Source organism: Anabrus simplex, chromosome 3 (genome assembly GCF_040414725.1).
Source record: "Anabrus simplex isolate iqAnaSimp1 chromosome 3, ASM4041472v1, whole genome shotgun sequence".
Classification (NCBI taxonomy): domain Eukaryota; kingdom Metazoa; phylum Arthropoda; class Insecta; order Orthoptera; family Tettigoniidae; genus Anabrus; species Anabrus simplex.
Window position 1 is genome coordinate 55085931 of NC_090267.1, and position 72089 is coordinate 55158019.

Sequence of the window (72089 nt, forward strand, 5' to 3'; positions counted from 1 at the left end):
AGCACGTAAAAAATCTCCTACGGAACAAAATTCTACAATTTTACAAGTTGCTTTACGTTGCACTGACACGGATAGGGGGACGATGGGATAGGAAAGGGCTCGGTGTAAGAAGGAAGCGACCGTGGCCTTAACTAAGGCTCAGCTCCAGCATTTGCCTGGTGTGAAAATGGAAAACCGCGGAAAACCATCTTCTGGGCTGCCGACAGTGGGGTTCGAACGCACTATCTCCGGTAACCGCACGGCCAACTCGCTTGGTGTTAAAATATTTGGTTGGACGTAAAACCAGTAACATTAGAATACTTCCGTCTGCTCTAAAGCCGACATTTATGTACAATATTTACCATTCATGAAGGTGGCCGCTATTCCTGTCCCTATTATTCCTCGTAAAACTTGAGGTCCCTTTTTTGGCTTTTTATATATTTCTTCCTGATCTTCGGATTTTGTGTGTGGACTTAATCCAGTTTTATGGCTGGATGTCTCTCTTGGCGTCAACGCTATGTGAAGGCCGTGTCCAGTATTGAGTGTTTTTGTCTGGTCGTTTTTAGTGTATGTTGTATTTAAATGAAGACATGTATCAAGACGAAGACGGACGCTAGAGCTAGAGGAGTTAACCGGACTAAATTAAAATCCCCAACAACCCGACCGGAATCAAATCCGCCGGGCTGAGTGGCTCGGACGGTTGAGGCGCTGGCCTTCTGACCCCAACATGGCAGGTTCGATCCTGGCTCAGACCGGTGGTATTTGAAGGTGCTCAAATACGACAGTCTCGCTTCGGTAGATTTATTTTCACGTAAAAGAACTTCCATGGGACGAAATTCCAGCACCTCGGCGTCTCCGAAAAACCATAAAAGTAGTTAGAGGGACGTAAAGCTAATAACATTTTTATTAATCTACTCTAGCATTTTATATATTTACCCCTGTATTTCTTTTGGTGTTTTTTTCCACTCCGCATCGAAGATTGATGCTTGGAGCAGGAAGAGGGATGCAACTCGCGATTCATGCAGTAGATGTTTGTTGGTTGTAGGCAGCCCGCATTGCATGTCGTATCGCGGGCAGGATGCGACAGGCGCTCCACGTACTATGTCTATACAAAGACTGCTTATTGGAGCCCGTACGATGCTGGAACGTTGCAGAATTAATATGACATGTTCGTGTGTTCTCCAATGTATTTAAATGTATTTACTCCGGGCATCTCGTGATTGAACAACATAGATCTTCTCGTTCAATGACTTTTATGCTTATTCGTCAGATCTCTCAGAGATGTTTAATTCAATCTGAAGGCCCGCTCAAACTTACCGGAAGGAAGATGCGGAGAGATAAAATTCCGAGAAAGATTTCTCCTGTATACGCTCAAACCTATCGGAAGCGCGCCTCGTCATTTGGACAGCTGATCGTCAAAACCTGTCTGTCAGTTGTGTGTGAAGCGTTGGTCCAGCCGAACACAATTAATGGATCACATGTTAACTCTTGCTCTGTTGGTGGAAGATGCTGAAAGGGAATATCAAAGGCAAAATCGGAGAATGAGTTCAGGGCATTAATTTATCTAGGAATTTCAGTGTTGAATTTTCAACAGTGTTTCAATCGTTGTTGTCCCTGAAGATAAATTCAAAGTGTATTTTGGAGTAAGCATTGTGAAATTTTTACTGCTATTCCAATGTTATTACTAGCCTATATAACTTACGACATATGTCATATAGAAAAGTGTACTGTTCAAATAATTGAATACGTTTTTCGCAATCCAGTTTTAGCACAGTGCGCTTCAAACGTCTCTCTAGAATATGAACATCCGCAGAAGAAGCAAACACCATGTACGGCATGGACTCAACGCGATTGGAAACGCCCGAATACTTTACGAACGTTATCGAAATCAAATTCCGGCGGGAGAAGCAGAAGAAATATTCTCGCCAAGCAACTTCCTCTTCTTCGTCGCGGCACGTTTCCGCTCCAGTAGGTGTAAGTGTGAGCCATCGCGTCTATTACACAGCGAAATAATATTTTCCTGCCTTCCCTTTTTTTTTTTTTTTGCTATTTGTTTTACGTAGCACCGACACAAATATGTCGTATGGCGACGTTGGGATAGGAAAGGCCTAGGAAGTGGAAGGAAGCAGCCGTGGCCTTAATTAAGGTACATCCCTGGCATTTGCCTGGTGTGAAAATGGGAAACCACGGAAAACCATCTTCAAGGCTGCCGACAGTGGGGCTCGAGCCCACTATCTCGCGATTAATGGATACTGGCCGCACTTAAGCGACTGCAGCTATCGAGCTCGGTCCCTACTTCGGGCCGAACCTCTAAGAAGATGCAGGTGACATTATATTAAAAGCAAAGCAAAGCAGAAATGAAATGTCGTATGGCTTTTTTTTAGTGCCGGAATATCCCAGGACGGGTTCGGCTCGCCAGATGCAGGTCTTTCTATTTGACTCCCGTAGGCGACCTGCGCGTCGTGATGAGGATGAAATGATTATGAGGACAACACAGACACCCATCCCCCGTGCCACTGGAATTAACCAATTAAGGTTAAAATCCCCGACCCGGCCGGGAATCGAACCCGATACTCTAATCTCCATACAGGCAATGAAGGTCCTTGGAGGGGTGAAAGGTAAAGGCTTCCACTATCCCTAGCCTCGGCATTTGGTGGGGTAGAGTGATAGCTCTACGCCCGGCATCTTTTGCATTCTACTCGGTGAAAAATATTTTCTTTTAATTTTAATATTTTAAATGTTAAAAGTGGCCTTTTTTGTGAACTGCTAACATAATCATATTATGTGCGAACCAGTACGAGTGAATTATCAGAACAGTATAACTAAGTTTGGTCCATTTACTGGTGAAGCTGAGAATATGTTTGGTGAACTTCCTTGTCATTTTTCTAAGATGTTCTGTTCCTTTTTCTTTGTTTTAAATAATCTGTCATTGAAAATTAGGAAGAGATGAAAAAGTACATTTCGTTTAACTGGTATAGATTTATTAAATAAGTTCACCGGACACAAAATTAGTCATTCCGGGAGAAATTATTGCAAGCATAATTTAATAGCGTGTAACTCCTTCTTTGGACTTGATAACCACCTGGGTTCGGTTAGGAAGTGAGCTCACAAGATTGTGCAGGTACGTCACATTCAAGTTAAGCCACTCGCTGAGGATTTGATCGCGCAATTCCAACAAATTGCGGGGATGCTGATGACGGCGTTTTACCCGCTGTTCCAACGTCTCCCACACATTTTCAGTGGGGTTCAATAAAGGTACTTTTGCAGGCCAGTCGAGCTGTAATAGGGTGAGGGATTGTATAAAACCAGTCACAGATGTACGATGAACTTTGCTGTTGTCACCTTCAAAAATCGGGGTATCAGTAGCATACTCATCATGCAGATGTTGACTGAAAGGCAACACCTAAGCATCCAGAATTTAAATAAACACGCTAGTTCATGTTAGTGGTCACCTCAGTGAGCGGGCCCAATGGTAGGAAAAAAAAACATCACAGACCCACCTGCGGCTTGAACCTGACCTTGCACACATCCAGGATGAAATGCTTCATTTGGCCTTCGGTGCACTCGACGACGTACGTCATTGAATGCAGACAAAAATCGGACCAAATTACGTTCCGCCAGTCAGCAACTGTCCACGTTCGATGATAACTAGCCCATTGAAGACGCGCAGTTTTATGTGCCTGTGTCAACGAGGTGACCGACTTCAAATGTTCATTGCATGCAGTTACCATTGCGTTGTTATCTCGCTAACAGGTTGGGATGGACCTTCGTTCACTGACTGCAGTAATTCCTGTCGTGTTTGGAAGTGTTTCTGACTCACAAGCCGTGAAAAATGTCTCCGGTCCCTCTCAGTCAGGATCTTTCTGAGACCACAATTCTGACGTCGCGTTTCGTGGCCACGTGTAGTACACAACTGCTTATGGACACGTTGAACAGTCTGCTGCGAAACACCACCAAATCTAGCAACTTCACGCACCGTGCGGCCATGGGCACGACCAAACAGGATTGCCTTTGTTTTGCCACTCTGTCACATTCTTGACGTACACTGTCCGCTTGAAACATCAATGTCGCTACTGCCTTATGCTCATGCGGTTGAGCACGGGACTCTTTCGCTGCGCAATCTTTACAGGCTTAACGATCCATCTGTGCGTGCGCGATAGGGTGACCTTTTTTTCAGTTGAGCTTATTTAATTGCCATATAGTACTTCTGAATTTCAGCTCTTCGATGTCTCTCAAAGCAATCCCCGTGTAAAGGTATTTTAACCCTTTACTGCATACTGTTGCCCTCAGGCAACATACAACTTTTCACCTGTATAAATGGATACAGATTTTGGACAGAGGTAGTTTTCCGGCACACCTTTAACTGTACAGTCATTTAAAGACATATACCAGTGATGCCTTGGTTTTTTTTCACATAACATAAGACAAAACAGCCCTACAACCAAAGGTACTCCTTCCACCCTGTCGGCATCCACGCGTACCAACCACCGTTTACTTTACGTGGGCCCTCCCCTTCACATTACCACAGGCTTCAGAAGTACCTCTGGCTCAATCTCAAAGACATTACCGACCTACGGTCGTGCAAGTATACTTACGCCCTGCAATACGTACACATGGCCAGTAGGCAGTAATGTTCCGTCTTTGAATGTTAAAAGCTTAGCGTGAAATCGTGAAAAATCGTATATATACCCCGTTATGGCAATCCACATCACATACGAGTGTTAAGCTATTAGCCCCAGTTAAGAATTGCTGGTAAATCTAAAACACTGAACGTAAGTGGAACATTGAAGCTTGAATTTTCATTGTGTTTTGTTGCATTTTATTTTTTTCCTTAAAAAAGGCCTATATTTCAATTAGTACTTTTTGTATTAAAGCCTATGCTGATTTAGGCTCTTCGATGCAATGGCTCAGGCAGTGTCCTGAGTGTACTCTTCCACTTCATTCTGACTAGCGCTCTATCCTGGTTAATCTTTCAGCCCATTTTCAGACGCCAGCCTCGTCTGCTGCTGTTTCTTCATAGCGTAGTGGAACTTGAGATCATTGATTTGAACTCTGAAAGTTAACTGAGTTGAGTTCGGACTGTGAATCCAGCCGTGCTTGTGTTATTAAGCAGTGGAGATATTTGGAGCGCGCGTGACATTCCACGTCTGAGAGCAGAGTAGAGAATGCAGCGTAATTAAATCATGCCTGGCTGTGTACACTGCTGGATGGCGTCAATTATTCACAGTGTTTCACAACTTGAGGAAGGACAAAGGATCTTAACTCTTGTGTCTTTGTTCCCTTTTCCTCCTCTTGGCAGGTAGAAGGCTCTGACATCTTAGTGAGGAAAGACTGCATCATGAAATTACGTGACATTTACAGCGTCCACGTCTTCATATGAGTTAAGAGGATACAATTCATTCTGTAGTCTCGGTGTACAGTTTGTGCGTACTGCAACATGAGTGTTCATTGTAGTCCTTCTTTAGATCTCACGAGACAAACCATATCATTACCATGTAGACTTCTCCCGCAGTAGATAGCAACTTCCCTTTCAGGAATTACATTTAATAAATCAGAACTAAGGAATTGTCTTGTCTTGAGGATATTTCGATGATCTTGTACACTTCCTGACACAAAAACTGAGTGTACGCTAGTATAAAGAATCGACGACGAACTTCGAGTATCTCGGCATGTGATATAAAACCAAACTCCATGGCACTACAGCCCTGACGGGCCTTGGCCTTCTAAGCGACCGCTGCTCAGCCCGAAGGCCTGCCAATTACAAGGTGACGCATGGTCAGTGCGACGAATCCTTCCGGCCGTTATTTTTGATTTTCTAGACCGGAGTCGCCATCTCACCGTCAGATAGCTCCTCAATTGTAATCACGTAGGCTGAGTGGACCTCAGGTCCAGGTAAAATTCCATGAACTGGCCGGGACCTTCGAGTAAGAGGCAGGCCCGCTACCCCTACACCACGAGGCCGGCTGTCATGTGATATGGTCTTTCGTAACATTTAAAAAGTAATTTAAATTAAAACATCATGAGTAGAATACACTTTTTATATCAGTGAAAGGACAGAGACATGTTAATGAAAACAATTATTTATAATATTTTACTATTCAACTTCACTCACTCCTTTCTACAGGGACTTTCACTTACCCCAAGTATGAATTGGCAAGGGATTAATCTCGGATGTTATTGCATTATTAAGTTTACATAACTGTTTGCAAAATGTTCATAATTATTACTTCTGTTACTACGTTATGTGAATAAACAATTATTGTTTGAATGCTCGTATCACGTCTTTGGACTATATGTATTGCATTTCGAAGGCAAAAATAAAAGAGGGTTGTGAGGTACTATGGTAAGTGATGGCTGATGAGGTTCATGCATTACTAAATCAAACATTTAGTTCGATGAGAGTATCTCTGTTGCTTAATTATTTTTCACACTGAAGTTTAACTGTGTACATGTATACACTATACAGATGTTGATAACACTGTCCGTACATCGGTTTTGACCAAGTGGGATCTCCGAATAAACGCATTGTGATTGATATTTCTGAACTTACTCTTTAATACATATTTTCCATTACTCACTTTGCCAGTAAATCACAGTAGTGGGAATTGACAACCTCAGTCTCTTAGGCAGTTTGAAGTGAATGCTCAGAAAGCATTGAAGTACGCCATTTTATTGGCAAAGAGTTGATAGATCTCCGTGTGTTAACTATCCAAGAAATGTCTATGATAATATCATCGGTCATACTTGAGCTCAAGTACTTACGGAATTTTCAACCGTTCACTTGTTTATTACCTTTCTTTCTTATATGGCGGAGCTCAGACTGTAAATCCTACTATTATGCCAAACAATATTATGCAACACCGTTACGCAATTTATAGAATAATGTAAATAGTATACATATACTCATCAGTTAAACATCATATATCTAATCATCAATAAAATGAATTTACTTAACCTCTATAATGTTGTATCCTTATTGGCAATTAATAACTTCTTATTAGTTTTATTACGTTAGTGAGCTATACTTTATACAGGTTTGAATGCCACATAAAAAATTTCCGTACATATGAATGTCATTGGACTGCCTATGCCTCTACCTTCTGCTTGGATTGAGTTCCAGGAACGTATGGTAGCAAGTACAAATGAGTTACGTTTATTATATATGCGTTATTGTGATGAATGAAGAGGGATGGATCGTGTGGATGACCTTGAGGGACTTCTACCTGAAGGGGAGAGGTATTTAAAGTCTATTCTGAGATAGTCTGGTTTGCTTGTTTGCAGAACATTATGGAGAAGTGAAATAATGTGGTATTTACGTCGTTCGGTCAACCTTAGCCGTGACAGCTGAGGGAGAAAAGGGCTGATATGAGTTCGAACTGGGATATTTAATGCGAATCGAGCACAAGCATTGTTGGCTCGCTGTAGTCGACATGAAAGTGTTTTTCTCATAATATTATAATTTACATCTCCGTGTCAAATATTGGGAATATTAGACTCTGAACTTATCATTTTCTTTTATTTCCTGAAAGGAAGCCCCTCCATCATTTTTAGAAAGTATAATGAAAAGAACACCCTTTAAAAAAGTTTTGTGACATGTTCCGCCAAACTTGAATATTAATCGAATACTGAACATGACACTGGGTATACATATGCATTGTAGTTTAGCGTGTGATTTATAAGTACCAATTTCGATAGCCTGTGATTTTGATGGCTTCACTTACGGGCCAAATCTGCTAGTCCAGCCTTCCAGTGTTTAAGTCACTAGGTTTTGTGTGAATGTATAATTGAATATCATCTGCATATAGGTGATATTTACAATATTCGTCGACATCTAAGATAAGTCGTTCATGCATAATGAAAACAAAAACGGCGACAAACCTCCACCCTGTGCCACGCCCATCTCAGTGATTTGCCACAGAGTTGTATCGTTTCCCACGGATACACGCTGCTGACGACCACTAAGATAGGATTGTACGCAGGATAAAGTGATGTAAGAAAAGGGCATCGTCTTGCTTAACAAGTAATGTCTCTGTGTACACAGTCGAAGGCTTTACTTAAGTCCAAGAGAGAAAGTATAGACACTTGTCCTTTATCCATCGCTAATTGCGAGTCATTTGTCGCTTTCACTAATTCCGTGGTAGTACTGTAGTTTGGTCTGAACCCTGATTGGTATATATATCAAGTTAGTTGTAACGTATAAGATATTCAGTCATTTGCTTATCATTTGCTTAGGTACTATTTTCTTGTATATTTTACCTATTATATGAAGGATACTAATTCCTTTGTATCAGAAACAGAACCATTTTGTGTATGTTTACAACAATATTATGATACAAACTACAGCTTACTGTACGCACTGTTAAGCAACAAAGATTCTCTCTGTGAATTAAAAATTTTATTGATTTTTTTATTCTCTATATAGATATATTGTACACATTTTTTATTTACTTGACATTATCTACATAGATATATCGTACAAACATCTCATAATGCATGAACCTAATCATTGACCATAGTACCTTACAATGCTCTTTCAATTTTGCCCTCGAAATGCAATAAATGTAGTCCAAAGACGTGCGAATTACTTGTGAAGTATTACTTTCCATTCAAGAGGAATGTACTGCAGTGTCATGATGCACGCCTGACAACGCATTACTTGACTTCCGTTATCGAGTCCGCTGCCTCTCATGTGAACAACTCCTCAGTTGGCCTCGCGTGGCACGGTGAACCCTGATCCCTCAGTCCAAAATTAGAAATCTTGGACGAGCCATGCCTCCGTGTAAAAGACAGACGCTACCGCTGCACCATGTGCTCAAGAAATATGTACCAAAACAAATACACATAGTGTTAAGAACTCGGAAACCTTTGTACACTGCAGTGTATTGTTCAAACAGAAACACGCCTTTCCATTCGTAGTTGAGCGTATTAACTGGCTTTCCTCGATAGGTCCAGAAAGCTACATCGTTAAGGAACTATTTGTATATATGATATGCGTCTCCATCTTCACTTCTCGTGGCGCAACGGTCCATTAGCGCCAGAAGGCCTGCAGATACTGGATGTCAATTAGAAGTTTCATGGAACACAAATCGAAGTGTGTGCTAAGGTTTGTCTGAGTTCATGGCTTTGTTTATGATTATGATTCGTGGCAGTTCGTCAGGATTGTGGCAAGGAAATAGGGAAGACGTTCTCGTCAAGTGAGGCCACTGGCCAATCCTGCCTTTACATTGCTTCAAGAAGGCTATTCTAAGAGGCAGTTGGCGAGAATGATGAAGGTTGTCCAGGGTACCATATAGCATCTTCGAAAACGGTTCCAAGGAACTGGAGATGTTGCTAGATGCCCTGACACTAGTCGACAAAAGGAAATAACGCCAGGTCAGGATTTTTATATGCGGCTACAAGCTTCGCGAAACCTCTACGCGACTGCACGAACACTGCACCTGGAAATACAGCAGTACGAATTCGTGATGAAACCCTCAGAAATACAGAGTATGGTTTAAGGCCTCGGTAACCTGCTGAGGCTCTCGCACCGGAAAGTAGAAGTCATCGAATGAGACTGTTGGCATACAAGTCGTGAATTTAGAAGGTCGCGTGATAGGATTGGACAGTGCATTTTAAAAATATCCAGACTTTGCTGGTGGTGTTACGTCGCACCGACACTGATAGGTTTTATGACGACGATTGGATAGAAAAGGCCTAGGAGTTGGAAGGAAGCGACCGTGGCCTTAATTAAGGTACAGCCCCAGCATTTGCCTGGTGTGAAAATGGGAAACCACGGAAAACCATCTTCAGGGCTGCCGACAGTGGGATTCGAACCCACTTTCTCCCGGATGCAAGCACACAGCCGCGCGCCTCTGACCGAACGACCAACTCGCTCGGTAAACTCTAGACTTTAAGGACAAGTGCAAAATGACTGTGATACTAGGTGACACATCAGATGAATAACTAGAATCGGGTGTAACTCCTGCTGATATAGTGAATTTAAAACACGGGCTATTTATCTCAGGAATTATAGAACGTAGACAGTATAAACACTTTTTCCGATAATAAGGAAGGCTTCACATTTGAAAATCTAATACAGCATTTTGTGGCATACTGTTCCAGTAGCAGACGGAATTAAGAATTGGGGAAGAATTAAAGTGAAATGAAAACCAATTTTAATTCAGTAGCTTGATGCATTTCTGCACATCTAGACGGTGGGTAAACCTATGTATTGTTTTACAGACGTGCTGACTCCCCCGATTAAACAAGAGACTCCCGATTTTTTATCCTTCCTCACTTTCTCCTGATCGCAGAGACTTATCTCCCGATTTAGAGACCATATTTAGTCTTCTGTATTTTTTTAAAATCCCAGGTTTTTCCTCGTTCTTTCAGTAGCTGGAGAGAAGGCACTGGCAGGCACTGGCAAGGTAGATGCAATCATTTGGCGGTATTCTTAAATATGACAGAATCTCTAACGCAATGCTTTTTGTTTTGTCATTTCCACATAGCAGTGCCGAATCTCAGACATTTTTAGCATGTTTTCGTGGACAGAATGTTCAGGTCAATGTTTTCCGAAAAAATAATTCTCTAAAAGACTTTTTATCTTAAAATCCATTCAGCAGGGCCAGTGCTTTGAGCATAATTTTAGTTAAGACGTTTATAAACAGGCCTCTAAGGCAGTTACAATGAAGAGTCACGTGTTCTAAATAACATGCAGTGTTTTGTATTTATAAATGAATAAGTAAATAAGAGAAATTACTGTACGTAATTGAGTAGTATAATGTCTTAAATATTCTTCAATGGTGTGCCGTAGCATGTCACGGTATGCCGAAAAAAGTCTCCTTATTTTTTAGTTTTACTTTTACTGTACTTTTTGTAATATATGGAGACATTTCTTTCCAGTTTCGACGCAGTTAATTTATAACTGTTACGTTCCTCAATCTGCTGGAACTGTTTTGAGTAATCTATTTATAAACTATGTGAAAGAAATCATATGATATCAGTATTATACCCGAAAAAGAAACAACGTAATAGTTGTTTATTTAAAAGCATTCCATAGTTGTCTCTATTTAAGAAAATATAATTATTTACACATGCGCTTATTTTCACTTTTTAATACATATATATTGACTTATTTTAATAAATCTAAATCCCAGCCTTGAATATCACATGTCCCTATCGTTTCGACACTGGTATAAACAATGTTATTTGCGGCAAAGATAACCTGCAACTAAGTTCTGCTGTGAAGACGAGATTGATTGACTCTGGGCAGGCCAGTAGGAGCGTTAACGGAGGTTGGCGCTCTGACGTCACGAAGGTTAAGAACATTATTCCGCTCAGTGGAACATGAGGCTCGCTCGTCAAGCTCCATGCTGAATAATTCATCTGACGGCACGGGACCAGTCGAGTCGGAATATGCATAAGTAAACTGCTGCATACCCATGTAGGAGTGACTCGACTCTATTGATTCATCAGTCCTTGCCCCGTGGCCGGCAACGTCTTCAGTTCGTCATGAGCTTCTAATTTAAATGGTCGAAAGAGTTTTACTTGAACTGGATTACCATTACAAGATCGTTTCATTGACACGGGGTACAAGCAGATTAAATTTGCCATGTCATCTCACAGAACCGTTTTATGCAGATCTCTTCTCATATTTGCACAAGCGGTCTCCTTTGGCTGAGCCTCCAGTCATTTTACTTTATTGGATGTTATTTAAATGTTAACTTCAGTATCATCATCATCATCATCATCGGTTCTCTGCCTGTCAGTAGTTTTTCCCATTCATTTTCTGAGCCGATCTGTCTTCTGCCATCCTTTTGGTCTTCCAGTTTCTTCCATTCATTTTCATACTGTCCATCATCTTCCTCTCAACTTTCTCTTTGCAACTTTTCCTTTCAGTGCCTGTGTTAATAAACATTTCCCTATAAGCAGTGACCTAACCAATTCTTCTTTCTCTGTTGAATGGTTTCCAGTATTGTCGTCCTTTCTTCACATACTCTATCAAGTACTGCTTCATTCCTTAATTTATCTTGCCAGTTGATCTCCATTTTTCCCATACCCACATTTCAAAAGATTTCAATATTCTTTCTTCCTCCCTTCTCAAAGTCCAAGCCTCAGACCCATAAAGAGCATCGTAGCACTGAACTAACCTCCTCTTAAGGTCCATACTCAGTGGTCCACTCATCAGTACCCTTTGGTTCATGTGTGCTTCCTTGGCCATTGCGATCCTGCTGTTCACCTCACTGAAGCTTTCTAGAATGGCCCGAAGTACACACAATACGCTTCTCACGTATCAGTACTCACGATACACCGTTCAGAACTACAGTAGGACAGTAAAGAGTGGCGGCTGAGAACTAACTCCATGCGGAGCCGCTCAGGGTTGACTACTTTTCAAATACAATGATCGCCAAATGTGGTCTTGTGAGACATGACCTTGAACATGAACAAACGGAAGTAAGACTTCACAAGATACCCCTTCTTGCTAAATTATGTTTCAACTTTACTTTATTATCACTTGTAATGTTAAGTTAGTAGTAAGCTCAAGCTATAGTACGGTAAGTCGCAGTGTTAAGCACTGGAAATTTTAAGCTGTGTGTGAATTTGTATATGATGATGCTGGATTTAGAATGTTAAACTAGTAGTATTTCTTGTAATATGTTCTGGAATTACTTGTTGTAGTTGTTGTTGAGTAATTACGTTTTAACTTTATTATCCCACTGCTGTAAGTGACCATTGCCAACAGGATATTTCCCAATTGCGATGTATTTTTTAATAATATATTTTTTCAAATAAAACACTTCACTGTACTTAGAATTTAGTAATGTTCGAAGATTGTGTATGCTGTGTATAGAAAAGACAATTTTATTGATTTCGAGTACTTTGCAAATCTTATGAGGTCTACCTTAACTTTGAAAGCCTAATAAAGTAAGATGCCTGTTCCTTACGGCGTCACTTATTAGGGGATAAAACACGACACACCAAGCACACCTTCAATACATTTATTTCGTTATTCACTCAACACACGATACATACAATCGATTCATATATGTCTGTACATAGCCTAAATAGTTCTTAAACTCCCTGGTAAATGGCGGGGCACTGTCTGTTTACAACCCTCAACATCACTGAAGGTTACAAATAAATAAAGGAAAACAACAAAATAAGTTAGAACAGATGAAGATAATAAAGTCATAATACTGCACGGATTTTCTGTTGTAATCATTAACGGTAGAAACGGTGGTCACAGTCATCTTCTGACGTTTTGTGAGACCACTGTTTTAATGTATTCTGTATTTAACTAAGGGGATGCCTATCCCAGACGGTGATGATGTGCTGAGTATGATTCAGAAGTCAGGATGTCGAGTAATGAAGAAACGAGATTTCCACACATGGGGTGCCACTTAACACTCAGCGTACACCCGATATTGCGGTAGTAATAGGTGAAATAACTTGGACTGGGAAGGTACTGGTGGTGACCGTAAGTAATACGTTCACGACGGGTATGCATCACCGGTGGTGCAGCGTTTTCGTACTGAGTATTCTCTCTGTCTTCTCAACAGATTTAACCGGAAATTTAGTTTTTGTCATGTGGCTTGTGGAGGAGTTATAGTGTATGGGGTGAGTATTGGTAAATATGAGACCTTCAGTGACGATAAATTACTGCTGAAACCATAAACGGTGGCAAGAAAACTTCACGAATGCACAAACTTGTCTGGTACTTACCAATGCATGCGTGACTTTTATAGGCGTGGATATCTTTCGGCTCCTTGTGAGCAATTGCAGTAAAATGTAGCTCGACAGAGAATTGACTGGTAGAAGAGAACGATACATAAATTTACTAGATATACTAGATTTATTATCCATCGTGTATTAAGTGAAATTCATTCCTCGGGATGACATTGAATATATCTAGTGCTACCAATCCTTAACATATTTTCCAAACCCTTCGTTTAACCCAGCACTTTGTGATTCGACAAAGATCATTGTGTATAATAATAATAATAATAATAATAATAATAATAATAATAATAATAATAATAATAATAATAATAATAATAATAATAATCGTATGGGCTCAGTTTTTATGTGCAGAAATGTTGACCTCATGTAGCCTGCCTGTGCCTCAATTTTGACATTCCATCTTACTCTACCACATGACAGAATATCCCAGATCTCTGTTGGGTGATCTGTGGTTGAGTTTTAATTAATTTTCTCGGGTAAAGATCAATTGTTTCATCAAAATGTTTTACCTGCAGACATTGTACAGTAGAGATTGTCGAAACCGCCCTTCAAAATTCAGACTACCTCTGCCGGCTTTGAACCTGCGATCTAGGAGTAACGATGATACAGGGACTACGAAGTGGTATTGACCCTTGGTATCTCTTCCCAAGCTTCTATTTTGTGACGGAAACGGTATAGTTGGTGAGACAGAATGATCGACAGTAATAATATTTATGGTCTTCCTCTGGATGTTCTGCTCCGTCACTTTGGGACAAGACTAACGAAGTAATTTTTCTCCATTACAAATTGTTCCGTTCTCTCGACCTGTTATCAGTTGGTACTCCCTATACATTTTCCTATTTTTCTGTAGGCATAGGCCTTGCGCCCGACTTGCCGAATTCAGAAGTAGCTTGTCTATTCAGTACCATATTCAAAGTATGTTGCCCTGACTAAGATTAGAAGGGTTCCAGCCCTGGACTAGTGAATCAGCCCTCAAAATGTATTAGGTAATACCGGGCCTGGGAACCGGATGGATTAGTAGGGCATATTAATTAATAGTGCACTAGTTCTAGGAAACTTGCTCTAAGATCTAGCATGTCCGCTAGCTACATAATGAGTTCTGTATCAAAATATCGTTCTTTGAAAAATGCTAACGGCTACATGATATCTCTCCTGAATACATTACTAAGAACATCCGATACTGAAGGGAGATTTATCTCGACTCTTTGGTGTAACCCCGTCGTTGACGACTCTTCCCATTGTCACGATTTGCGCGAGCATCTGCGTTTTTTTTTTTTTTTGGTCGTTTTATATCTCAGTTCTTTCCCGGAAGGTGTCCTTGTAATAACTCTGTCGACTAATTAATTCCCCAGCGCCATGTGTTTAATTTGGGGCAAGCTGTAACAACATTCTTATCTAAAACTCCGTTGCTTTCAATTTTCGTGAAACTGAGCTCGCTAGTTTAATTAGAAGGATCAGCTCATTTTATTAAAAAAAAAGAAACGCTGTTTGAATGAATCTTGACTTCATTGTCTCGTTACGCTTGCAAGGTCTCTTTATTTTTATTTTATTACTAGTGGAATTACTCGTTCTCAGCACAAGGTTTCCTTGATTCTTGGGATGTCGAGAGAAATACAACGAGAAAGTGCCCGTGATTTTCTTTCCTTTTAGACTTTTCTTTTACTCTACATTCACTTGCCTGTATATTTTCATTGAAGATTCCGCGAGATACTGAACTCGCTTCCTTCTTGTTATCAATCTACTCTATACGGGTGATCATTTCAAATTAAACCTAATTGAGAGCGTGGCTACTGGGTTGAATGCAGTTCTGGAAGATTTCCCGATAACAGCTTCCTAAGAACAGAAATTATACCGCTGAAGAGTTTGGTTAAAATATTGCCACTTCAGATTGTGTTCTGAAATTACTTGACTCAGTGTTTGTGTTACCTTTAATTAACTGCAATACCGGAAGACAAAAAATGTTATAACATACAGCAGTTTTTTTTTTGCTAGGGGCTTTACGTCGCACCGACACAGATAGGTCTTATGGCGACGATGGGAGAGGAAAGGCCTAGGAGTTGGAAGGAAGCGGCCGTGGCCTTAATTAAGGTACAGCCCCAGCATTTGCCTGGTATGAAAATGGGAAACCACGGAAAACCATTTTCAGGGCTGCCGATTGAGGGATTCGAACCTACTATCTCCCGGATGCAAGCTCACAGCCGCGCGCCTCTACACGCACGGCCAACTCGCCCGGTCACAGCAGTTATTTAAGAAGTTAACGGAAATAATCATTTCCAGGAACAAAAACGTATTTTGTTGTGCGAGTGAATAGTATTAACAAAATGGAAAGTCTGTATCAGCTGCGCATAAATACAACAGTACTGTAGAGGGGGTGGTTAGAAACAAATTAACCGTATCTCCGAATCGATACCATCAGCATATTAAACACAGGAGTGTGTTGATCTGTTTATATATATATATTGATGTAGAACAGCCGCCACGGTGGTCTGAGCGAGGACTTTGATAAGTGATGTTTGATACCTAGCACCAGTAAAACAGAAACATATCTCTCATCTCAATAACAAGCAGGCAGACATTACTTTGAATGTTTCCCTCGACAACTCTCCTCTACCACACAATCCTAATCCCAAGTACCTTGGAGTTACTTTTTTTTTTTTTTTTTTTTTTTTTGCTAGGGGCTTTACGTCGCACCGACACAGATAGGTCTTATGGCGACGAGGAGTTACTCTTGATCGGACACTATCCTTCAGGAAACATTTACCGTCTTACTGATGAAAAGTCCTTATACAGTTGTTTAAATCTTGTTTAGTTAAACAGTGAATAAACCCTGTATAAGCGTTTTACATTTTTCTTACTAATAAACGAGATATACGCATTGTATTACTATACAGCACGTATACACTCGTTCCAAGGCGTAGGAATCTCTTCCTGCAATTCACTGACGTATTTCGCACGTTCACCGCCTTTATGATCGCTTCTGCTGGTTATCTACGAGCAAAACTTTCCGATAAGTCGCACAGTAGCACGGCATATCGAAAAGGCAGTTGCAACACTAAGTGAGACAGCTGGAAATTGGCTTATACTGATATCAACATTTCTTCAGCTTGCTTGTGTAATGAACGCCAAAAAAAAAGAAATGGAAAGGCTTAAGAAAAGATCAATAGCTCCTAACTGGGATAGTACGGAAAACGCAAGCAATTGTAATTGAATCGGCGAGTTGAAAAGGGTACCGTACATATTCCAAAATCCTTACTTTTCAGGAGAAAGGAAACCCTTTTTTGTAGCTAAACGAAAGGTTTGATAAAAAGTTTCTATTAGGCATTTATACATCATATTTCTGGGTATTCAAATACAAAGTATGGAAATCATATTATGTATAGTTTTCAAGTTATGCCATTTTTTATCTCGAGGAATATGTCCCATTTTATAGGTACTTAAATTTGAGAAAGATCTTTGTAGGGGCAGATAATGTATAATAAACTCGCAATTTCAAAAGTCTGTTAAGCAGTAATACATTATTACACAAACATACGCCCAACCATCATTTCTTTTATAAGTTATTCATTGTCATTCCAAGAGACAGCTGGAAATTGATTTATATTGATATCAACATTTCTTCAGCTTGCTTGTGTAATGAACGCCAAAAAAGAAATGGAAAAGCTAAGATCAAAAGCTCCTAACTGGGGTAGTACGGAAAACGTAAGCAATTGTAACTGAATCGGCGAATTGAAAAGGGTACACATTCCAAAATCCTTACTTTTCAGGAGAAAGGAAAAACTGTTTTGTAGCTTAAAAGAAAGGCTTGATCAAAAAAGTTTCTATTAGGCATTTATAGCCTACATCATATTTCTGGTTATTCAACTACAAAGTATGGAAATCATATCACGTATGGTTTTCAAGTTACGCCATTTTTTATCTCGAGGAATATGCCCCATTTTATAGGTACTCAATTTTGAGAAAGATCTTTGTAGGGGCAGATAATGTATAATAAACTCGCAATATCAAAAGTCTATTAAGCAGTAACACATTATTACACAAAAATACGCCCAACCGTAATTTATTTTATAGTTCTTCATTGTCATTCCGTCTCTTTAAAGTGTTTTACTTTACGAAGATGTCTAGCGTCCATAACCTCTGAGCGGTGTATGTCTTCTATGTTTAAAATATCGTGAAGATCATCAACGTTATCGTCCATTCTTTTAATGTTAAATGGATAAGTCGAATATTTCACCTAGATTATATTACTGTAGACAATAAATACCACGAAAATAAGCTGCTCACTCGTTTCTTTTTCCGCTACTCGCTGCTATACAACGCTTATACAAGGGTCCTGATCTGTATAAGCAATCCAGTGAATAACTATAACAGATGTATACACAGGAGGCTTATACGCGGTTTATTAGTAACGAATTTCAAATAAACGGTGTATAAACCTTGTATAATAGTTACACACCATTTATTAGTAAGACGGTTAATGAATACCGCTGCTAAACTGAAGACCAGGAACGATATTATTCAGAAACTTGCAGGTTCTACATGGGGAGCATCAGCATCCACTCCTACTTCGTCAGCATTGGGACTGGTATACTCTACAGCCGAGTAATATTCTTCTGTTTGGCTGAATTGCCCTTATAGTAATATTGATGTTCTGAATCAGACGATGCGCATTATCAGCGGCGCAGTCAGATCTTCTCCTCTTTTTTGGTTGCCATTCTTGAGCCACTTAACACCTCGAAGAATACGCAGACAAAGCAACCTAATACGCGAGTTCAGGAGGATAACAACGAACCCAAGTCTTTCCATTCATGAAGACATAGTTGTTAGGTATGGGCGTCTGAAATCAAGATCTACGCCCATTCAGACTGCAATGGAACTCATCAATAGGAACTTTAACAGTTCTGATGAACGGCAATCGGAGTGGACTACCACAGCACCAGATGAATGGCAGACCCTCTTTAGTCTTCAACATCCACCACCTGATTTTAATCTCCTCAGAAGAACTTGGGTTCTTCTCAACAGAGTCCGTACCAATAATGGACGACGTGGGTCATTGTTGCATAAGTGGGGTATGCGCTCCTCCCCTGAGGGCGACGGTGGTGAGAAGAAACAGACCATCCATCATATTAATAGATAAGAATTTCATATTATTCCGTATTGTAGTGAGTTCAATATTTAGTTTAAATAAGGTATATAATGCTTCCACCTTTCAATACTACAATTTTAACTTAATAACCGTCATATTGTTATTGAATGTCCAACTAGGTCATACTCCGGTCAGCTGAAGGAGTTTGTGTGTGCTTCTGACCGGGTTGTACAGTGGTTGGACAGTTTAGATTTGAGTTTGTGAACTGTTTTTGAGATTGATTGATTTATTGATTGATTGATTGATTGGAGTGTTATATTGTTTGTTCTGTTTTTTGAATGTTTGTATGTAGAGTTATGTACTAGCCATGAGCTAAATAAAAAATGTGTCGATACGTTTGTTTACCGCTTGGTGGGCTCGAGTTTGCATTTTCGGCTTTGTGAAGGAGATTTAAATACTCACTTATGCAGTTCTTTGGCACAGAGTGTTGTCATACCTACTTGGGTTCAGATCTGTCTTTAGGGTATCCTAAGAAAGTTTCCTATTCAGCTTCACAGAGTGGCACGTAACATTTAGGCCATAGCCTGTCTCTCTTTCTCTTCCTCATGGCCGTATACTTGCCTGCAGTGTGGTAGTGGTACAATACATCCTTGGTAATTCGTGCCTGTTCTAAGAGGTGAGTTTGTGACCAGAGGACTCCCAGCTGACTCTGGGATTGCTTCCATTTACTTGTTTCACGTTTTAAACGTACAGCTTTTCTTATTCGAACTTCCTTGGTCAAATCTTTCTCCCTTCCAACTTCGACGTTCTTCCATTTTGACACACTTCATGGGGCATCTCTTTCCTTTTGCAGATAACTTCATTCCGAGAATTCCTTTGCCGATAACTTCATTCGGAGAAGGGCCAGACTTCTTCTCTTGTGCCTTCTGGTTAGTGTTAACAAAGGATGGTCGCCCAGTTGTTCTTTCTGTTAAAACTTCTTCGCCACCTCCACTAGTGTGGGCAAATCTGACTATAACTCAGAGTCGGCTTTTCTGACCAGAAACATGTTTTCCCTCCGCTTTCGTATCTCGGTCACCGGGACGACTTTCTTCCTCAAGGCGGGCACTGCTTTTCCTCACCACCTTGCTCTCGAGTGTCTTTTGTCATGCGATGGCAAAAGTTTCAAAACATGGTAGTCTTTATTATGCCTTTTTAGCGGCGTTGCCTCTCCTCAAATGTCTCACCGATAGCGGTGATACCGAAGGATTGTCGCACGAACTCATTGCGCAGTTGGTCGGTCAGAGTAACGCCCGTAGTCTTCTGCATCATTCGCATCTTTGTGGCGTGCATTTGCTGATCATGCTGCTTCTTTCTTGCTCAGCATTCGGAGCCATTTTGCCCTACTTTTGGATAATTACGAAAACATGCACAAGCATAGTCGTATAGGTTGAAATATGGATTTATCATGCAGTGAGAACGCTGGAGTGTTGACCACGATGTTCATTGTATCTAAACGAAATTAGAGCAAATTGTTGGAATCGCCCACCTATATGCTGTAGGTCAACCACTTCACTTGACAACAGAGATCTTGTGTAAACTAACCTCTCTGATTCATTTATCAGGAGACCGATTTGAATTACGATCTTGTACACACATTAAAAACGTTTTACATCACCCCTGTATATCATTTAACTGTGACGATATCTTGGCCTATCGTATGCAGACCAGAAATACAACACAAGCAGAATGCCACGCTCAAGCGGGAAGCAGTATTTCAGTTGAAGTTCTAGCATGGAAGCATTAGAGGTGTGTTCTAGGCAGTGTAGTGAGCGTTCAGGATGGCACGGGGTGCAGTGTCGACATCTGAAGGTGTACGCATAATCAAGTTACGTCAAGAACGATGGTCAGCAATGGCAGTTGCCATGGGCCGTAATCAAAGTGATGTGGTTTGAACATGGAAACGGTACAGGGAGACAGGAACTGTTGATTACTTCCCTGGTGCAGATCGACTGCAGTCGGTGACCATTACCTTCGAATTTCAGCTCGTAGGAATCCTCAGTGCAACGTCACCATGCTGAGTAATCTTCGAGCAGGCACAGGTCGCCGCGTGGTAACTCAAACTATAAGACGCACAACTTCACTCTCGACGCCCATGGCGAGTTTGAGCTCTCAAACGTAGATATCATAGGGCGTAATCAGTGGCGGTTCGTGCATGAAGGGTTTTTGGGCGCCACCCCACCGTCTTTTCAAAAACATTTAACGTTATTTCACTCTGTAAGTGATTACATAAAGAGATGGAGAAATGTAGCGAAGTCGAACTTATGTGGTGTGATATTCAGTTATACAACATATCTTTATTATTTCGGCTGTTAACATCTTGCTTTTCTATTTTCAAGAAAATTGCAAAGGCTTTCAGAGCGTGCCTGCTGTCCAGCAAGCGCGATGTTTTCTCTTAGGTCGTAAGGCGCTCGGACTGTGGCAGCAGAGCCCTGAGTAGGTCCCCAGACGTTGCTAGTGTGTGGGGTGTGGGAGGAGCCTTCAAGAACGATATGGGCTTGTCAGAGGCAAGAAGAGTGCAGGCGGGTGTAAGCTCTGAACGGCGGAGCTCTCAGCAACATTGCCAACTCCTTTAAGAGATTCATTCCAAAACATTTTACAAAACAATGAATTACATTTATACTGATTATTTAAACAATTCAGTTCTATAAAGAAGCTAAAATAGTGATTCAAAATATAACCGTAACGTGACGGCACTATTTGTAGGGTGGTTAAATTGTTAAATACGTTGTCATGCTTTGAAATATCAACAAGGAGATAGAAATTCGGGAGTGCATTGTTTATTTGTTTTCATGAATGTTGTTATTATCAATTGTGACTGTGATCATTGAAACAGTGCAGTGTCATAATAGTCTGGATTGCATTAGCTGTTAGCCTGTTAATTAATGTGCGTCCATAAATGTCATTGCAGTGTAGTTAATGAATGTTCTAGTGCAAACAGATTTATATTCAGGCAGTCCCATCGGATTATTATTATTATTATTATTATTATTATTATTATTATTATTAATTTAAAAGTATCGTGGTGCTGCTCAGTGGAAACTGGACCCATTGGGGAGGGGAAAGAGTTGGCGGCACAGCCCTGCCACAGTAAATTGTCACGAACCGCCACTGGGCGTAATACAGATGGGCACAGCATTATGAGAGGTCTCTTCAGAATTGGCATACAGTCCTTTTCACCGATGAGTGTCGCATAAGCCTTGTTCTTCACGATCGTTGGCAACGTGTTTCGTGGCTCCTGTGATAAATCCTATCGGACATGCCTGGGATGAATTCTGCGATGGGATTCAATAACAGAACAAGTCAAGGAAAGAGTACAAGTCAACTTGTGCTGCCCAGATCGTTCGTCATTTGAAAGTTTCATATTATTCTGTTATGTGTACTATGGATTGCAGTGTGTTACGGCAGGCACTGACTTGTACCCATCTGTCCACTCATAGGTATCAAGCTGACGATGTCAAATATGTAGTTATCCTGATTTTTATTTGCTGTACGTCGCACCGGCACAGACAGGTCCTATAGCCATGATGAGACAGGAAAGGGCTAGGAGTGGCAAGGAAGTGGCCGTGGCCTTAATTGAGGTACAGCCCCAGCATTTGCCTGGTATGAAAATGGGAAACCACGGGAAACCCTCTTCAGAGCTGCCGACAGCGGGATTCGAACCCACCATCACCCGGATGCAAGTTCACAACTGTGCGGCTTTAACCGCACGCCCAACTCGCCCAGTATCCTGATTTTGCCAAAAACTGACTTGTACTCGTTTTCCCGACCATCATAGAATTAAAGACGGCTGTATGTGGATGTTACGACCCACCAATCACTCTGCGACATCTATGCCGAATTGCCATTAGAGAGTGGGAGAGTTTGGACCAACATTACCTTGATGAACTAGTGGGCAGAGAGCCAAGGCGAATTAAGGCATGCATTAGTGTAAGGGGACGTTTTACGCGGTGTTAAGGGGTGCTGGTATGTGCTGCATTCAGTAACTCAAATTGAGAAAGCAAATCGCATTGTTGTAGACGCCTCATTGTTGTTTTGTTGGACAATAAAAGGCACGTATATGGAACCTCTCTTTCGTTGTTTACAATAAAGATGCGGGAACTCTTTGGTCCGTGGTGATGGAAAACAATTTTTGACCGCTTAGACGTAATCGTACATTCGGGAGATGATTTCATAATTTAATCATGTTTATAATCAGCCCTGATTTTTGTTAGTAAATTAATCATTTGATAGATGACACTGAAGAAGTGTATTACCAAAGCACCACCGGCTGTTTATTATGTTACTCCATGTCGACCCTCGTTAACATAAGTCGTTCATGTTGTTAATTAATTATTTGGGCCCAGATGTTTATGCCAACCTCATAACATTACCGTCGTGCAGGTAGACTCTACTTGTTACTCGCTTCAGTAAGTTTGCATTCTACCCTATTACTGCACAAATATCTGAGCCGTATTAATTATACTGCAGTAAAACGTGTTTATTGGGACACTCCATCGTTCGTTCGACAGCTCGCCCAACTTGCCCTCACTATGAAAGGAGCCCCGATTCAACTTTGATCTGCCTGGCTCATCTTTGGCTTTGACAACATCAAGCGGAGATATAAGCAATGCTACTAATAATAATAATTTCGTGTGGCTATTTCTAGCCGAGTGCAGCCCTTGCAAGGCAGACCCTCCGATGAGGGTGGGCGGCATCTGCCATATGTAGGTAACTGCGTGTTGTTGTGGTGGAGGATAGTGTTAAGTGTGGTGTGTGAGTTGCAGGAATGTTGGGGACAGCACAAACACCCTGCCCCCGGGCCATTGGAATTAACCAATTAAGGTTAAAATCCCCGACCCGGCCGGGAATCGAACCCGGGACCCTCTGAACCGAAGGCCAGTACGCTGACCATTCAGCCAACGAGTCGGACAGCAATGTTACTAATACTACTGCTTCCGCTCCAGCTCTATGCGATAAATTGTGTTCAAGGATGGGCTGTAGAGGCAGTTGATGTGCATGTTTCAGTGACTGTGTTTGTGACGAAAACACCGGGAGAATACTTCCCTCCTTATTTCCGTAGCAGGTCTCTACAGTGACGTGTAGGCCGCGGACGACAGCTGATGGTGGAGTTGTTGCAGATTCGACCATTTTTCGCCTTCACAGCGAGCAAGCACTCAAACGTGCCGGTAATGAACGTAACATACGAAAATCTTCCTTTATGTTGAAAATACCGCAATCTGTTTAATAGAAAAACACAAATGCTCATGGGACAGAAATAATAATAATAATAATAATAATAATAATAATAATAATAATAATAATAATAATAATAATATATGCTTTACGTCCCGCTAACTACGTTTTAACGATTTCGGAGACGCCGAAGTGCCGGAATTTAGTCCCACGGGAGTTCTTTTACGTGCCAGTAAATCTACCGACATGAGGCTGACATATTTGAGCACCTTTAAATATCACCGAACTGAGCCAGGATCGAACCTGCCAAGTTGGGATCAGAAGGCCAGCGCCTCAACCGTCTGAGTCACTCAGGCCGGCTCATGAGACAGAGTTGGTTGTAGTATGAGCAGTGCAGTTCATTATGAGCAGTGCCAAGTGCCTTTAATACTGATTTGTAAGCAATATATGAAAATAAAACATATTTCTTTATATTTACAATTTGCTTTACGTCGCACCAATTAATTAAGGTACAGCCCCAGCATTTTCCTGGTGTGAAAATAGGAAACCACGGAAAACCATCTTCAGGGCTGCCGACAATGGGGTTCAAATTATCCACTATGTTTAATTTTTAATGTTTAATTAATTTAGTCTTTGTTACGAATGCATCTCTTCGGCCGAATGGTCAGTGGAGTGAACGTTGGTTCCAGGAGGCTCCGGGTTCCATTCCCGGCAGGGTTGGGATTTTTAAACTTTCATAGGTTAATTCGATGATTTGGGATCTGTGTGTGTGTGTGTGTGTGTGTGTGTTTGTGTGTTTGTGTGGGTGGGTGTCGTCTTGAGCATTAGATTCATGATAGGGCGCCATTTTTACGCCTATTTGGTGTCAAATCGAAAGATCTGCCTCTCCGGAGGCCACACGCCATTTATTTATTTATTTATTTATTTATTTATTTATTTATTTATTTATTTATTTATTTCAACGAATGGTATTATTAAATATTATACATCTAGCTTACATAGACGTGTTTCTCTACGGTGTTCATATCTTAATGAATGTTACTAAATACTATACATATAGCCTACATTGACGTTTTTCTGTACAGTATGCCGATTTCAATGTTATTGAATACCCTACTGGTACAAAGTGAGTAACATTAGTTGTATCCCATTTATCCTAATCTCCCAACCTCACACAAAATATGTGCACTAATTTAAAGGAATGTGTAAGTGTTCTGAACATGATGTTTATAAAATGTATTTACCGTACACAATTTAGACCAATTTTGTTGTATAAAGTAAGGAAATCCGTGATTACTCGCCTTTATTACTGTGAGTTTTATAAGTACACGGCTCGAAAACAGCTGTTCAAAGACACGTCCCATTCCGCCATTACACAGTTGAAGAATAAAACTTTCACCGCAAGATGTGGCGGCGATCGCAGCCGTTCTCTCCACACCGCTTCGTGATACTCCCAGGTGGTTGGTTCCACACAGCTTACGCAAGATATTGTGCGAAAGTTGGTTACAGTGTTTTAACAGGAATTTGTAATCTCAATACCTGTTAGTCGTTCCTAACCATGTTAGTTGTCTACGCGGTAGGGGTCGTGTAAGCTGTTCGATTGGTGGTGTTTATTGTTTTAAGAGGAAGTACCCTGGGCAACTATCCGCTATTACACCAATCATAAGAGAAAAAGGAAGAAGTCCTATCCTTTGATGGTGAAGATATCAGCAAATGAAAGGGAAGGGCCGCAAAGGGCGTAAACATGAGGAACACCCTAGACCTCGTCAACCTACCTCCGGGGTGTGAATAGAAGTTTTTGGGCTAATTGTTTATTATAGTTGCACTTTACAGTATATTTGGGAGGAAGGATGCCTCTATCCAATGTTAGAACTACGGCTGTAAGCCCAGAGCTGGTTCTTCTGCCCATTTTGCCGTTGGGAATATATCTCTTCCGCCATCGAGGCAGTTCGCCGCCGTTCCTTTTTTCTTTTCCTCAGTGGATCCGCGGGTGCTTATTTCGCCGGCCTTATTCGCACCTGTCCTGTATATCTACAGGAACGTTCCTTATCAGCCATTGGGACGCGTCATGTCGGGGTTGAGGACCCCCACCCCAGTGTCTCACGCAAGATGAAATCCAACCCATACTCATTTCAGAGCTAAACACCCGCGTAAGCTAAATGGGCACGATTCAAAAGATATGGGACTGAATCAGGACATCGCTAACCGATCAAAATATAGATAAGTGAACAACAACTTTAAGGGCTTCCACGATGAGCAAAAGCGGAACAGAGCTTGGACAGAAGAGAGAAGACAGCCGGTCAGAGAAAGAATGCAACGATTTTGGGCTGCAGAAAAGCTTCCAGAAATGCCATATAGTTACTTGACGTGGTCTCTAATGGTCGTAAACGAAAAAAAAAACTTGGTCTCTAATGGACGTAAATAAAAAAAATACTAACAAATCGAATGTTTTCGGCGACGGAATGATGGTATAGCGCTAGGAGTGGGAAGGTAGCGGCCGGAGCCTTAATTAAGATACAGTCCCAGCATTTACGTCGTGTGAAAATGGGACACCACGGTAAACCGTCTTAAGGCTGCCGACGGTGGGATTCGAACCCACTATGTCCCGAATTCAAGCTCACAGCTGCGCGACCCTAACCGCACGACCAACTCGCTCGGTCTGAAGAGAACAAGAGTTGATCAAGGGAGGTCGGATAGGAAAGATGAAAGCGAAGAGCCTGACACAAGTAAGTAAAAGCAATGCCAACCCTCGCTCCCCAGTTGAGAGTCCCTTACGCCTCTTTTGACAGACAGCGGATACCGTGGGTGTATCTGCTGCCCCCACCCATACGAGGAGAAGCCCGCACTTTCGGCAGCACAGAAGATGAAATTCCGTGATTTCCTGTTTTCACAGTAGGCCAAATGCTCGGGGCTACAGTCGTTGCCTTCCCAGTCTTGGCCCTCTGCTTCCCCAATCTCACACCCTCTAGGGACACAATGACCTTGCCGTCGGTGTGAGGGCTTGTGTGCTCGTTGATCCCAAGGGCTGTGCCAGATCAAGGTTACCCATGCTGGATTGGCCTCGGTGTAGGGCCAGACTAACAAGGTGCCCCCCGAGTTGCTTGAGAGCTGTCTGTGCTCTTTATTCTTCATCACTATTTCTACCCTTCTATTCTCACCGTCTTAAATTTCATTCCTCTTCCTGTCTGGCCACCCTCTCTGCCTCGGGTAGATTAGGTTAGTACGGATGTTTTATCCAGTATCCAGTAATCGGGAGATCATGGGTTCGAGCCCCACTGTCGGCAGCCCTGAAGATGGTTTTCCGTGGTTTCCCATTTTCACACCAGGCAAATGCCGGGGCTGTACCTTAATTAAGGCCACGGCCGCTTCCTTCCACTTGCTAGGCCTTTCCCATCCCATCGTCGCCATAAGACATATCTGTGTCGGTGCGACGTAAAGCAAATAGCAAAAAAAAAAAAAAAATGATGTTTTATCCTCCCCCAATCATAAGTTTCGGATCGTGGCGAGGTGCATGGCTACTGGGAGAGTAGTTCCTAGGGACCCCCTCTGGAGTATATAGCCTTGCCTTCGGTACATCTCATTGGCTCTGCCGAAGGTCGACCTCATATTTCCGGAGTACTCGTGGGACCAAAGACGGAACCTTTTTCTCTTCCTTCTTTTTCAAAGAGTGGCACCCTTTAAAAAACAACGTCCAAAATTGGTAAAAAAAAACGTAAACGGTATACTCCAGTTCCTGTAGACTACATAATGACGAACGTCTTCCTCGATTCCTGGTTGTTTCCAGGGTCGATGGTAAAAGTTTCCTTGACGAGTGTTCTTTTATGATTAAGCAATTCAATCGAAGAAATTGTTGCTGGTGAAGTCGACGAGATGGATCCGTACTTATCAAGACATCTACGGCTGAACAGTCCAGACGGCTACTTAAAGCCAAGTTATTCGGAAAGGTAGAGATGAAAATCGAGAAGCACCAAATCCTTAACTCCTGCAAGGGAGTTATATTCCACAGGGATTTGGTTAAGTCTTCCGATGATACAATGATCCGGTACCTAGCACGTCGGTGTGTAACCGACGTGAAGAGGTTGAAGAGGCGTGTGGGTGATAAGCTACTCGATATGGGTGCTTTCATCCTTACCTTCGACGTTGAGACCGTAGCTGAACGAATAAAGGTAGCAATGTATCGCCTGACTGTTCGTCCGTACATTCCAGCACCAATGAGGTGTTATACTGTAACTGTCAAAAGTTTGGCTACACCTCATCTCGATGTACAGGTAAGACGACCTGCAAAATGTGTAGGAAGTACGAGCATGCTGGGGTTGACTGCACACCACCACCTGTGTGCGTCAACTGCCCGGGTGCGCATGCTCCAGTCTCCAAGGAGTGCCCCACATTCAAGCAGGAGAAGAATATCCAGGAGATTAAAACGCTAGGTAAGCTATCGTATCTAGACGCCCGGAGGAAGTTTGAGTTCATGGCTGCTCCGGAATTCTCCATCTCCTTCGCTGAAAAGGTCACAAATGTGCGGATCACTCCACAGAGTTTTGTACAGAACACCAGTACAGAAAATGCATCGATAAGTCCAAGCCAGCAACAAAAGAAAGTAGCTAAAGAAACTGGAGCTTTAACAGCACAAGTATCGAAAAGTGCGTTATTTCCGATGTTGCCGGAGAAGGGTCCTTCCAAGGAACATTCGGCTGGGAAGTCCTCCCCTAACAGGGCGGGGGGAAAGACTTCCCCATATAGGGCTGGAAAGTCCATCCCTCCTTCCAATGTCCAGACCACAAAGGAGGAGAAGGTGAAGCCACAGAGCTCCCTTCAGAAATTGGAGAAGAAGCCTTCTCCAACTCAATCGGGGGTCACAGGATCCCCGAAAAATTCGGACAACCATCTGCCGGCTCTCCTCCAAATAAAGAGAGAAACGGTGGGCAAGAGCGAGAGGCCCCGACGCCCTCTTGTTCGATCACTTTCTGGAGAACTTAGTTCTCCCAGGAAGAAGGTCCACTGTTCCCAATCAATGAGATCACCGTCCGCGGAGTGTCCAGTCTCCGCGCCTCCTTCTTCTGAGGAGAGAATGGAGACCGAGCCACTCATTGTCGTGGATGGTGATTGTGACAATAACGATACCGACAACGACGGCGGAACCTGGCAGGTAATGGACCGAACGAAGGGCAAGAATTTGCTCTGAATTCGAGGCTTTACCTATCCACACAATGGCACTACTGCAGTAGAACTGCAGTAGTTATCACTGTCGGCTAGCTGAGTTACGTCAATTGATATCCGTCTATGCGGCCTCCATAGTCTGTCTACAGGAATCTCGTTTGAGACCTGGACACGACACGACTATGAGAGGATATCGTCTTTATTCCAACGACAGAGTAGCTGTGGATGGCGCGGCAACTGGAGGCGTTTGTACCCTAGTTTGTTCCGACATCTTCAGCGAAGACGTACTGCTCCGTACTCGGCTAGATGCAGTTGCAGTTCGCATTCCGTTGCCAGTAAAGACAACGGATTGCAACATGTACATTCTACCGGATTACGACCTTGAAATTCGTGTACTACAAGATTTGATCACTCAGTTGCCTCTTCCTTTCCTCATGCTGGGAGATGTGAACGCCCGTAACATACTATGGGGTTCTCCGTCTTCCTGTGCTAGGGGAAGGATGCTCGAGCGAATGATCAGCCTGTTTGATCTTTGCGTGCTTAATACAGGGAAACCGACACATTTCAGCAGCGCACATGGCACATTTCCACACCTAGGTGTCACTTTGTGCAGCCGTGCGCTAGTTCCCCTGCTACGGTGGCAAGTACAGGACGACATCTCTGATAGTGACCACTTCCCGATAATTCTATCTCTCTTGAATCACAGTCCGAAGTTTCCAAGCGCTGGCTACTTCGGCTGGAAAATTGGCCAGAATTTTCGAAACGCGCAGTGACGGCTGATGATATGCTGGAGTCTGTTGACGACCACGTTTCTTCCATTACTACTGGAATTTTGGCTGCTGGAGAGGAAACAATTCCTTCCTCATTCGGTATTCGTCGCCGGAAACAGGTCTCATTGTGGACGGACGAAATTGCAGCAGCCATACGTGATCGCCGACGGGCTTTTAAGCATTATCGTCGGAATCCTACGATGGCCAATCATATCACTTGTAAGCGTCTGTGCGTGAAGGCCCGTTTTTTGATTCGAGAAAGTAAGAAAGCTACGTGGGAAAAGTATGTGTCATCCATCACGACACATACTCTGTCATCACAAGTGTGGACAAAACTCCCCCGTATTGTCGGAGTACAGAATGTGCCCTCAGTACCCGGAATCTCCATTAATGTAGATATAGTTACGATTCATTCAGTCATTGCCTCATCGCGTCACATTTCGCAGATACGTCCAGCTATAGAATATACGACTCTGCATTCCAACTAAGCTTGAAGCAGAGGCACACCACCTCTCTTTTGCCTCTAGTGCTTCACATCCCTACAACGTGCCCTTCACGGAGTGGGAGTTGCGGAGTGCACTCGCGCTATGCAGAGATACGGCTCCTGGACCGGACAAAATCAATAATCAAATGCTTAAGCATTTGACTGACAGATGTCTCAAGGACATCCTCATCCTATTCAACAGAAAATGGAGTGAGGGAGTGTTTCCATCTCAATAGCGGGAGGGAATTTTGATACCAATTCCCAAGCCAGGCAAAGATCCAAAATTTCTGGATAGTTATAGGCCAATATGTCTTACGAATGACCTCTGTAAGTTATTTGAAAGGATGGTTAACCGGCGTCTTGTGTGGGCCATGGAAAAGGAGGGTCTCTTGTCTAACTACCAGTGTGGTTTTCGCTCTCATTGGTCTGCCACTGATCATCTGGTCAAACTGCAGAGCGCCATTCAGGAGGCTTTTCTCCGGAAGGAACACCTAGTCGCCGTGTTTTTTTGACCTGGAGAAAGCTTACGACACTACCATGCGATATGGGATTCTCTCCACTCTACACCAGTGGGGATTTCGGGGAAATTTGCCAACGTTTATTGAGAACTTCATGTCCCTCCGTCTTTTTCGAGTCCGAGTAGGAAATGCATTTTCTCAATAATATGTTCAGGAAAATGGAGTACCTCAGGGATCTGTATTGAGTGTCACGCTGTTCGCAATCGCCACCAACAGCATAGTTGCCGCTGCTGGGCCCGCAGTCATTCCATCGCTGTATGTAGACGATTTAGCTCTACATTACAGCTCCGGAAGGGTGGCGTTTGCTGAGCTATTAACCGAGTCGACAGATGGGCCCTGCAACATGGTTTTCGATTTTCAGCAGCGAAAACCTCAGTTGTACACTACTGTCGACGTCGGCCAGTGCATCCCGAACCAGAGCTCCGCTTGCGAAACAGTGTCTTACCGGTGGTTGACACCTGCAGGTTCCTGGGTCACCATTTTGATAAGAGACTTACATAGCAGACCCACATCCGACAGTTTAAGGTTGCCTGCATGAAGAGACTTAACATGCTTAAGTTTTTCAGCGGCACTTCGTGGGGGGCTGACTGTGCGGTATTGCTACGATTTTACACGGCGACGGTCCTCTCCCGAATTGACTATGGAAGTGCGGCTTATGGCTCAGCATCAAAATCAACGCTGAGCCTTTTAGACAGTATTCACCATAGTGGAGTAAGGCTGGCAACGGGTGTTTACCGTACTAGCCCCATTCCCAGCCTACTCGCTGAAGCGGGAGTTCCACCTTAACGGATAAGGAGGCAGCAGTTACTCCTCACGTACGCTGCCAAAATTCGTGAAATGCCGCTACATCCAAGCTATCAATGCATCTATCGTACCCAATTCCACCAGCGGTGCCAAGACCGGCCGAATGCCACACGGCTGGTTGGGTTTCGGATTGACAGCTTGTGTCATGATTTGAATATTGATATCTGTGGTTGTCTTGAACGAACTCTTAGTGAGGTACCCCCGTGGTTGGCGCCGCGACCGGATAAACATCTAGATCTGCTCTGTGGACCCAAGGTGAACACGGATTCCTCCGTTTATCGGAGGTATTTCCAGGACTTCATTCACCAATATCCGGCTGCGAGACATATCTTCACGGATGGTTCTAAAATTGGAGATAATGTTGGTTGCTCTTCCGTCATTGATGATATGAGCACGAAGATCTTGCTTCCTAAAGTATGTAGCGTGTATACTGCAGAGCTTTACGCTACCTTAGAGGCTCTGCAGTTTGCACTGCGTGCGAAATAAGCCACTTTCTTATGTGTACCGATTCGTTAAGCTCTCTGCAGTCTATTGAAACTTGTTTCTCGCAACACTCACTGGTACAGCAGATACATGACCTTCTAGCCAGGTTAAGGGATGCTGGCACCAGAATCACTTTCGCGTGGCTTCCAAGCCTCGTTGGGTTTGCGGGAAATGAACTTGCGGATGAAGCTGCAAAGGAAGCTGTACTTTTACCTCCAAGACCAGTCAATGTAACTGCTGAGGATATTTGTTCTCAGCTACGTCGAATCAACTTGGCTTCCTGGGAATCGGAGGGGCTAGATATCCGAACTCCCAACAAGATGACAGCAATTAAGAAGACAACTACCGTGTGGCGGTCCTCTTTCCGACCTTCACGGAGAGAGGCCATAGTACTGTGCAGGCTGAGGATAGGTCATTTACGATCCACGCACTCTTATCTCCTAAACAGGGTAGACCCCCCAGTGTGTTCTTGTGGTGCCGACTTCACCGTGGCCCACATCCTCACAGAGTGCGTCGATCTCTCTGGCCTAAGACGGAGCCTCGGCCTGCAGGAAACACTGGAAAGCATACTAGCCGATGACGCGACTACTGCTAATCTCGTCATCCGCTTTATGTGCGACAGTGGAGTTACGTACCAAGGGTATATAAATTAAAAGTGTACTGTTACTCAGGGAACGTCTTTTCGGCCTAATTCTATAGTGGTTTTTGTTTAATTTTGTACTGAGTTTCCAAATTCCTTTGTTGAATAAATAATTTTGTTTTATATTTTAAATTTCTTTTCCACGTATTTGTTCAGAGAGGATGATTATGATTACCTCGTTGTACTTCCTCTTAAAACAAAAATCACCACCACCACCACCTTTCCCAATCTCAAAAAGGCAGTATGACGTTAAAAACCAATAAGAAGACTTTCCAGTCAATACATTCATTAACATCTTTTAATTGCAAGTGGAGAAGACTTTTTATTCACAGAACAAGGTTTTTCTTCGGATCGACCGTGGGTAAAAAATATCACCAGCGTTCCGCTCCGATGAATACTTGTCGATACATTCAGTGTTATCTAACGCTAAAAATTTAAATCAATCCCAGTGATGGTGTCCTTGACCTGCACTTCATCAAGACGTCATTGAGTGCACATCCTACATGCATTACACACCACTGTTCCCTCAATTTGAGCATTTAATTGGGTTGAATGCAGAGAGTGACATTGTGAACAAGATGTGACACCGCACGCGCAACAGCGAAATTAAATATGACATTCGAGCGGGAACGCGACAGATCTCATTTCCTATGATTAGCTTCTATTACAAAACAAACTAAATACTCATGTACGCAGTATTCTTTCGTTTTATTTAATCCGTGTTCCAGCACAATGGCGTTATTTCAGTTGATCCATAATGCGCTCTGGGAAGTTAATCTTATGTTACATATAACCCCAACCAGGATGCATCACTGCTCCTAATTGGAAGTGCTTAAAATTTCTCGACACCGGATTACTTACATAATAGATTAATGTAAGGTAAAGTCTTAAAATGAACAATTCTTAGATGCCTACTGAACGCATATTATTATTATTACAAAGTAGTTGAGAAATATGGAGTCGAAGTTAGAAATGACAGAGGTCAGATGTTAGTAGACATCTGTAAACGTAACTGCGTCGCAGTAGGGAATACATTGTTTGAAAACAGTAAAAGGCGAAGGCATATTTGATAACCTATAATAATGAACGATACCAAATATACATTATCCTGATTCATCACAGGTATAGGAATGGTTTAAGAAGTTCTAATAGTTATCCACGAGTGGATACCTTTCTGATCACACCTAGTTTTTGCAGGGCTGTATATTAAATTAAAGAAGTAAGGGTGTGCAAGAGGAGAGAAGTGACATGTCTAGGCAATTTGAAAGAAGATAAGGTCGAAGAGTTGGAGAAGAGGTTCATTGAAAGGCTACAAACTGAGAGTACGGTGGACTTTGTTAATGAAAAGTGGGAGAGATTCAGAAATGAACTAAGAGAGACGGCAAAATAAGTTCTGAGAACGAATCGCAGAAGTAAAATAAAAAAGTATTCGGTAACTGAAGATATGCTGGACAAAATTGATGAAAGCAGAAAATGGAAAAATTCTAACACTGATGAAGGAATAAAGATGTATAGAAAATTAAATAACGAACTAAGAAGAGAGACTTGACGAGCCAAAGAAAAGCGGGCCAGAGTAACAGTAGCAAAATAGAACGGCTGGAAAGAAAATGTACATTTGACATGATGAACAAATTAAGCTATGGAGCCTGACATTCAAGGAAAGAAGGAAAGGAAGCGAAATGGGGAGCGATGGAAAGAGTACATAGAGTACATAAAATGGTTTTACGATTGGAGTAGCAGACTAAATAGGAGTAGCATGAATATGAATTTCGGCCCTGCGGTGTTGTGCTCGGGGAGGGGGGGGGGGGTTAGGCACAAAGGATACCATACGTTTATTAAGAGTTGTTAGGGTGAGGTGGATAAGATCATGAAAATACTTAAAAAGCATGGAAATTAATGGACTGGTTAAGGAATTGTATTACAACAAACAGCAAGCGTTAGAATAGGACGAGAAGTAACAGAAGAAATCGAACTAGGGAGAGCAGTTAGACAGCCCTGCTGGTATCACCAACTTTGTTTAACCTTTACTTGTCAGCAAGTATCGCCGCGTCATCTACATAGCGGATGATGTTCATTCACTTCCCGTTGAGCTTAATTATTTTATCAACAAAAATATAGACACTTTCACTCTACTTACCTATAATATTAGCCTATCTTTAAGGGAGAATGTCGACGTTCGGATGGAAAGATAGGAGTCAACATTTGAGGCAAGAAAATTGAATGTATTCGGTTCGCTGACAATATGGCAGTAATAGCTGAGAACACTAAAGCCCTCGACAAAATGCTTAGAGAACTAAACAACAAGTGCAAATAGTGTTGAATGATCAGTGAGTATAAACAAAAAAGAAGACAACATTCGTGATACTCGGAAGCCAAGGCGAAAAAAGCAACAACCAAGATAGAGAAACTATCGAACAGGTGAATAAATGTAAATATTTCGGAAATGGAGACCTCTGCCCCATAACGGAGATAAAAGCCTGCATTACCATAGTTAAGAAAAACATGTTTTGTGGCCCGCTAGAGAAAGATCTGAGGAAGACACTAGTACGGTGTCGAAACATGGACACTGCGGAAAGAAGAACAGAGAAGAATAGAGGCATTCGAGATATGTCTGGAGAAGCACAGATGGAGGTGGAAGTTAGAATAACCAACGAGGAAGTGCTGAAGAGAGTAGAAGAGAGGAGCATGCTAGCCGTTTTTCGAAAAAGAAGGCAAATCTGACATGATTCGACATGATTCCTTATTAGGATTTAACGACCAAAGGGATGGTAAAAGGGAAGGAGAAGGAGGAGATACCAGCTATTTCACAACATTAGAAAAGGAAGGAGGGGTAGGCAGAGGCAAAGAAAAGGGCACAAGATGGATATGGAGGTCACAGCCGTGATTGGACCTGCCGAAATGCAGAACAATCTATGATGATGATGATGATGATGATGATGATGATGATGATGATGATAATGCTTATTAAAAGTAACTAGTAGTACTCATCTCTGGTCCTCCGATTAATAATCCTTTTCCCGAGTCCTATTTAGTGTCTAAGTAAAGTTTTTTCCCTGTTTAATTTGAAAGGTCCTAATACTACTTACTTACTGAACATAACGTATTATTATTATTATTATTATTATTATTATTATTATTATTATTATTATTATTATTATTATTATTATTATTATTATTAACTTGAAAGGGTGCAGGAGAAATACTTGAGATTTTACATTTTAAAGTAACAGTGCATTGCTTCGTTGATCTTGTTCAGAAGGAACTGAAGGTCTTTTAAATTGTTAGCAATTATCGCCGCGTCATCTGCACAGCGGATGATGTTTATTCGCTTTCCATTGAGCTTAATTCCTTTATCAACACAAATATAGGTACTTTCACTCTACGTCCCTATGATATTGGCCTACCTTTAACGGAGAAGGTCGACCACTCCTCACCATGTACACCCGCCGATATCTCAGAAATGTTTCCTTTCTATTCAGTTCAAGATTTATGTTCTTTGCTTGTCTTTTCTGCCAGTCAAGGCATCCCAAATCCTGTGGAAAATAACATCTCGAATCATTCCACCGTCACTTCCATGAAAATTTCGTAGAAGTATTCTCTTTGTGGCCAAGTTTATTTTCCTCCAATTCTCTTCCCATTTGCGAGTTTCTCACTTCATTAAAATGTCGTAAGTTCTCCCCACGAAGTGTACTTTCTTTGTTTTATACCTGCTTCTTCACATCTCTGACACTTTGTCTGTAGCACTTTGGCAGAAACTTATTTCATCTCCTTCAATCACTTCCCTGCTCCGTTTTGTTATATGTTTCAAACTTCAGTTTGTTTCAGGTTTCTTGATCTCGCCGCTGCCACGTTAAGTCTTAGGGAATATACATTATTTGCCCTCGGATATAATCGTTCAGTCCTATCAGTCTATTTTAGACAGTTTCGTGATATAGTCGCTATAGAAGATGATTTCTGAATTGTAGATTTCCTGTGTGAATTAATGTGCCGCTTCAAGCCAAATTAGATGGCTTGAATCTGAATGCCTTAAACCACAACATCTATAATAATCGGATAATTGTGTATAGTTTTGATATTATTAACAAAAGTGGAGAGCCTGTGCAGACGACATCGTCATGATGAGCCAAGAGCTGATATAAATGGCGGTGATTATCGTGCAGCAGGCTGTGAAGGTTGGTCTATAGTTCAGCGAAAATAGGACTAAACGTGGATAAACTGTAGTAGCTGGGAACATGGTTCACCACACGTAACTCGAGCGTCAAGGAGAGGATCAAGGTAAGAAACAAGTGTTTCTCTATCCTGCGAAATCCAAAGCCCTTTCATGTCGGCAAATATGAAGATCTACAACATCATCATTTGCTCCGTTGTATAGCGTGGCTCCGCAACATGGACAGCCAGGAAGACAGATTATGACAAGCTCGACACTTTCGAGAGGAGAGCTCTACCCCTTATAGGTGGAGGCAGTGGATTAGTCTTCATCCCCTGGCTGAAAGGGGAACCTCCAGGAATTCTCAACTTGGAAACGTGGGTTAGCTGAGTCTGGCATTGATTCCACAGCCTCCTCGCTTTCATATTTCTCAGTAACTTTCCCACCGAGCGAGTTGGCCGTGCGCATAGAGGCGCGCGGCTGTGAGCTTGCATCCGGGAGATAGTAGGTTCGAATCCCACTATCGGCAGCCCTGAAAATGGTTTTCCGTGGTTTCCCATTTTCACACCAGGTAAATGCTGGGGCTGTACCTTAATTAAGGCCACGGCCGCTTCCTTCCAACTCCTAGCCCTTTCCTATCCCATCGTCGCCATAAGACCTATCTGTGTCGGTGCGACGTAAAGCTCCTAGCAAAAAAAAAAAAAAAAAAAAAAAAAGTAACTTTCCCTTGCACTCGTACGACCCTGACTCTATGAAGTTTGTGAGGCTTAGGGAGTCTTTTATTTTCTCACCTCTCGTGGCTCTTCTCCTTCTTTTTCCGACACCTTCATTCTTCAAAGGGTTGGAACATTCCCTCTGTTTACTGTTACGAGAGGATGGTTACCTTCTTATACTAATTTGAAAACCACTGTAGACATTTCATGTGCACACCTTCAGCGATCGCGACTGTTCCAGACTTTGCGAGTGCCCTCCTGACATTGTTGGAGATATTATTCGTATAAAAATATAGCAAGCAGCACATTTCGATGGATGATCATATGTGATTTTTTCCAACAATCAGACAGTGCAGTGTCTCTTTGACAAGTAAGGTGAGTTATTTCTCTTTAGATCACAGTTTTCATTGTGTATGGTTATCGGACACGAACCACCTTCCTGCCTTTAGAGAACACACTTGTAGCCAAATGTACATCGGAAAAGGTTTTTTGTTCTCTCTCTCTGTCTTTTTTAATATCGAGCGAGCTCTGGCTGTAATCCTTCAGAACTCTATCTCCCAGTTCGCTATCGTTTGCTTCCGCTCTTTTCTGATATAAAGATATTTATTTATCCGTCTTTTTTTTCCTACTGTATCAAGTTGTTCTTTTGTATCCCTCTACAGTAGCATTTCGTACTACCATACCTGCCTTCGAGGGAAATCTTTCCTATTTTTCGTGATCAGCAATGGCACTAATTCTTCATGGTTGGTTGTGTATTCTGTTAATTACTCAGTACTAGAATCATTTATTATCGGCTACTGTCTGTAGTCCTAATTCAGGACAGATATCTTCAGTTTCAAAAGGAACAGTAATCCTGCAACTCTTCGGTAATAATAATGGCGTGTGGCCTCCGAAGAGACTTAGTGCATGTTTTGCGAGTTGACGCCGTATAAGCGACCTGCGCCCTACCTATGATGAATTCTGATGATGAAGACGACACAAGGCCAAATCTACATAAAATGTCCACAACCAGTTAGTTGGGAAAAGTTCAAGAAGAAAAAGAATAACCTATCTTGGTAAAATTTCTGCTTTATCCCGACATCTAGGCCACTCCCACTTCATTCTCTTGAGATATACACAAATTTACTATTACGTACTTCTCTTCATTAGTATTATGTGGTCATATTATAGTGCCTAAGGAAATTTTAGGAGGTTTCCCCAGCTATGCCAACGGCCGCAGCCGTGTTGAATCACCGAATCCCGAGAGATCTCTGAGGGCGTGGTCAAGATTTGGATGGGTTGCCACGCGCTGTTTGGGGGGGGGGGGGCAAGGGAAATGAGGAGCGAAAGGGAACCATCGTAAATAACCAATGATGGTTAAAAATCTCCGACCCGCCGGGAATCGAACACGAGACCCCCTAGACCAAAGGCCAGCACGGTAACCATGGAGCCGTGGAGCCGGACAACTATCCGGTGACACTGAATTTCATTTAAGAGAGTAAAGCCTCCGAAGAGACTTAGTGCATGTTTTGCGAGTTGACGCCGTATAAGCGACCTGCGCCCTACCTATGATGAATTCTGATGATGAAGCGTACGCCCTTCCCGACGCCAACCCTATATGTAGGGATGTATTTACTATCCCGTGTTCCTGTGATGGTTCGTAGCGTGGTGTGCTGTGTACAGATGAAGAGAAGTGCATTAAGTTGAACACAAGCACCCAGTCCCCGAACTAGGGCAATTTACCATACGCAGTTAAAATCCTCGTTCCGACCGGCGATCGAGCCCGGGGCCTCTGATCCGAAAGCCACCACGCTGGCCATTCACCTAGTAAGTCAAGATAGTAGGTTCCATATTTCTTCTTTTTCGTCTTTCTCCACTATCTGTTACCCTAGTGCTTTTGATCTTTCTTCACTAACTCCAGCCATCTTAGTTTGGGTCTTCCAACTTGTCCCTTATTGTCTGACTTCTAGAATGTTAGCTTTCTACGCGTATCGTGATTTTTTTTTATCCTAAAAACATGTCGCAGCAACTTCAGCCTTCTTAATTTGGTACATTTTAACAGCACTTGGTTCCTTGACGAAGTGATATAGTTCATTGTTAAACCGTGCTCTTCATACACCATTCTCCTTAATCCTAAACTGTCCGAATTATTTTAATTTCTCTTTACTTTAATTTCTATAGTGAATATGTTTCTTCTGCATCAATGTTGGAAAGTATGATTTTATTTCTCTGCCTCATACTGGGAGCCGATATGGACACGCTGGGCATTTACTGAGACAAAAATTTTCAACAGACATCAAACTAGTTTTGGCATACGATACAAATTACAACGGTGTGCTTCATAAATCTTATTCACTGGCGCGGACGGTACAGTTTAAGACACTCATCACACAGTTCTACTTCACATTTCCAACATTTAGTCGTTCTCCTATGTTTTCTTCGCACAGTACACTCCTGCAAATTCCCTCTTCTCTCCCATTTTCTGTGCATAGTGCTTGTAGCGATCGTGTCTCCCATAACTTGGGATATACGACTTGTATGTTAGTACGCAAGTGGAGAGTCTTCCTGCTCCATTAGTGAGGTTCGTGTATTTTGTCGGGATACTTGCACAATTTCTCGTCGGAAATCCAAGTGTGTGAGCTTTGCACCTGTTCCTTTCTTCAACTGCCATGCATTGAGGATAGAGATATGAGTAAGCCATGAGAGCAAAGCCCAGTACCATTTCTTGTTTCGAATTTTGATCCTGTAGGCCAACATAGCAAGAGTTTTCATTCATTCTTTGTACGCTTACCATACCCCCGTTATATTCGCCAGTATTGTGAGGACGATGAGTTTGACTGGATCTTTTCTCCTTTGTTGAATACCTTTTACCGTGGGCACAGCGTGTATAACACAGATTGATGGTGCGGTGACATTCGAGTTATCTTTCCGCTTTGCCACACTAATGTCATCATGTTTACACAATGATTGTTCAAAATCCCCCTTTGTCTCATCTTCTGTCCATGTCCCATCTCTACTTTTGTTCAGATTGTGTAGTTTTCTAAATTCTGTCTTAATATCTTTATTTACTAGACTGACTTTTGCGTTAGCATGTGTTTAGGTTTAGATGCCTCCAACAACTTCAACACAGATCGAGAAGGCAGTGACTGATGATGTTCGCGAGTAATTACCTTGCTCAAGTTTTGGTATATAATAAAGTTTCGTAATCGTTACATTAGTGTAAGAGTGATCAGAAGTAAATATTTAGATCACCTACTACATTCTTGTAAGTAAGATACCTGACATTATTTCCGTGGTCCTTGTGAGAAGTGAAGAACTATACAGATAACCTAAAACTCTTTGTTGACCTACTCAAAATGGCCACCTCTGTTGATAGAGGTCGGCATCTATCGAATTCAATGAATGAAAAAATCAATGATATTTTTCCTCAACAGATACCATGCAAGCCAACAAATAATAATAACAACACCGTAAATAATCCTCCACATCCTAACAGTGCATCAGGTAACCAAATGACAACCGTCACAAGTAGGCCTAGGCCTAGTAACGAACGTAATTCAAGGTTAAGCTATTCTGCTGCAATACAGTCGTACCCCTCCAAAGAACAAGCTATTGTAATCGAATCTTATGATGGGATCAGTATCAAGGATTATGTGCTAGCTATAGGTAAACTTACAACCCCTAGCAACATTCGGTTTGTTTCACGTATATCGAACGGAAGGATATGCATCTTTCTCTCTAGTAAGAATAATGTCGAAGATCTGATATTGACAAATCCTAAGATCTTTATAAACAATGTATCACTGGAAATACGACCCCTTCTAACAAAAAAACAAGCGTATTATATTATCCAACGTCTGTCCTGTGATCCCAAACTATGTTATTGAAGAGGAATTGTTAAAACTCGGTGTGAAAATCATGTCTAGGATTACCCCAATCACAGCAGATTTGTCAATTCCAGGATTCTCCCACATTTTAAGCTTTCGAAGACACATGTACATTCAAAATGAAGACTTTGATAAACTCCCCGAATCCCTTCATCTCGAATACGTTGGTACAAACTACTGGATCTACCTATCATCCGACTCACCCACTTGTTTTCTTTGCCATACCGAAGGACATCTGGCCAAATAGTGTCCTAACAACGTACCACTTCCAAAAGATGAATCCTCTTCGAATAATTTTCCTCAGCTCCAAGAGATTTCACAAAAATCAGAGGTCGAAAACCCCAAAACAGACATCGGTTCTTCTAGCTCACTCCCAAAAGATAGGCCTACTCAAGAAGCCACTTCAATGACCAACCCTGACTTAGCACTTAGCCAAGTCTGTAATGATCCTCCCTCCTCCAGAATTCAAATTGAGAGAGAAATTGCAGCACCTATGGAAACACACGCCACCCCTACAACAGTGAATTTTCCTGGATGTAAAAGGCCAATTTCACTAGCTAGCAGTGAAACAACTAATCCAAATCCTCCTGATAGCAACAAATCCATACTGGCCTCTACTGAACAAATCGAAAACCGTAAGACAAATCACACTTCCAAGAAACTCAAGACAGACACGCAAAAATCAATAAGTGATATGCTCCTGCCAGTAAAACAAGTTCTGGAAGCCGACCCATCAATATTCCCCCTCAGCTACCTACAGCTCCAGTCCTTCTTTGAAAATACAGTTGGTGCCAAGGACATATCAGAAATTGCTTCAAACTACACACAAGACATAGAAGGTCTTGCTAAAGCCCTTCAAAAACTCTATCCTTACTATATCGATAAAAGCATAAAAAACAAAAGCACTCGAATAGTTAAAAAACTACTGAAATCCGCCAGTCAAAGTGAAGACCCAACGCATATCAATGTAACGCCAGACTATTCCAGTGACGACAATTCCTTCCCAGTATAACAATGGAGATAAACCTCGTTCTGCTTTTGATCATTATTATGGCAACATTACTCCAATGGAATCTTAACAGTTATCGATCACAGTTAGAATATCTACAACTTCTAATAAACAAACACCAACCATCTGTTATCTGTCTCCAAGAAACAAACTTTCAGAACGACTTTGCTGCCAATCTAAGACTCTACAGTGTCTACCACAAAAATAGAACTAATGTGAATCATGCGAGTGGAGGAGTAGCTACTTATACCAAAACTTCATCACCTAAATCTTCGTCTGTCAAAATAGCTGGATCCTGTGATGCTGTATATAAACTTCATCTGCCACGAGAACACTACTGTCATATTGCAGGAGTATGTCCAGGGTACCTTTAACACACCGACCAGGGTGTAATGCTCTTGGAAAGACTTTAAAATAGGAGAATCATCACTTCCGAAGAATACAATAAAAATAGAGCATAAAATTAACTTGACTCCATAACTGCCCAGCGTGTCCATATGAACACACGGCGAGACAAGAGGTTCTAAATACATATCTGACTGGCTAAGTGTTACTCTGTGATGTTCTGTCCATTGATTATACTGTTCTGTGGCTTACAAAGCCGAGTGATATGACTATACATTAATGTACTTACTCAACATCGATGGCCATCACTGTTACAACAGTGTGCCAGGTAACAACTAGCACTTCTATATGCATCTGACACAAAGTTCACAGTTTCCTCAAATCTATAGAGGCATGCCAACGTAAAATAACCTTTTATGCCACAAAATTTTCCAGGAGCAACTGAAATAAACCTTACATCTGTGTCCATATGGACACGCTGAGCTGTTAAGTGTTAATTGGGCCATGTATTTTTCTCAGAATTCTCCTTTCTGTTCTACATTTAGTTGATAGTATTCGATTTTTCCTGAGATGCTCTTTCTGACACACAAACTAAATCGACCCTTCGGATCGCCGTTCACCTTTATGTACCTGGTCTTTTGCTACGGTATTTTGCAAAACAAGATACCTTGTATTACTTTTTAATGTACATTTGTCGTTCTCTTATGTTAGGAAAGTGACAAGAAATGTTACTGGCAATTTGCAGCGAATGTTATCATTTAAATTCGTCCTTCAAGAGAAGTCGAATGTAGCCTTTTTCCTCCCTTCATTGGTGTGACGTCGTGGCTTCCGTGTTGTCATGGATACGCGGTGACCATAATGAACAGTGCCACCTGGGTGACTCTCACTCCATGCACACTTTTATTGGCAACGTGTAGATAAACCTCGGTGTATTAAGATACCATTATAGACCATATCACACGCGAGTATATATTGTATCTTATCTCGCAGTTAATCTGTGCTTATGGCGATAGAATCCATTTGAAATAGAACCAAACCCCTTAGTGCACAGCCTATCGAACGACCAGCGGCCTCCCGGTATGAGACAGCTAGATTGTACTATGTATTCATTCATCAATTTTATTCGGAATTATAATTGTTACGGAGATATCCGTGGTAGTTAGAGGTGAAAGATGGTGTGGGCTGGAATAGGTCTTAACTACAAAATTAAAGTTAATTTAAAACTTTTCAAAGGTTATATTTTCTTTTCAAAATCAATCAATAACAAAGTATAACAGGTACCAAGTAGCAGATCAACAAATTAAGAAATTACAAATTACAGTTCGTTACAAGATTTGGGCTTCGAGCCTCACACTCACAATCCTTGAGCTATGAGCCCAACTTTACCAATGTACCAAGTTCAAACAAGGGGGCAGAAAACCCCAATCAGGCCAAGGAGCACTTGCTCCCAATTACCATGTTAAGCCTCCTAGAGGCACACAGAAATCAAATTTAGGAAAGAGCAGACCCGCTCTCAAAGTTCAAGCCTATCAAAGGCCACAACGAATTTCACTTCTAATTGCCCTCAAGGCACACATATAATGGTACAGGGATACCTCATACCCAATCTACTGGGCCTTCGCAGGAAGGAAAACAAAACGGGTTAAGTAAATGGCCCAAAATACAAAGTAGAATGGAGGCGATAACTTGCACTCCTACACAAGGTCTTAAAACCTATGTGGCGCTAGGCCGATAATACAGGGGCTAATCCCAAGCTAGGGAGGTGACCCGTATGAGAAAACTTTACTACATTACAGAAGAGAAGAACGGTTATGAAAACGTAGTCACCTCCATTTCAAAATGAAGGGGAGTTCGAGAGGGTGAAGCATTCTCTATCCCTGCTTTACAATAAAAAATATTTGTAGATTTTACATAGACAGAAAAGGAATTTACATTTTAAAAAGATGGGTTACATATTAAACGATTCGAACCTTCTCCGAGAGTTAAACTGCTGAGCTAACAAGAAATAAAGATGTTAACAGGCCATTACCTTGTTGAAGAACTGCTGCTTGAAGAAAGAGGCGCTTCCCGCCCCCTGCTACATATTCACACACTGAGTTAGATATTATACTAGTGGCACGGAGACAAGAAAATCAGCAGTTTTTATACCCTCGTGGAAAATTCGAGACCTGTCAGGAATGAGTAGAGACACACCCTCAATTTTATTGGATAGCTAAAAGTTACACATCAACATCGAAAAATAAAGACACTATTGGTCAGAAATTAATTACAAAAATTAGTGATTGGTTAAATTCAAAACAGGCGGAAAGAAAGGATAACTGTTGCCAACCCACAAACCACAGAACAATATTTAGTAAAAACAAAACTTAGGAATACAATATTTCTTCAGGAGAGTACATTCCTTTACACCAGGGTGCGTTATCATAGTTTTTGGTAGAGACATCTGTTAGAGATTGTCCACACTCCTTAATCGTTCAAAAACACTCAGTGACATCTTCTGAATAACCGTGGAATTAGTTCAGTAGTTAAAGTTCCAAGTTTCTCCAGTAGAGAAGTTTCTATTGGCGCAAGATTTGAAGTTACATATTTTATTGGATAGCTAAAAGTTACACATCAACATCGAAAAAGAAAGACACTATTGGTCAGAAATTAATTACAAAAATTAGTGATTGGTTAAATTCAAAACAGGCGGTACAATAATGATAACTATTTATTTATTTATTTATTTATTTATTTATTTATTTATTTATTTATTTATTTATTTATTTATTTATTTATTTATTTATTTATTTATTTATTTATTTTAATGGCGGTGATTATTGTTTTAAGAGGAAGTACAACTAGGCAACCTTCATCTATATAACACTAGTCAGAGAGACAACTGGAAGGGACCTGACACTTCGAAAAATGAAGGATTCTGCCAATGGAAGACAAGGGCCACGAAGGTCATGAAAATGAAAGGCTCCCTAGCCCTCGGAAACCCGATAGCGTCGGGGTCGGAAAAGAACAAGAGTTGACCAAGGGAGGTCGGATAGGGTAGATGAAAGTGAGGCACCTGGCACAAGTAAACAGAAGCAATGCCAGGACTCAGCTAAGGGCCCCGTGGTCGCCAACCCACGGTCCACAGTTCATAGCCTTAGGGCCCCTTTTAGTCGCCTCTTACGACAGGCAGGGGATGCCATGGGTATTATTATACCGCCCCCACCCACAGCGGGTATTAATTAATTAATTTTAGAAAAGAGCCAGACATGTTTTGCTTTGTATACTGAATATTATTGTCAGAGAATGACAAAGTTCATCCACAATTGGGAAGGGGTGGAGAGATGTGTCAACAAATTAGGAGGTAACGCGGACAGAGTCGAATGCAGTATTTTTCCTCTCTAATCTGTGGCTTCATTGGTGTGACGTCACGGCTTCCCTGTTGCCATGGCTACGCGGTGACCATAATGAACAGTGCCACCTGGGCGACTCTCAGTCCATGTGTTATTGCAGGTGATAGACCTCATGTGGTGTAATTAAGTCTTTTGTTATTGGCACAAATTAACATCGTGCTCGCTACTGCCCAGTCCCTATTGCATATTAAAAGCTTCGGCTAGTGATCAAATCATGCTCTCACTCGATATCGCAAAACTGATCGAATATGCATTCTGATATTTTCGTTCATACCTTCAGAGTTCTCAACTGGCGGAAAAATGGTTTCCTGAACTGAGTCAGTCATTGTTTTTTATGACATGCAAGCGGAACAATTTCATTTTCTTTATGCTACCTCTTGTGATTTAATATGGGCTTTTCCCGACTTTTCTAACTCGTCATGCTCACGCCTTATAACCATTTTCTTTTCTCACCTCCTTCCTGTGAAAGAGAACTAAATAAATTATTTTGCCATCTTGACTTTGTTAAGAACTGAGCAGAGTGGCCGCGCGTGTAAACGCGCTGCGACTATGAAGCCAAGCTCTGCATTCGGGAGACGAGTGGGTTCGAATCCCACCGTCGGCTGTCCTGAGAATGCTTTTCTGTGGTTTCCCATTTTTAATTCCAGGCAAATGCCTGGAGAGTTCCTACACATAGGCAGCAGCTGTTTCCTTTCACCACGTAGCTGTCAGCTTGCGTTGGGAGATAGTGGATTCGAACTCCACCGTCGGCAGCCCTCAATATGATCTTTTTATCAGACAAATATTGAGACAGTAATTTAATGAAGGCCCAATCCCTCCTTCGCCAGAAAAACCTTCGATGTGTTAGTGCGATGTTAAGCCAGTAGCAAAAATATATTTATTTTTATTTATGTATTTATTTATTTGTTTATTTTGGCAAGATTAATGCCATGTGGCCTTCTCTTACATCTAATTTGATTAGTATAAGACTACATATTACATTTAGTAACACATATCTAAAATTTTAACTAAGTAGGCCTATGTAATGACTGAGATGGCAGATAAGTACTTAATAGTGAACAAGTAACACACGGGATAAAAATATAAAGATCACTTATATTAATATACGATTAAAACCGAGCGAGTTGGCCGTGCAGTTAGGGTCGCGCGGCTGTGAGCTTGCATTCAAGAGATAGCGGGTTCGAACCCTACTGTCGGCAGCCCTAAAGATGCTTTTCCCTGGTTTCTCATTTTCACACCAGGCTGTACCTTGGTTAAGACCACGGCCGCTTCCTTCCCACTCCGAGCCCTTTGCTAACCCATCGTCACCGTAAGACCTGCCTGTGTCGGTGTGACGTAAAACGACTTGTAAAAAAAATAAACTCAGAGCGTTTAAACATGTTTTACGAACGAACCTAATATTGTAATAGATTACATTTCATCATTAAGAATAATTAAGAAATGCCGGGCTGAGTGGTTCAGACGGGTGAGGCGCTGGGCTTCTGACCCCAACTTGGCTGGTTCGATCCTGGCTCAGGCCGGTGGTATTTGAAGGTGGTCAAATACGTCAGCCTCGTGTTGGTAGATTTACTGGCATGTGAAAGAACTCCTGCTGTGCTAAATTTCGGCCCTCGGCGTCTCCGAAAACCGTAAAAGTAGTTAGTGGGACGTAAAGCCAATAACATAATTATTGATGATTAAGAAATAAAAATAATGAAATAACAGTGAAATACTATAAATAGAATACTAATTAATATACACGTATGTACATTTTTTTTTTTTTTTTTTTTGCTAGTTGCTTTACGTCGCACCGACATAGATAGGTCTTATGGCGACGATGGAATAGGAAAAGCCTAGGAGTTGGAAGGAATCGGCCGTGGCCTTAATTAAGGTACAGCCCCAGAATTTGCCTGGTGTGAAAATGGGAAACCACGGAAAACCATCTTTAGGGCTGCCGACAGTGGGGTTCGAACCCACTATCTCCCGATTACTGGATACTGGCCGCACTTAAGCGACTGCAGCTATTGAGCTCGGTCATTAAAGTGTTGCAGTTGTCTAGAGTGTTATACGTGGATCTAAATTACGATTGGCGTAGTGTCCTCTGGAACTCTCAGTGTAGTAGAGTGGATTGGCCTCCATGGGGCTCCTACCTGTGTCTGGTATTGCTGTTATCTACTTGTGTCAGTCTCCTCACTTTCATATTTCTTGTCCAATCTTTCTTTGACCACGCTTGTTCTCGTCTCAACTGAGGGTATTAGATTCGCTAGGTCCAGGAAGTTTTTCATTTTACGCCCTTCGTGGCCCTTCCCCCGTTTTTGCTGTTTCTCTTGTTATTAAAATTAAAAGGGGATGCTTATCTAATTCTACTTCCCAATAAAGGAATGATCACCACCACCGTCATCACGATTAACCTTGTATATTTTAGATGATGCAGTTGTGCTCGAAAGGAAGATCTGAGAGTAAGTGTGCCTGTACAATACAAAGAGGACACGTCTAAGAATCGTTGAACCATCATTAATTACGTTGTATTACGTTTCGAAATGCTAATTGTTTCTCTGGATTGTTTACTAGGTCGTACACTAAACACCAAATTGCCAGGAGCGTTTGTCAGAACCACGTGTTTATGCAGGTGTGCAGTACAATTCAGTGGCTCATTGTACTGGATGTTGTGATTTGTAATCCAGGTATTGCAGTTCAGTTGCTTAGCGGCTCCCGCCACTCTGCCCTTGCGGTTAAAGCCCCATTGGGAGAGATGATCGTATCCCGTGCGAGTTGACATGTTACAAGAAAGATGTAACGTAGTTGAATGGTTCAGTCACTCACCGTGACGTCTTTCTAAGCCTGATTCCAGAATTCCGTCTCCCATTCTCACTACTGGAAACTACAGCAATAATTATAATTTCCGGTACCGATTTTCGTATATTATTTCCCGACATCAATACACAAAGATCATCTCTTCGCCATTTCCAAACACAATAGCAACAGCTGACACAACAGCAACAATAACAGCAGCAGCAGCAAAACAGCATCAAGAGGGGAATTTGCGTTAGCTACGTGCGAGGATCTATGGAATGCTATTCTCTCTGATAATTACGTCCAGCTTAGCTTAGTAATGTATGGACAAGTTTAGTTCTGCAGTTAATGCCTCTCTCTCTCTTATTTCATCTTCTCTGTCTGAGCTACCTTCATCAACTCGTCTGTTTTTAAGTACAAAAATGACATTAGATTTGGCAAGCGTAGGGATGAAATCACAAGGTGGCAAGCAAGTTCCCAGTTGTTAATAATAAAACAACTGTGTTTTCATACGTGTATTCATACTTGTTACATACCTTGGACTCTCTGAGCATCTCAAATAACTTTTCTGTATACTGTACGAGTTCATCTTAGTCTCTTGGTTGTGTGACTGTTATCCTTCCCAAAAGTGGGTTCGACATTCGTTCACCACGGTTTTATTCAGTCATCGAAATATGAGATAATCTCACGGGAGTGAAAGTAAACAGGGCCTACGGGATTATGTTGTAATGTCGCTGGTACATATTCTTAGAAGGAGACTATTCTTAAATGTCTATGTTAAAACTTAATTTGAGGAATTGTCTAGTCTACTCCAATTATCTAGAAAATATCAGAGTTCATTGATAAGAAAATGAAGGCATTTTGACGAATATCAAAGTCGATCGAACACATTGCATTAGTAATTATTAATGTTATAGCCTATACATTGATACGGAAATATCGTGGAGCAGAGAGGTGTAAGAAAGTGCCGGGGTTAATGGGTTGGCAAGGAAATGATCAGAGCATAAGTTAAAGCACTACATTCTGAAATGTTATGTATTCTTTTTTTTAGTTTTAAAAATGTGATAAATTGAATATCTGAATAAGCTACAAATAGCAGTATATTTGTCATCTCTGATAACAAGTCCAAAAATCAGGTACAAGAACTGGATAGAATTATCAACAAGTTAATGTATAAGGAATGAGCATTATAGCTCTGAAGGTACACTATTCTGCAAGCGCCTATTTGCTCCATTCACTTACATCGTCTAGGAGTTTGAACTTCAAAAGTTAATATAATCCAGTCTCTCAGAGGCACAAGTTTCTTACGAGGTAAACTTCAAATACGGTGTTTACAGTCACTTCTGCTCCCACTCGTCTGTAAACAGCGGCAATGAGTGCCCATTTTAAATGGCCTTAATGTAAACAAATAAAAAAAAGGATTAACACGATCGGCCATGGACAAAAGACTAGGAGGCGAAACACTTGCACTACTCCTAGAAAAAAACCTTAAAACCCTAAATGGGCTTATGGTCCGAAGTTGCAGAGGCTAAGCCTATACTACAGAGGGTGACTTAATGCGAAATATTAAATACCAAAAATATGTGAATTTAGATGGTTAGAAAATTTTTTAGTCACCCCATACCAAGTTGAATGGGAATGAATAGAGGGTAATCACACGTGTTCCCTCAGTTTACGTGTTTCCCAGCGGGGATTTGAACAGTCCTCAGACTTGCCGAAAATCTACATTTAAACTATGACTTTAGAACTTCACATTAAGAAAAGAAGTTTGAAACCTTCCTCTCAAGTTATCTTTCTGGAGCTATCACATGTTAAAAAATTTTTGCCATTACCTTGAATAGTTGAGCCTTCCGAACGACGACAGGCATCCCCTGCCTCCGAATAACGCCGCACTCTCAAGACCGGAGCGATGAAGAAGACAATACAGCCCTAAAACGCCCTGTTTCTATAGCATTTCCGAAGGGAAGTTCCCAGAATTCTTTTCAGATAGGCAGGGTGCCTGTACTGTACACACCCCCAATTTTAATTGTCTAGAGAAATATACACGAAATTCCTCATTGTTAGTAACTAAGGAAGAAGGAAGCCATGGGAGGGTTGACCACTTTGACACATGAACAAAACAATTTTCGCAAACTTATGGTTCGCCACCGTCGAAAAATTGAAATTCCTTTAAGAATTAATTGTCCTTAACCCCGCCAGAAGGGCACTTATGCCGATGGTAGAGACATGTAATGGTTGAAGGTCCAAGTATCTTATATTACATTAGTTCAAGATTCATAGCACAGATGGCCTTCTAGAAGGCGCGCTGTTCAACGGGACGGAGAAGGTGTTCCCCCTGTACATACATATTACATTAAAGTATTTACATTTTCCCGACAAACTCTTGATATTTGTTACTAGTAATTCAAATTAATGACGAATAGACAGTATAACTCAATTATCAATCAAGAATGCCAAACAATGTTTTAAACCGTATTAAATTACGAACATTTACTTCTCTTTATATCCAGATATGTCACGCGTAAAAACCGAACTTTAATAAAGTAATCAGTGATTCCGTTAATTTTCGAATTTACTTGTAATAAATTCGTATTGATATTTTGCTCTGAATGTTTTATTATTTCTTGAATTATTCTTTTCTGACAACTGTGGCATACTTCAAACTCTTACTACCTTATTGTTCCTCTATGAGTATGTAGACCTAAAACTCTTCAAACGAGCAAGTGATTAATATGTAGATTATATATAAAGCAGAAAGTCTGTCTGTCTGTTCCTTATACAGATCCATATCATTTCATTTTACTTTACATTTTAAACTCGTGGACATTGTTAATCTTCAAAGCTACTTAAGGTTTCTGGATCCATATTTCCAAACTCTTATCAGCATAACGAGTGTCAATAGCATCAGTGTGTTGCGTTCGCTATTTATAAGGTCGAGAAATAGAAGGGATATCCTCAACAAAACCTGGTCTCAGCCTGGGCCTTGGCTCTCTTCATCCAATATCAAATAGCAGGCTATCTCAAACATCATCACAGTCAAGGAAACTGCAGTGAAATGAAAAAAAATCCGTCTATAGAATACAAATTAATGTATAGAGGAACTTTATTGTGTGTTGTCGCAGTCCATTGCCTTTACAGAACAAGTCGCAATTGTCTCATTTACAACAATACAATCAGACGTGTTTCTGTGTTCTGTCAGACAGCCAAGGTTTAGATCCCTGTGTTAAATTACTTTTGTTGGTAAACCACTCATTTTTTTTAACTTACTTCAAAAAATATGTATAAAGTAGAAATTAATGGTAATCTGTAACCAATAATGTTAGTAACCAACCTGTGTTATGGGCAGAATTCTAAACCAACATAATGTAGACATCGCTCTCATCGGAGAAACTTGGCTTAAGCCTCACATCCCGTTCCATATCCCAAACTTTAAAGTCTACCGCAATGATCGTCCCACCATAGATAAAGGAGGCACTGTTGCCTTCATCCCTCAAACCCTCTCCCACCTAAAGATCCCCACCCCTGCAATTCTCACCTCCCTTGAAGCAACTACAATGAAAGTCGAGACTCAATCTCTTGGCCCTTCAGCCACGTTCGATTCAGCTGACTTGGATAAAGTCATTCAGTTTGCCACCCATTGCATTCTGGCGGGAGACTTCAACGCCAAACAATCTCGGTGGAATAGTAGAACCACCAATCGTAGAGGTGATACAAACCTCCTACCCACTTATGGTTCAGATAAACCTACGTATTACACCACAACACTAATGTGAGACCTGACATACTGCACATTGCCATTTCACACAGGAAAAGACACCACATCCAACTCAACACCATAGACGCCCTCGATTCAAATCACCTTCCAGTACTCATGGCCCTTCCCCCCCCCCCCCTCCCTACACATCCAAACCTTCAATCGTAAAATTAATTGGCTGAACTTCAGAGAGTATATAACCAGTCATATAAATTGCGATCCCAGTATGAAAGGTCCTAAGCGCTTCAACGCCATATATCGATATGTCATTTTCTCACTTCCTGGAAAACAGCCAAGGTCATCATGATCCCAAAAACCCGTCTCAATCATCCGCCGTGGGACCGGCAGTGGTACAGTCCAGAAAGGACACGCTGCCTAAAGAAATTCTGCACCAGGAAACTCTGGCAAAGTACTCGAGACCCCCAAATCAAACCAATGGAACAGGCAAATGAGAAACCTCTTTATAACAATTAAACACCACAGGACAAATGCCTGGAAATCCAGACTAGCTGAGTTGAACGTGGCTGACAATTCTCTTCACACGTTGCCTAGGAAATTCACTAGAAAACGGACTGGCATACCCTCTCTAAATGGATTTCGAGGATTGGCCTATACAGACCTGGATAAAGCAAACGCACTCGCAGATACATTACCCACCTGCATCCCCAAAGATGACCCTTCTGACGATGACTTCATCGATCGAGTTGAGGATGAGGTCGAAGAACTATGTGACACTAATCTTCCCCCTAACTTCAAATTCATCTCACCTCGAGAATTGTTTTCGGCCATTCTCAAACTTAAAAACAGAAAAACCCCAGTTCTGGAAAACATTTATGCTTCCTTTCTGAAAAACCTCCCAAAAAAGGCACTCACATGCATCACTAAGCTCTTCAACGCCGTATATCGATATGGCCATTTTCCCATTTCCTGGAAAACAACCAACGTCATCATGATCCCAAAACCCCTCTCAGGTACCTCATTCCCACAACATTACAGGCCAATCTCTCTTCTATCCATTCTTTCTATTTATTATTATTATTATTATTATTATTATTATTATTATTATTATTATTATTATTATTATTATTATTTTGCTAGTGGCTTTACATCACACCGACACACATAGGTCTTATAGCGGCGATGGGATAGGAAAAGCCTAGTAGTTGGAAGGAAGTGGTCGTGGCCTTCATTAAGGTACAGCCCCAACATTTGCCTGGTGTGAAAATGGGAAACCACGGAAAACCATCTTCAGGGCTACCGACAGTGGGATTCGAACCCACTACCTCCCTGATGCAAGCTCACAGCTGCGCGCCTCTAACCGCACGGCCAACTCGCCCGGTCTCATTCTGAATTATTCTAGACAACAATTTAATTAACGAAGGACAATTCGGCTTCCAAAGTAAGCACTCAACGGTCCACCAACTCATGAAACTTACTGAGGAAACGATGGAACAGGAAAGGGCTAGGAGTGGGAAGGAAGTGGTCGTGGTCTTCATTAAGGTACAGCCCCAACATTTGCCTGGTGTGAAAATGGGAAACCACGGAAAACCATCTTCAGGGCTGCCGACAGGGGGATTCGAACCCACTTCAGCGACTGCGGCTATCGAGCTCGGTAATTTAGAGATTCCGATGTTTTCTGCTTGTAATCTTTTCTCTTAGATTATTGCATTACTCATGAAATTCTGAATGATAATACAATTTGTGACGTCGGCAAATAATTTATAATATTAATTCACAATTCCCTAGCAATTCGATCATATTCTTACGTATTCCAATATTACAGCAACATTTTAACATCAACTCCCTTCGACATGTATTATTGATTCGTAGTACTGCATGCATTTTAACATATTTTTTTTGCTGTCTCCTGTAAAATTGACAATTTTGACATGAAAGTTGTGCAGCGTCGATATAAGCCCGCCTAGTGACCATGATCGTTCAGGCGAAAAGTCTACATGGTCTGACCTCGTGGTTAGCTGTTCGAGTCCCGTTGGTAGAAAAATGTTCACCATCAGAATGTTGGCTGACAGGGTACGGGAGGTGGTGGTATACAATTTCTAATCACTAAATTTCGTACTAAAAGCCCGAGTTCAATTCCAAACCTCTCTGCAGTACTCATATTGAGTGAGGGCATATGGCGCTGTTGATGGTCATTCGTCCGTCGGACGGCGACGTCAAGGTCCAGTTTCTGCAATGAATATTAAGTGTTAACACTGCTGTTAAGGAAACTTAACATATAATTTAACAAAATGGTCGTCTCGTAAAAAAAAAAATGTTAACTGTAACAAATTGTTAATACTTGTGTTAAATTAATATGGCAGCAGCCCTCATAACAGCTGCTGAAATAACTGGAAATAATGGAGGCATGTAAAGACTATTTATAAACTGAAGAAGGCAAAGGACGACCCATACTAAGAAAACACTACTTCTTAGAGTTGTCAGAAGAAAGATTTCTACAAAGATATGCAATTACCAAAGGCATAATAAGCAAGGTACTAGAAGAAATTGAAAACAGATTCAATTCCAACAGTTGCTTACAGTTTTTACAAGGAGAGGTCAGACCCTGCGTCCAATCGATTTCAGCGAGCTTAATATACCTGTTGGGGGACACTCAGCAGTAACTCGTGTATAAGCGTTTATGTCAGAACGCTTTTGTTTTCGAAAAAAATTTATAACAAATGGCATGCGGCAGGATCCGCTTCGGACCAAGTGGAGGTGATAGAACACTAAAAGGCGATCACATTTTATTTAAACATGTCAGGTCCGCAACCTAATAATTTCCTAAAAAGTGATGAATCCCCCGATTCCAATGTAACACGTATATACTTGGAGAGTTGTAACGTTGTCCAGCGGAGCCAGGTCTCCCGAAATTTAGGAGATCTCCCGATTTCTTTGCAGCACACCAGGAACCCCGAAAAGAACAAAAAATCTCCCGACATTTCTTCCAATCCAAATGTAAGGAAAATGAATTATAGTGATTAATTGTACATAATATATTTGTGCTGAAAAACTCTTCCCTCGTCTCACTATGTGACGTTTTATCTAGGCTTCTAGAGCAATATTATGCACTGAAACTGTGTTTTATCAATCAGGCTTCTCGCAAGCGACACTATTTTTGGAGAAATTAAATGATGATGCAACCAAACTTTTCATACTTTTTTTTTACTTTGTTCTGCCCACATTCAACACTTAAAGTCTCAAAATGCAATCAGAAAGACCTCAAATTCATACCAGGAATTGCGATGTTAAGGGAAACTTGAGAACATGAATGGACTATCTAGAGAAAATGCCCTTGAAAGATATCGATTATCGAAATCTCTCTCATTCCAAGCCTATAGGTGAAATGTACCTAGGCACAAAAGTTATTTTGTACAATGAAACAAGAAAGGATCTTTCTCTTCTACAAGTCAAGAAGTTTAAAGGGATATATTTAGAATTTTTTTATTGAGAGTGAGCTGTAGATATTCACAAGTTTTCCTTTTACAGAAATTGCAATAAATGATTTAGAACTGCTTGATCCGAACTGTGTTAGAAGCAAGAGAATTCCATCTGTAGCCAGTCTTGCATTGAAATTTTCCACCTTAGTTAGAAATTATTTCAGGAACTTGACACTGAATGCCAGACGTTTCGAAATACGGAGGTGAATGTTGACAGTACAGATCCAATAGAATTTTGGAATGCACTATGTAAAGTAATAAGGGTGATATGGATCACAAATGTTTCCTAAGCTATCAATCCTGATGTTGTCACTCTTGTGTTTGCCCCTTTCATCTGCCAGTGTTGAAAGGATTTTTTCTGCTATTATTCGAATGAAAACAAAAAACAGAAATAGACTGAGCACTCAAACGGTCTCCGGACTTCTACATTCAAAACGGAATACAAAATCTGCATCCTGCTACGACTTCAAAATTGGCTCACAATTTCTACTCCTGATGAATAACAACATATACAGGAAGAGTGGAGAGAAAGAGGAAGAAGCAGAAGGAGATTAAGCAGAATAGGTTGACCAGAGAGTACGGGTGCGTGAAACTGTATATTTTTCTCCTAATAACTTTACATGAGTATTATTAATTTAGTTTAATTTGGTTATATTATAACATTTCAGTGCTCGAAAATCTACCGACAATTTCGTTAAAACTCTCGAAATTTTTACGTACAATCTACCGATGTTTCATTTGTTGACCTGGCGACACCAAGCGGAGCGGTGGCCGAGTGGTCGCCGTACTTGTCTACGACACGCGACGACGTGAGTTCGAGTCCCGTCGTAGCTATATTTTTTTATACAAATCATATTATTATTATTTGAGGGAACGTGAATGTAAAATGCGAATAAAAATATTAGGCAAACTGCAATGAACTTTATTTTCTACCGCAAATTAATATATACAGTATATGTACAGAGAGAGAGAGAGAGAGAGAGAGAGAGAGATCCAGCAGTAACTGTGAGCAAGTTTAGGCCTATATTACTGGAGTGGAGTGGAAATCTTAATTTTATCGAAGGCAAGATGGACCACCGAATGTAAATCAATATTTCGAACCAAAACTTACCTGCTAGTGTTGATAAAATGGGACTGGGGAGTGATTTATGTTTTTCAACAGGACAATGATCCGAAACACAGAGCTAGAAATGCCCTGCTCTGGTTGTTGTACAACACTCCCAAACGCTTGGAAACCCCTCCACAGTACCCTGACCTAAACCCAATTGAACGTTTATGGCACTCCTGTACAACAAAAATTAGGTCTATACGCATTTCAGACAAGAGATATTTACAGAATGCTCTCAAGGAGGCATGGGAGAAAACACCCCATTCCTACAGTACTTATTTTGTAAAATTAATGCCCTATTGCATCCAATCTGTCATAGCCCCCAAGGGCAGTCCTACAAAATATTGATTTCAATGGACTGATGTAGAAATGTACAGAAGACAGGGGTCGTACGAATACTTTTTGTTGGTCCCAAAAAATATATTATTGGTTTCTTACTTTTTGTACAAGTTTATGACAATGTTTTGTTTTCATATTGTTTATGGAATGAATAAAGGTATTTGAATAGTACATTAATGTTTTTTTCAAACCATAAACCTACCTGAAGTTATGAAAAAAATGTTTCTAAAATATGCGGGGTCGTACGAATACTTTATACATTCACTGTAAGTCCCCTACGCGCACCTTACGTTGGATACAACGTCTGGGGTCCTTCCCGTAGTGTTTCTCGGATAGAGCTAAGAGACATGCAATTTAATATAATCTTACGGCGTGTTCGGTTATTTACGTAGAAATTCGTATACAAAGTAGGATACAGTAGCGAAGCATGGGTACGTTTGCTAATAAATAAATAAATAAATAAATAAATAAATAAATAAATAAATAATACACATCTGCGAAATATTTGTACTGTTATGATAACAGGGGTGCCTCTCCTTTTTCCACCATTGTCATAAGTGGTGATTGGTGGTGATTATTGTTCTTAGAGGAAGTACAACTAGGCAACCATCCTCTACATAACGCTACTCAATAAAAAGTCGAAGGGGTCCGACTCTTCGAAAAATGAAGATACCGGCCAAGGAGAAACAAGGGTCACGAAGGGTGTGAAAATGAAGGACTTCGCAAGTCTCGAATGCTCTAATACCTTCGGGATCGGCAATGTGCAAGAGTTGACCAACGGGGTCGGATAGGATAGATGATACTGAGGAGCCTGGCACAAGTAAGTGGAAGCAATGCCAGGACTCGGCTAAGGGCCCCGTAGTCGCCAGCCAACACTCCTAAGTTGAGAGCCTCTGGGGCCTCATTTAGTTGCCTCTTACGACAGGCAAGGGATACCATGGTTGTTATTCTACCGCCCCCACTCCCAGGGGACATCGTCATAAAACCCATCTTCTATCTTTCTTAATCCGTTTGCCCTCCAGGGTTGGTTTTTCCCTCGGACTCGGCGAGGGATCTCACCTCTACCGCTCAATGGCAGTGTCTTGGAGCGTGACGCTTTGGGTAGGGGGATACAACTTGAGAGGAGGAGCAGTACCTCGCCCAGGTGGCCTCACCTGCTGTACTGAACTGGGGCCTTGTACGGATATGGGAAGAATGGATGGAATAGACAAGGAAGAGGCCTTAAGTTAGGTACCATCCCCGCATTTGCATGGAAGAGAAGTGGTGAAACCACAGAAAATCACTTAGATGATGGCTGGGGTAGGAATCGAACCCCTCTATTCAGTTGATCTCCCGAGGCTGAGTGGAACCCGTTCCAGCCCTCGTACCGCTTTTCAAATTTCGTGGCAGTACCGGGAATCGAACCCGGGCCTCCGGGGGTGGTAGCTAATCTCACTAACCACTTCACAAGAGAGGCGGATAAAACTTATCCACGAAGTATTATGAAATGTTATTTATCATTATGATCAGGAAATTTTATAATAATGAATAGAAAGCACAGGGACCATAAAATGAAAAGAACTTGTAATTCACATTACGAGTGTTCATTCAATTAATATTTAAGTAACATGTAATGAAGAAAATGTATAAAGAGTATTATCCGACATGTTATAATGTTCATTGTAAGTGTGTATGTGTTATTAGAGTTGGTTATTTTGTTACGATGTACTGTGTGCTCCACGAGCCTGTTGCGGAGAGAGCACGTTCAAGTGTCGTGTTACAGCTGATATCTTGTTGCACCGTTATGCCATAAAATTAATTTTCATTATGTGGATGCCTCCCGCTATTATACTTGCACTGCTCGCTCGTATAATGGAACATATCGCTAGCATGCTTACCGCAGTGTTGTCCACTTCAGGATCTCTATAACGAATAGGGGAATGCTAGTTTAACCTCTGGTATCTTGGTCAATAATTCAGTTTAGCTTGTTGAATACTGGAGCGACACGTGTTGCATTACACTTCACCCTCAAGTGGACATTCTAATGTACGTATTCAGCATTGCCGCATTGTTGTACATTACCGGCATCATTATCATCATTCTTGTGACTGAAATAAATCTACAGAGTACCGCTTCGAGCTTGGACTAGCTGCATGTAAAGTCAGATAATCCAAGTGGTGTGGTATGTTATATGAACTGGTGTATCTGTAAATTATTATTGTGTCTATCAGCTTGGATTCGGGAGATAGTGGGTTCGAACCCCACTGTCGGAAGCCCTGAACATGGTTTCCGTGGTTTCCCATTTTCACACCGGGCAAATGCTCGGGCTATACTTCAATTAAGGCCACAAGTCGCTTTCTTCCCACTCCTAGCCCTTTCCCATCCGATCGTCGCCATGAGACGTGACTTAAGGCAAATTGTAAAATACTTCAATGTGATAAGGACTTGTCGACGTGGCTTGTTTATTATGTAGTTTATTTATTCTTCACTTACATTTGTAGCGCAGTTACTGCTCGCGGCCCTCTCTTACATACACTTAACCACTTTGAGTAATAACATTTAATGATTAAAAACATAAAAATAAAAGCAAGACATAGTAATTCTAAATAAACCTTAGTACTAGGGACAGATACTCAATACTTTTGATATGGGATAAATACAATTAAAATTAAATGCTTAGTACTGTAGGCTACATATAATTTTATCTAAATACCTGCACCAAACGGTCAAATGAAATGAATCTATAAATATATTCTTAATATAATATAATTATAATATTCTTATAAATCGTTTCGAGTGGATTTAGGTATCCACGTACAACTGCTTATAGTAGATCCGTGAGCAGAATTCGAGCCCTTGTGTCTTCTAAACTGTATTCATAGGTATGCTGCACGTACCATTCTAAACACCATAGTAGAATTTAAATGATCTAGGAACCGAAATCACTTAAGTTAGAAGCTTAGCTTATGTATCGATCCCTAGACCTTACATTTCTTTCAACACATTCCACTTACAACCTTCGAGGATTGTTAAAATGCATTTGACCGGGCGAATTGCCCGTGCGGTCAGGGGGCGCGCGGCTGTGAGCTTCCACCCGGTAGATAGTGGGTTCGAACCCCACTGTCGGCAACCCTGAAGATAGTTTTCCGTGGTTTCCTATTTTCCCACCAGGCAAATGCTGGGGCTGTACCTTAATTAAGGCCACGACCGCTTCCTTCCCACTCCTAGGCCTTTCCTATCCCATCGTTGCCGTAAGGCCTATCTGTGTCGGTGCGACGTAAAGCCAATTGTAAAAAAAAAAAAAAAAGCATCTGAATCAAATACTTTACTATGATTGTCTGTTGTTCAGCGCATCGTACCATCTTATTTGTAATATTTATCAATGGTAGTTCTATTTAATTTAAGATATCTTCTATCTAATGTTTGCTGATAAAATATTGACAGCAGGGAGAATCAGTGCTTTGTTCGAATAGGTGAAAATTAATAGACTCACAGTAGTTTACTGGCGGGTAAAGCACATTACGTAAATTTTCATCAATCATATTAATAAGTTTCCAAAACTATTATGAATACTTGACTAAAAACAACCACCACAAAAGGTAAAGGTTGCCCAAATATATTCTGTTGACATTTAATTGAAATCTCCTGTTGATAACATTAAATTAAATGGTCCCGATATTAGAAATAACTCACAGTATTTACGACAAAGTATTGAGAACCATAGCCATAAATTATTAAATGCTGTCACAAATATTTGTAATTCGTATGGGAACAGTAAATTAAGTCAGAGAGTGTATGTTGGTCTTAATAATGGTCTTTAACGACACAACAGATTGCGCGTCGATGTGTAATGGGTACATGGTTAAAGGTAAAAGTTGGTAGGAAGTTCGTAGAGTTCTGGGTTTGATTCCCAGCCACACTATAAATTTTGGCCGCGTTTGAATAAATCCCCTGGCTCGAGGGCAAGGTATTCATATTCTTCGTAAATCACACCTCTTCCACCTCTTCATCACATGCAAGTCCGGCTCCATGGCTAAATGGTTAGCATGCTGGCCTATGGTCACAGGGGTCCCGGGTTCGATTCCTGGTAGGGTCGGGAATTTGAACTATCATTGGTTAATTTCGCTGGCACGGGGACTGGATGTATGTGTCGTCTTCATTATCATTTCATTCTCATCACGACGCGCAGGTCGCCTAAGGGAGTCAAATCAAGAGACCTGCAACTGGCGAGCCGAACATGTCCTCGGACACTCCCGGCACGAAAAGCCATACGCCATTTCATTTTTATCACATGCAACACACTGCACAACCAGTCACCAATAACATCCTCTTCACATAGGATTGATGTCAAGAAGCTCATCTTTCCGTTAAACTGGGCGAAGTTATAATGCGTCTCTGGTCACATCTGCAGTCCCGCTAGAGTTTGGGAAAAGCGGCGGAGAAAGAAGATACTGTACGTGGTAATACCTGATACAAAATACCGAGCAATTAAAGCGTATATTTTTGCAGTAGTAGTCTTCTCGTTGCTGTAAGTTCAATGCCGTAAACTGTGCGAATAAAATAAACACAGTGTTCTGAATCAAACCGGAAACTCCTTCCATTAATCCAATTGTGGTCCTGAGTAGTAGTGCAGTTCATGATATACCGGCCTTTTCTGGCCATTGTGTTTTGTGTTCACCTTTGATCTAATATCCTGGTAAGTGCAATCCTACATGTCTCATTGAATCCCTCCTAGGCTAAACTAACACGAGATCAAGCCCCAGACCTGTAGACACTGCACGATAAGTTCATCCTTCTTGCTGCAATCTTATATCTCGAAAAATGTGTAACCTAATTAAGATTCCACACGTTTAGAGACAAGCGTACTTAAGTGCTTAATGATTTGTGGTATTTTGTAAAAGGCCTTAGGTATCAGTTTGACAGTTTTAGTATCGGCCATGGAGCCTCCGTGGCTCAGGTGGCAGCGCACCGGCCTCTCACCGCTGGGTTCCGTGGTTCCAATCCCGGTCAAAGCGGAGGTGAGAAAGGTTTTTCTCCGAGTACTCCGGTTTTCCCTGTCATCTTTCATTCCAGCAACTGTATAATGTTATTCCTTTCTATTTTTTTAAAAAAGGGGGCATGTTTCGTTTCTTCCTTGTAGAAGCACTGATTGGCACCGATATGTATTCAAATCGGGAGATTTCTCGAAGACTGGCTATATCTAAATCATCCGGGGGGCGTGTAAAGAAGAAAATTGATTTTGCTGAGATGTCACACAAGGAAGAGACGAAAGAATGACGAAACATATCCCTTTTTAAAATATAATAGAAAGGAATAACATTGCACAGTATTGTAAATGTGGAGTTACTCAATTATTAACAGTTTCTATCTTGTTGAGGCTGACAATACGGATTAATTATGAAATTTAATTATTGTTGATCCGTGCAGACATACGATCAGTAATAAGAAAGTATTATTAGACAGAGGGGTAATTATTGAAGGTGAACGTCTGCTAGATGTGGTATAATTGGCTAACCATGGGAAAATATCGGTTATGTCCCTTCGAAAAGACGAACCGATGAAACTCTTCAAGGCAGGATGGCAGTTCCTATATTGGTAAAGATGCCAGGCTAATTATTCTTCATGCAGGTACTGCTCATAGATCAGTGGCGCACCACTTCTTTTTTACATCTCAGAAAACAGGAGATTAGAAAGAAGAAAGGAATCTGCAAACACTTTACGCATGGTTTGAAACTCAGCTGCTCCCCAACTTGAAAGAAAATAGTGCCACAGTGATGGACAATGCTTCCTACCATTCCGTGCAAGTCGACAAGCCACCAACAATCGCTAGCAAGAAGGGTGAAATGATTAATTGGCTTCTTCGCGATGGAGTACAAGCAGATCATAATGTTGAAGCTGATCCACGAGAATAAACCCAGGAATCCTCAGTATCGTTTGGATAAACTGACATTTTCCAAGGTAAACTTCGATCCAGTGTTGAAGTCGATGGTTGTAGTGATTTTTGTTTTAAGAGGAAGTACAACTAGGTAGCCATCCTGGGTTAAAGTTGAGTTCGGGAAAGAGGTGGAATAGTGAAAAGCTTACAACTTCAACATGCAGTGGGGGAAAACACACAAAAGTTTGAGATTATCATGAGAGTTATTTAGATTTGGCATTCATAGTGCTCAATAAAACACTGTAAATATTAATCACAGTAGCGCAGTGAAATTATCGATTATCTAATAAGTTGTTATCCGGGGTTGTTATTAAACAGTAACATAATATAACAATCAGGCAGTGTCAAACAAAATGTAATAGCCTAAATTATGCAAATATTTTGTGGAGATCTACCAAAGCAAAATAAGTATTTCAAGGGGGGCGTTACATTCAAGAGTTTGGGAACAGCTGCTATAGAGTAATTGCAAGAGTTTGGCTCCTTGCTGAATGGTCAGCATCGTGGCGTCCGTTCAGAGTGTGCCGGGTTCGATTCCCGGCCGAGACCAAGATTTTAACCAAGTGTGGTCAATTCCTCTGGTTCGGCGACTGCGCGTTTATGTCCTTCTGAAAACACGTCTCTTCTTTAGCTTTTCAGAATCCTAGAATAGTTTGGTAAAATTAATTTACATGTCTGGTCGTAGTTGCAATTAAATCAATACATTTTTATTTCTATCCCTTCGTCTACATAAAGCACACCGAAGCAACACGCAATGGGCGCCAGACCGTAAAACTGAGCCAAATCCACACTACTTGCCGATCCCAAAATATCGGGAAAAGGTTTGAGTGAGTGCGAGAAGAATGTATGTGGGGTGCTCAGCCCGAAAGCTGATTCGAACCCCAAGAGCTATCATGGATAACTTAGGCGTCACTGAAGAGACGTACTAGGGAATCAGATGACTGAAAGTCAGTACTGGTCTCTTAAACCATTTTATAGTAATTAACACCTACTTCTGATGAAGAAATTAGTTAATTCATAATATTTGTTGTCTCCGATTTCCTCTATGTTTTATCTATAAGAGCAGTATTTGCAATTATAGCTGGATTTATTCAATGATATCCTTGTGAGAGAGATCATTTCCCGTTGCTTTCGTCACCTAGTCAGAAATTGCTGTTACCAATTAGTCTACCAAGCCCATTGAAATGTACACACCAGTTAACTCCAACGAGCGTTATATTCACACCACTCGTAACAGGGAATATATGTGTAAAGAATGGCATTACGAACAGTGGTTACACCTCAGTCACTCTCATATTCTCAAAGCTACGCACCTACGTCGATAGCTGCAGTCACTTAAGTGTGGCCAGTATCCAGTAATCGGGAGATAGTGGGTTCGAACCCCACTGTCTGCAGCCCTGAAGATGGTTTTCCGCGGTTTCCCATTTTCAAACCAGGCAAATGCTGGGGCTGTACCTTAATTAAGGCCACGCCCGCTTCCTTCCCATTCCTAGGCCTTTCCTATCCCATCGTCGCCATAAGTGTTGTATGTCCGGCACTCCCTTCTCGCTCCGTCAGCCAGCTGCACGCGCGCCTGTGTATCATTCTGCTAGCTTCGACGCGCAGCCCTCAGTGCGCGTGCCTGACCATCGAGTGTACTATAAATAGGAGCTCCCTGCCTGCTCAATTGCCCACTTGCCCGGTGTCCAGCTCCAGAATACACCGTACGTCGAGCACGGAGGCTACTCCTCTTGAAAATGTGCTTCGACCAGGTGGACTGAATTTCTGGCAGTACGAGGTTTCACCTCTGGTCACCGCTCCCTTACCTGTTTCCGCTGTCTATGTTCCGTAATTCTTTTACAAGCCATTCTCATTCCCTAATTTACGCAAGCTCCCTTAGTTTCGCTAGGTGGAATTTCTTCAATCAATTGAACTTGCTTTTTTGGAATTCAGGCACTTCAACAAACAAGGACTCTCAAAGACATTTATGTTAGTGTGCCAGATAGTTCTCGACTATCAACGTGTCAATTCACAAAGACTATCTTTTCAAGATAGGAGTGTATATAAAGACTGTAAACCTGTACATATTGTATAAAGACAGACTTTTCTCAAGATTCAATATTCCTTTTTGCTTCAAAATAAATTTCAGTTATTTGTGTAAATATCATAAAGTGAAGCAATAAAAGTTGTGTTTTGTAAACTTCAACCTTGGTTACAACACAACTCTATGGCGACGAGGATGGGATGTGTTGTATGTCCGGCACTCCCTTCTCGCTCCGTCAGCCAGCTGCACGCGCGCCTGTGTATCATTCTGCTAGCTTCGACGCGCAGCCCTCAGTGCGCGTGCCTGACCATCGAGTGTACTATAAATAGGAGCTCCCTGCCTGCTCAATTGCCCACTTGCCCGGTGTCCAGCTCCAGAATACACCCTACGTCGAGCACGGAGGCTACTCCTCTTGAAAATGTGCTTCGACCAGGTGGACTGAATTTCTGGCAGTACGAGGTTTCACCTCTGGTCACCGCTCCCTTACCTGTTTCCGCTGTCTATGTTCCGTAATTCTTTTACAAGCCATTCTCATTCCCTAATTTACGCAAGCTCCCTTAGTTTCGCTAGGTGGAATTTCTTCAATCAATTGAACTTGCTTTTTTGGAATTCAGGCACTTCAACAAACAAGGACTCTCAAAGACATTTATGTTAGTGTGCCAGATAGTTCTCGACTATCAACGTGTCAATTCACAAAGACTATCTTTTCAAGATAGGAGTGTATATAAAGACTGTAAACCTGTACATATTGTATAAAGACAGACTTTTCTCAAGATTCAATATTCCTTTTTGCTTCAAAATAAATTTCAGTTATTTGTGTAAATATCATAAAGTGAAGCAATAAAAGTTGTGTTTTGTAAACTTCAACCTTGGTTACAACAATAAGACCTATCTGTGTCGGTGCGACGTAAAGCAAATAGCAAAGCTAAGCATGAGACGAGATACGGGAAGATTCAGTGCACTGTAGACACTATAATCTGACTAGAAATGGATCTAGGTTTAGCGAGAAGAATAAAGAATTATATTTTTAAGAAATACGCGACCATATACAGTTGAACCTGCTTTATACGTAACTCTGTTCTACGTAATTCGTATTTGTACGTAATTTCCTTTAGATCCCGGCAAAATATAATATAAAAGCGTGTTAATTAAACCTTATTTATACGTAATCCGTTTATACGTAATTCGCTGTTATACGTATTAAGTGTCAGTGAAATATAACTGAATTTTGCGTAATTGCAATGAGAATGTACTTCTTAAAAAGAAACTACTGTACTTACGAAGTTTCCTCTTTGCCGGAGTAGGTGGAAGTAGAGCGATCGGGTTTCGGTGCTGAAACAGAACACAGAGAGTTTCGCCGAGTGACATTGTTGACCCTTACTTACTGGCGGCTTAACAAAGGCGAGTCCCATTCGCTCCCTCACTACCTTCGTCGTTTTTGACACGCCGCTAAAGATTGAGATACATGATAAGCAAAGTGGGCGGTTTTGGTGCGGAAACAACATAAAATACAGTAAATTTGTTTGAATATGAGAATTTCTTTCGTGGGAACAGCAGCAAATTTCAAAGTATCGTCGCTATAAGACCTATCATTGTCGGTGCGACGTAAAGCAACTTGCAAAAAAAAAAAAAAAAAAAAAAATTCAAAGGGCATTATAGAAAAATGCTGATTCAACATTTAATAACACTGAGTGATGCAGGAAACGAACCTCTCTCCATTAATTTGCTACAAGCCATGGATTTTATTTCGGCTGCCTGGAAGCAGGTCTCATCCTCCACAACCAGCAAATGTTTCCGCAAACCGGGTGTCTTACCAGAAGAGGCTGCCTCTAATGATGATCATGGGGACGAAGTTTTGTCTAACAATGAGCTAACCCTACCAGAGGGTATAGAATTCGATACTTTTGTGCTTTTCGATAATAATCTGGCTGTATGTGGAGAACTAACCGGATGAAGAGATTATTGCTGATCTATGCCAACAACGCGGCGCTTGAATCTTGACTCCTAAACTGAGTGAAGTGTTAAGTGCAATAGAAGTGTGTAGGCGTTACATCAGTGCGAAGAGTTGTAGTGAAAATGCTTTGAATTCATTACTAAGTTTGATAAAGGAGATTTATACTCTTAATGCAAGAAAAGTGAAACAAGCCAAACTATCTGATTTCTTTAAGGCTGGACCAAGTTCAAAATAATATTTTCTGTCTTAATTTATTTATTATTTGCAAGGATTTACACATGTAGGTCTATTCATTGGTTTTTCAGTAAATATGTGATGTATTGTGTAAGTCTGATTTGTAAGTAATTCTGAGTTAAAAGTAGTTTCTCTTTTCCCCTTGATATACGTATAAGTCAGGTTCAACTGTATTCAGTTTAAACTACAATGAGAATCGTTTATCGCTTTTAACGACATATTAAGACCCGTCTAAATCCTATACAAACACTGTATTTATTATGACATATCACATAAAATGGCGTAATTTTAACACATTTTCGGAGAAATGTATCGACTATAACGTCCAATGTTGATGTTTGTTTGTTTGTTTGTTTGTTTGTTTGTTCAGCGTTTCGGCATTGTTGACAACAATGTAAAGCTTATTCTCAAACTCCTGTTTTCAGTGGATAGTATCAATAACTCTGTCTGTTAAAATTAGGCGAGCATCGCTGTGAAGATGTCGCAAAATAGCGCAAGTGTTAACATTGAAGAAAAGTCCCACGTATTATGGCAATTACAAAATGGAGAAACAAACGTCAGAATCGCGAAGGAATTGGATGTATCATACCCAACGACTTCTACAATTTGGAAGCACAGAGAGAACATCTCATTTATTAACCAAGACCGGGTGCGATATTATTGATCAACTGACATTTTTGCTATTTCTTTCCTCGCTTATTTTTTGCCGACATGTTATTGCTGTACGTACTGTGTAAACACTAGGAGAAAAATTAAAAATTTATCCCAGTCCACTCCACAAATATTGTATTGCAAATACAGTATTTAGTATTTCACTTACGTTTTTCTTTTTTTAAGTTTTAACTTTATTCTGTTAATTAACTATGTAAGTATGCAGCCTGAAACTTATAGATATGACAATTTTAGCAGCAAAAAATCTCGTCTTGTGCGACTATCGCCTATAACGACCGTTAATTGGCGGTCCCTTCGGAGTTGTTATAACCGGTTTCGACGGTATATCTACTGTATGTGGATGTTCATTGCGGGAATTTCTTGGCGGACGTGTATACGCCTGATGCGCGGAAGATGAAAGTTGTCTTTCCTCCTTGCTGAATCCCTCCCGAGTTAGCAGTCGCGCTCTTGTCGGTCCCTGTCCTAGCTCCAATATTGGGCCAGCTCATCGACTTGGACGCGAGTTGGGAGGTGAACTGTTGGCTTCTTGTATCGTCACGGTGATTGATGACGGCACTGGGTAATTAAAACGCCATTAGTGTCCCTCATGTTAGAGTTTCGTTCTTTGTTTTCCTCACCCGTCCTCTATCAGAGGTAAAGTCGTTCAACTACTGATACTAGTTACACAGCCACACAGCAAGATTGCTTGAATCTGCATAATCGTTAGGCCTTGTTTCAAAACTTTGTTTTTTAGGCCGGCATGACTAACTTCATTTCTTGTACTTCACCCTTCATTTGTATGGTTTTCTACCGAGCTTGATAGCTGCAGTCGCTTAAGTGCGGCCAGTATCCAGTATTCGGGAGATAGTAGGCTCGAACCCCACTGTCGGCAGCCCTGAAAATGGTTTTCCGTAGTTTCCCATTTTCACACCAGGCAAATGCTGGGGCTGTACCTTAATTAAGGCCACGGCCACTTCCTTCCCACTCCTAGCCCTTCCCTGTCCCATCGTCGCCATAAGACCTATCTTTGTCGGTGCGATGTAAAGCAACTAGCAAAAAAAGAAAAGTATGGTTTTCTGATGTTGAAGACCACTGCTGTACAGTATTATAATGACGCCGTTGAAAATAATCGGGTGTGTCTGTATATTTCGTAGTAAATCAGCTTCTAGTGATATATTTCCCTTTAAATAACACCTACATCGAACAAAATTACACCCTAAAAGCATTTAGAAAATTTAGTCAGTTAGCCTGAAAGATCACATCTTCAAGTAGATTCAAAGTATATTGTACATACACCCACTTAGAACTGAATCTGTTTCTGTTGTGTATCGAACGTCCTATCCAGACAAGAAGAATTCGGGTTCGAGTCTCTGAGGTGGTTTCAAATTCAGTGACCAGAAGCGAGTCATCAGAAGTGGCTGAATGCTGAAATTTGCAGAAAGAAAGTCATTCTGACATGTAAGAGTTTGTTACTGTGAAGCTTAATCGTTTGCTATTTCCTTTATTAATTATGCTTAGTGTTTTAAGGGGAAGTGCAACCAGATAACCATCGTGTCTTAACTTTTATCAGAAGAGCAAAAGGAATTGGCGATGGAAAGGAAGGCCCACAAAGAGTTGACCTAGAGAATACAGATAAACAGGCCTGTAGTTTAACGTGACTATTGATAGCATCATCGTAGCTGCAGGAATCGAAACAACAAAGACGTGATTCTTCATTTCCAAAATTCCAATTCAGTCGACTGTGAAACGAACCACGGTGGCTTTGGTGAAAACCGGCGACTATGTTATTACGGCCCTGGAAGATCAGATGGGAAAGATTAAATATTGCTCAAATAGGAGGAACCAACGCCAGACTCAGTTTTGGGGCTGCATGGCCGCTAACCAACCTTCCCGAGTAAAAAGCCCTTGAGGAGTTTACCTTTAAGTCGCCTCATATGGTGGGTAAGGAATACCGTGGATGTATATTATACCTTCACCTACAGAGGGACACATCCGTTATGATTTTGTGCTCTGATAAGATGAGGCGTTCACATTGATGCTTCCCCGGTCCGTAATATTACATATGATAATGGACTTTTGCCTTGTCAAGAAATCAAGGTGAAGTTCTTCACATTTCGCAGAGAACTTCGCTCCGTGTCTTCAGGAGAAAATCTCGACTGTTCACGAGGGAGACATCTCGTGGACATCTCCAATCATGTTTTGAATTTAAGAGTGTTTTATCGTAGTACTCTCATTCGTCACTAGATGATTCACTGTACGCTGGCCTTCCAAGCGAGAGCTGACGACACCATCTAAGCTCCAATTTTAGATGTTTCTTGTTACACCATATGTGCGTTACGGAGTTACAGCAACGTCATCAGACGAATGTGGTGTTAATTGGGACGCAGATGGAGAATACACACACGGTATCCCCTGCCTGTCGTAGAGGCGACTAAAAGGGGCTCCAGGGGCACTCAACTTGGGTTGGTGACCACGGGGCCTTAGCTGAGTCCTGGCATTGCTTCCACTTGTGCCAGGCTCCTCACTTTCATCTATCCCATTCGAGGCCTAGGGAGTCTTTCATCTTTACGCCCTTCGTGTCCGTTCCCTTCTTCTTTTCTTCCCTCTGTCTACCCCTATGGGTAAAATACACCCACAGTATCCCCTGCCTGTCGTAAGAGGACCAAGGGAAGGTTGAATCAGAAACGTGAAACTACTTGTGATTGGTACCGTCACGCGGGTAACACCATAGATCGCATTTACTTGCGAGTAGTACCACTATGTTAGATACACAATACGTTTGTGACTAGTAGCAATAGTGGGTGGCTCACTATGGGTTTACAGTACCCGTGATTAGTACCACTATATGCGGAACACCACGGCCTTACGTTGCCTGTGATTAGTGCCTACTATATGAGAAACACCGTGGGAATACCGGCGCCCGTAATTAGTACACCTAGGTGAGGAACGCCATGTGTTTGCGTTGCCTACGAGTGGCGTCATTATGTAAGAAACACCATAGGTCTTCGTTACCTGTGCGACGTACAATACTTGTGAGTAGTATCATAACGTTTGGAACACCGTGAGTCTACGCTACTCTTGATTAATACCGCAACTTGAGAGAAATGCCACGATTCTACTTTACTGGCGATAAGTACCATTACGAGGGACCGTTGACTTGGATTTTGGGCCCCTTTGGTCAACAAGCATCATCGATTCAGAATTGTGCTTTGTAAACAGTCCCTTGGTCAGTAATACTAATCTTTCAACATAGTTTCTGGGAAGGTGAGGCATTGGGGGACGGATCCAGTGATCGTTTTAAGTTCATAATCATTGTTCATCGTCATATATTCGAAATCTAGCCAGTGGATCGATTTTGGACTTTCAGTATTGTGAGTTGGCTCCGCTGATTATTTTGAACTCATATTTATCCTTTCATTCTTCATAATCACGTTTTAAATTCTAGTCAGTGGAAGAATTTTCGAGTTTTAAATTTCCATTGCATTTCGTCTCATTTCCTAACATTAGGGGCCGCTGACCTAGATGTTAGGCTTCTTTAAACAACAAGCCTCATCATTCTTCTGAAGACTCGGAGCAAAGTTGT